General features: G+C 37.5%; 7 protein-coding genes and 1 long non-coding RNA gene across 9 annotated transcripts; 1 reads left to right on the top strand and 7 right to left on the bottom strand.

The window, feature by feature from the left end:
- Positions 1 to 12,115: 12,115 nt before the first annotated feature.
- On the bottom strand, positions 12,116 to 15,001 carry LOC125474153. Its single transcript, XR_007255821.1, has 2 exons — positions 14,966 to 15,001; positions 12,116 to 12,302 (listed from the first exon to the last, which is right to left on the bottom strand). It is a non-coding gene; the product is annotated as an uncharacterized LOC125474153 (long non-coding RNA).
- Positions 15,002 to 17,498: 2,497 nt separating this feature from the next.
- Positions 17,499 to 22,752, bottom strand: LOC125474558 (putative wall-associated receptor kinase-like 13). Its single transcript, XM_048578483.1, has 5 exons — positions 22,318 to 22,752; positions 21,808 to 22,225; positions 21,425 to 21,571; positions 19,951 to 20,996; positions 17,499 to 17,649 (listed from the first exon to the last, which is right to left on the bottom strand). Exons 1-5 carry the CDS (start codon positions 22,750 to 22,752, stop codon positions 17,578 to 17,580), a joined length of 2,118 nt encoding a protein of 705 aa, XP_048434440.1. The 3' UTR covers positions 17,499 to 17,577.
- Positions 22,753 to 25,493: 2,741 nt separating this feature from the next.
- On the bottom strand, positions 25,494 to 32,367 carry LOC125474523 (auxin response factor 6-like). Of its 2 annotated transcripts, none has more exons than XM_048578373.1 (15): positions 32,205 to 32,367; positions 31,668 to 32,129; positions 31,082 to 31,194; positions 30,375 to 30,473; positions 30,242 to 30,298; positions 30,006 to 30,164; positions 29,821 to 29,905; positions 29,313 to 29,403; positions 29,039 to 29,203; positions 28,841 to 28,963; positions 28,625 to 28,700; positions 28,328 to 28,475; positions 26,945 to 28,239; positions 26,535 to 26,725; positions 25,494 to 26,112 (listed from the first exon to the last, which is right to left on the bottom strand). In XM_048578373.1, exons 2-15 carry the CDS (start codon positions 31,720 to 31,722, stop codon positions 25,908 to 25,910), a joined length of 2,862 nt encoding a protein of 953 aa, XP_048434330.1. In that variant the 5' UTR covers positions 31,723 to 32,129; positions 32,205 to 32,367; the 3' UTR covers positions 25,494 to 25,907. The 2 variants fall into 2 exon arrangements, with proteins under 2 accessions (XP_048434330.1, XP_048434331.1); XM_048578374.1 differs by having other exon boundaries at positions 28,346 to 28,475.
- A 2,710-nt stretch (positions 32,368 to 35,077) lies between these two features.
- Positions 35,078 to 35,910, bottom strand: LOC125474522 (non-specific lipid-transfer protein A-like). Its single transcript, XM_048578372.1, has one exon. It carries the CDS (start codon positions 35,423 to 35,425, stop codon positions 35,078 to 35,080), a length of 348 nt encoding a protein of 115 aa, XP_048434329.1. The 5' UTR covers positions 35,426 to 35,910.
- Positions 35,911 to 36,007: 97 nt separating this feature from the next.
- Positions 36,008 to 40,041, bottom strand: LOC125474521 (N-acetyl-D-glucosamine kinase-like). Its single transcript, XM_048578371.1, has 7 exons — positions 39,636 to 40,041; positions 39,385 to 39,532; positions 39,029 to 39,220; positions 38,311 to 38,439; positions 37,398 to 37,567; positions 36,693 to 36,823; positions 36,008 to 36,326 (listed from the first exon to the last, which is right to left on the bottom strand). The coding sequence occupies exons 1-7, from the start codon at positions 39,847 to 39,849 to the stop codon at positions 36,267 to 36,269; spliced, it is 1,044 nt and encodes a 347-aa protein (XP_048434328.1). The 5' UTR covers positions 39,850 to 40,041; the 3' UTR covers positions 36,008 to 36,266.
- Positions 40,042 to 40,555: 514 nt separating this feature from the next.
- On the bottom strand, positions 40,556 to 44,159 carry LOC125474520 (jasmonate-induced oxygenase 1). Its single transcript, XM_048578370.1, has 2 exons — positions 43,250 to 44,159; positions 40,556 to 41,009 (listed from the first exon to the last, which is right to left on the bottom strand). The coding sequence occupies exons 1-2, from the start codon at positions 44,051 to 44,053 to the stop codon at positions 40,761 to 40,763; spliced, it is 1,053 nt and encodes a 350-aa protein (XP_048434327.1). The 5' UTR covers positions 44,054 to 44,159; the 3' UTR covers positions 40,556 to 40,760.
- A 2,205-nt stretch (positions 44,160 to 46,364) lies between these two features.
- On the top strand, positions 46,365 to 49,490 carry LOC125474519 (oxygen-dependent coproporphyrinogen-III oxidase, chloroplastic-like). The gene is made up of 8 exons (XM_048578369.1): positions 46,365 to 46,974; positions 47,072 to 47,147; positions 47,688 to 47,782; positions 47,908 to 47,991; positions 48,577 to 48,664; positions 48,773 to 48,897; positions 48,992 to 49,090; positions 49,183 to 49,490. Exons 1-8 carry the CDS (start codon positions 46,444 to 46,446, stop codon positions 49,249 to 49,251), a joined length of 1,167 nt encoding a protein of 388 aa, XP_048434326.1. The 5' UTR covers positions 46,365 to 46,443; the 3' UTR covers positions 49,252 to 49,490.
- Positions 49,491 to 52,107: 2,617 nt separating this feature from the next.
- On the bottom strand, positions 52,108 to 53,879 carry LOC125474151 (F-box/kelch-repeat protein At3g06240-like). Its single transcript, XM_048577594.1, has 2 exons — positions 53,752 to 53,879; positions 52,108 to 53,388 (listed from the first exon to the last, which is right to left on the bottom strand). Exon 2 carries the CDS (start codon positions 53,354 to 53,356, stop codon positions 52,199 to 52,201), a length of 1,158 nt encoding a protein of 385 aa, XP_048433551.1. The 5' UTR covers positions 53,357 to 53,388; positions 53,752 to 53,879; the 3' UTR covers positions 52,108 to 52,198.
- Between the last annotated feature and the right edge of the window lie 3,481 nt (positions 53,880 to 57,360).

Below are 57,360 nucleotides of genomic sequence, written 5' to 3'. Positions count from 1 at the left end.
TGAAGAGTTATATCGGACATTCACTAGTGTTTATTATTTATGCGAATTATGATTTGAGATATTGCACGACATGCTAGGTTTCGGAAAACCTATGTTTATCATCATATATATGTGTTTTCATAAAACCTGGGGGTTAGTATGTTGATAACTGTTTTATTATATATATATATCAACTTGGTCCACTCATGTTTGTTTTGCGCCCCCTTCAGGACTTAGAATCGAGGCATACAATCCCGACGTCCAGGCACTTCAGCATCGACATCTTCGAGTCCTCTCGGTGTAGGACCCACTCCGTCGTTTCATTCAATTTTATATTATTTTCTTTTAGTATTCTAGATTAGTGGTGTGCTCTGAACACGGTCCTTATTTGCATATTCATTATTCTTTTATATTTATAAACCTTATTTATCCTTTGTTTTCAGCATTTGCACTCAATAAATGGCTCTCGTCACCCTCGGGTGTCGGCCAGCACGTGCCTATCCTGGTATTCGGGGAATATCGGGGTCGGGGCGTGTCAGTCTATGTGCCCCCCCTCTTTTTCCTATATTTTCTTTTTCAAAAGAGGTCAGGTGTATCTCCCCCCCTCTTTGTATTTCGTTTTTCTTGTTCTATGAGGGGTAAGATTTATGTCCCTCCTGACTAGTTGTAACTTCTTTTTATCTTATCAATAAATTTACCTCGTCCCCACTGAGGTTTTCCAAAAAAAAAAAAAAAAAAAAAGTACTATCAATTACTCAGAAGCCATGCTTGTTCAACTAGGAATGCATAATTGTTATCAAACAATGTGCTTTGTCCTTTTGCTCTAAGAGCAAGTCTTGCCATTTTAGGAGGATAAGGGCAAGACACTTGAATTGTCCTTACTATTTACTCTGAACAGTAGTTGTCTTTGTGCAACTCCATCCATATGGGAAATGCAAGGGCAATTACTATTCAAAAAAACATTTCTTTTATTTTAAAAAACATAAATGTGAGTTTTGTAATTTTTTTAATAAAACGATTGTCTCATTCCAACAAATGATTTCTATAATACAAGGCAAAAGCATAGCATTACAACAAGTATTATTAAGTAAACCTAGCGAATAAAATTTGTGTGGTTCGGTCCGTCTTCCCTTGAAGTGTACGAATTTCGTCATCTTTCATAGAAAACCTTCTTCTCATGATGTGATTTCTTATCCAAAAACATTATGAATTAGAAGACATATATTCGAGGCCTCGGGACATGATATCCTAATCCTTCTCCTCTTATCTTTCTTGCCTATTTAACTCCTTTTTTCTCGCATTTGCTTCATCTCTAGCCTTGTCTTGCACATAAGATAATCTTTCTTGATCCATATTTCGTAAATGTTGATGAGCCAATTTGTCAACTAATTTTGAATAATCTTATTTGAAGAACTCCCTTTAAAAACGAAATTTCTATCACAAATCAAACAAGAACAGGCATAAAATATATTTCGTATTACGTGTCTACACTCGCTCTTAGTTTTTTGGGTAAAGTACAAAAAATTACCTCAACTATTAGTGTCACGACACTTTCATACCTTATCTTTTAAAATTGACAATGTCATACCTCATCTTTAGAATTTGTGCCAATTTTATATCTTCTGTTAGCTTGGTCATTTATTTCTCAGTTAAATGCTGACGTGGCTTGCTCTGGGACCCATTTTTTATTAACTTTTGTTTATAAATGCTGACGTGGTTTTTTTTTTTATAACTTTTGTTTAATATTTAAAAAATATTAAATGATTTTTTTAGTTTTTAATAATTTTTTAATAAAAAATGGGTCCCAGATCAAGCCACATCAGCATTTAACTGAGAAATCCACGCCTAACTAACAGAAGGTATAACATTGACACAAATTCTAAAGATGAGGTATGACATTGTCAATTTTAAAAGATGAGGTACGAAAGTGTCATGACACCAATAGTTGAGGTAGTTTTTTGTCATTTACCCTAGTTTTTTCTTAGCAGCCTTCTTACCAATAGGCCTCTAGGTTTCTTAAGTTTGTGTGACTCATTCAATTGTTGTGTCCAATGGCGACTCTTTAGAAGTTGGTTTGGGCAAGGGAGTCTCATTCAACACAACTTGTGGACGACTTGGTAGAACTTTGTGCTTCAAAGTATGTTTCAAAGAATGTTTTACAATGTTCCAACATTCGTGCCTTGTGAATGATTTCTCGTGCTTAAGATTGAACCACATTTGTGCTTGTTGTTGCTGAAAAAAGAATTGTGAAACAACGTAATAAATTACATAATCAAATGGTTACTTTTAATTACCTAAATTACATTTTCACATTTGTTAATAATAAAATGTTAGTACCTCATTGGCTAGATTATCGTCACTTCAATAAATTCATTGCGATTTTGCGAGGGCTTCTTGCCAACCTTTCAAATCTTTATGTAGATATTTGTATCTAGTCGAGATAGATTGCTCAATCCAGGATGTGTTTTGAATATGCTCAACATGAACCTTCTTTCACATGTATTGCACCGTCATTTCATTTTTCGTGATCGGGTCATGAATAACAAGCACCCAAGCTTGAAGCAAAGCAATGTCTTCCCCAATTGACCAGTTTGCCTTCTCAATCATTGTTTGTGGTAGTAAATGATTTGGGAAGTAAAAAACAAATATAAGAGATTGTAGTAAAAATAATTATTGAGTTGTGGTGTGAGGAATAAAGAAGATGGTTGGGTGTTTCTCGAAATTTCATTTATTTATTTTTATTATTGGATTAATCTTGGTCGTCGATTTCCAAATTTTTTAAAATTAAATGCACTAGATTATGCCACTTGACACTGTTTTCAAGCCCGGGAATTGTTGGCCGAGCAGTACGTTGGGCTCTACTGAAGCCCACAAATTGCCTACTAAATTGTGGGCCTATGGACGAACCTTTTTTGGGCAAGGATTTAACCCATTTACCTTGGCACCTCATCACCAGTGGACATGCACCAAGTTTCTCTGATTCATATTTTAACTCGGTTGTGATCATGCTGAGATAAGGCGGAAGGGTAGCCTGGCAACAGTTAATACCAACACATTCATACTAGTTTACATTTCTCTCACAAGCTGACATACACCCACCAACTGTAGAAAAATATATTTGATTGGAATAATACTTTTATCGATACGGAAATACAATATATACAATTACATTTCTTGTACAACAAGAATTCCTCCTACGGGTCAGGAGTAATGAATCTATTGTACCTCTGAAATAAAGCAATGGGCTTCCCGTCAATTTTTCGCAACTGGACGAATTTCATTTCTTTCTTGGAAGAAAGCAATGGGTTTGTTAACCCTCAGCGCACCTTCAACGGAAATATTCAACAACTCTAGCTTGCCATGCTCCAAGAAAGGCTTGTGAGGGCTTGTAGAGTTGTTGCAGTCAATTCAAACCATTTGTCTAAGTGACAATTGTTGCTAGGTCCTATCCCAAAAGGGTATGGGATCCTCACATGTCCACACTGCGTTCTGCAATTCGGCTTGGCTACTGATGCCAATTCTGCTACTGCTGCCACTGTGCTAGTACTTGTATGCCGCAAAATGATTATACGAAGGAGAAATTGCATATTGCACTCAGTAATTGATCATCTCCTAAGTTCTTCCTCTATCTAAAGCTAAGTTGCTATCATGAAATATTTATATTGAGCTTTTTTTCTTCTTCTTTTTTCCAGAGAAGTCTGTCTGGTGACCTCTATTGTTGGGTTGGTTACATTGTTCTTTAGCTTCTTGTTCTTATGGTCACCCAGTTGTTTTCCTTGTGTTTGTTTTTCAGCTTCTTGCTGTTCTTAAGTACATGGCAGGCAAGTTCAAATCTATGGATATCTGAAAACCCCTTCTTCTAAGCCCAATCTACGTAGAGAAGAAAATACAATTGACTAGAAAGGGGTTTTCAAAAAGCTCTTCCCCAACCATTTGCACATGAGTTAACTCAAATCGGCCGAACCTTAATTAGCTGCATAAAAACCACCAAGAGAAAACATCACAAGGACAAGGACATTTAGAAAAAACATCAGCGTCCATTAAAACAAAAGGAAGATTAAGTAAGGAACAGGATTAAACAGAGAAAACCATGCATTGAAAATGCCAATTAAATTAACGCATGTATCTGTCTAAAATTGTTAACTGCTACATTATAGACAAGTTATATATACTTTCACATTGAGGTTAAGTTCACTTTAATAAGTGCGATTGTCGATTGCCTATTAGTAACGGTGAAGTTGAAGTATCAACAACATTAATAATTATACATTAGAAAATGTAATTAATCACAATATAGAAAGTTTCATGGTTATACATAATTATAACATAAATAGCACTTAGGAAAAAAACATTATTTAATCTTACTAGTGACAAGTCAGGTATTACTGAAAATGGTCCCAGGATATTGATTTTGTTGATAGCGCTCTTAACAAGAAAATATGGATTAGATGACAATATTTTATGTGACATTCATAAATTCATCACATTTTAGTATAATAAGCGAGGAATTTTAGGAAAGTATCACATACAGACTTGTGCAGGATACGAAATCTTCTTGGAATCTTGTTCATCACATAAAAATCTTTTAGTGGTACGCTTGCAGGGTTCTGTAAGTAGTGAAAGATGCGAGAACACAGGGAACAAAGGCAAGGCGCACAAATGTAGAACTTAAGGTTCTTACTGTAAAACTAATTAACAATATGGAAAGTAGTCTAATTACCACATGCAAGGTCACTTCCTTTCCCAATGTGGGATTGATACTCCAACATGCCTCCTCACATGTGGCGAATGTTCAAACCTAGCATGTGGACATCACAAATGTTAGTGTAGGAGAATCCAATTAAGATTCTCATGGGCTAGATTTTGTAAATCCCTGTGGGCATAGGGTTAATTACTTGTACTTCAAATAAATTGACTTTTATATATTTGTGTCTTTGCACAACTAACACAATTATAATGCTATATGGTACAATTCTATAACAAATTAGGTGACGTGGAGTGCATAAGACCGTTGGGCTTCACACGCACAAATCGGGCGACGTGGAGTATGCATGACGATTGACCTTCACATGTGGGACAAACTACTCTAGTACCATGTAGAAGTTGAGGTTCCACCATAAAACTAATTAACAATATGAGGAGTTGCCCAATTACTTATAAACACATGTAAGGTCTCTTCCTTCTATAATGTGGAATTGATACACTCAACAGCTGATACACAATTCCTTTTGGATTATGAAGAAATATATGAAGTATAATATACCGATGATAATTCACATTCAAATTGAAACATGCATGTTATGTTACAATTATGCTGATCGTCACCTTCGGGTGTATTCTCTAACCAGTGGAAGACTCTCATGAACGGTTGACGGCATGAATCTAGTTAAACAAGGCAGACTTTCTCACTCCATTGATGGGACAAATCTAGACTGAGATTCTGTCTCAAAGAAGGCAACCCTTAGTAGCTCTGTGGCAGAGGAATAGGAAACGATTTTTTTTTTTTCCTAACTTTAATGGAGAAAGATTTGGCAAGATTATACTCGAAATGGTCACGTGCTAGGCATCTACCCTTCCTCGCTGGGGCCGGTGAGGATCATTACACCCAGAAACCCCCCACCTGTCCCTCCTCCACTATTTTTATTAAGAAATATATAGGAAAGTAAAAGAAAAAATACAAGCGGTGGGACTAAACCAAAACCCGCCATTAGCAAATGATTAACGAAACCGATAATATGGGCGAAATGAGATGTCACGAGCATGGCTTAAGGCAACAAAATCTGGACCGTAGACCACCAATGATACGCATAACTATCTGCAGTGGTGGAGTTAGGATTTTAGGTGAGGAGGGGCCTCACATAAATGTTAAAAATAAATAAATAAATAAATAGATAGAATTTACAAGGGAGTACAATACATAGTTACTTTTTTTCTTTTTGCCTATAAATGTTTTTTTTCTATGTTGAAGTTAACCTTCCAATATCAAGTCAAATATAGAGTAGATTGAGAATTTTCGAACAAAAAAATGAGAAAAATGGATTGAGAATTTGGAGAACAAGATATAAGAAATTTTAAAAATTTAGTAAAATGTTAAAGAGATAGAGATATTTGCAAACCTTAATATTGTTGTGAGCCGGAAATTGGAAGGACAAAATATATGAAACTTCAACAAGAGGAAGAGGAAAAACTCAAAGTTTATTATTCTTCAGTTAGCAATGTAAAAGAATATTTTTGATAAAACTAAATAGACTTTAGGTTTTGATTTTAAGAGTTATTGATTTGTTTATAAAACAAGGTGTTAAATTTAGTTCTAGGATGGGTGTTGTTGGGATTGAAAATAAAAATAGACCTCTTATTATCTATTCTAAAGTTGAGGAGCAATTGGTTGTAGCTTAGCTATAGTCAAACTATTGCCCATTGATTTTGCTTTATTTACATAATGCTACCATCAAATATGTGTTGGGCTGGGGTTTGGGCTCTCCCTTTCTGTTCACGAGCTTTGTGTTGGTTTTAACTAAGAAGTCTGGCCCTCAGTTAGGCCCTCAATGATTTAATTACAGATTTGCCCATCAAAGATTACAATTCGATGATGGGGATGGTGTATTAGGAAGGGTTATTTTGTCCTCTTGGTTTTGAGCGAATTAGGGGGTAGTTGGGTAGGTTTTCATTTGTTGTCGTTCAATGAGGGTTTCGGGGATGGAGACTCTAAGATAGATAGATAGATAGATATAGAGAGAGAGAGAGAGAGAGAGAGAGAGAGAGAGAGAGTGTGTGTGTGTGTGCGTGTGTGTAACACCCCAACCCGAAATTTTTATTTCGGAACTAATTTCGGTGATAGGCCAAAATTAAACTCTTGTTTAACTAACTACCGTTAATCACAATTCTTTATTTAAATTTCTTAGTCACTCACAAAATCTATAACCAAAATTTACTTATCAAAACACATAACCAAAATCTCATCTTCAATCAAATTCCCAACAAAAGATTAACCTCAATTATTTAAGGCTGCATCTAACCCCTGTTAGACTGCCTACGTACCCTTGATCGAGATCAAGCCCTTCGTAGTTCACCATTCATTCTTTTATCAATTTCCGAAAATATTCTAGTAATGGAAATATTCAACGTTAGCTTTCACAATCGAATCACCTCAAATGGGTACCAAATATGGATTTAAAATATCAAAATTTGCATGCATCCAATTATATCAAGAAATACGATAAAATACTTCCTCGTAAAATTACACTTAATCGATAAATTTTTCGATGTAAATTATAATAAATCCCGAAAACAAAATTCTAAAATTTCTCTAGTCAAATTTTCATAACCATTAATCTATTTATTCTCGATTCACTCCACGTATTCATATATTTTTAATTTTCAGGGTATTACGGGGGGAGAGGGAGAGAGAGAGGGAGAGAGAGAGAGAGAGAGAGATGGAAAGAGAGCGAGGGGGAGGGGTAGGGGTCCCGGCACTATTGCTACATATGGATTTCACAAGTAGGAGAGTGGGGATGGTCAGAGAAAACCATATGCATCGTCAGGATTTCAAGGAGAGGGGTAGAGGTCATGAACAGAGGCAATTGAGGGCGGTGTGTGCCAGATCTTGCACTACATGCCTGGATTTCCAAAGATAAGTTCGTTTTTTAATTGGATTCTTTAATGTTAGCTTAGATTCGAATTTTTTAGTATGTTAGTTCAGGTTTTGGGGGATTCATCTCTCTGTTTATTCCCCTTATTTGTTTCATTTTCTCTCATTTTGGGGATTCATCTCTTTGTTCTATCTGTTTGTTCTTTGTTTTAAGGTCAGTTACTTTTTTCTTTTCTTTTTTTTTTTTTTGGGGGGGGGGGGGGGTGAAGGGAAAATATGAGATTTATGTGGGATTTCTAGTGACTAGCATGCATATACAATTCAAAATTTATATACGAAAGCAACGGAAGCATGTCATACATTTTATCAAAGCTATAGTCATGCAAATCCCCTTCAAGATGCATAGGTTTATATAAGATGCATCAAAAACAATTTATTGAAGAACAAAGTTTAGGAGTAGTTTTGTACCTCTTGATCTAGATCTAAGACCAAGGATTGACCACCTCCAAGCTCTTTGCTCCTTGAACTCCTTGAGCCTAGCCTCCCTCCTTGCCTCCTCCACTTTGTTGAGAATGAGTGCTCCTAGGTCCTCTTCAAGTTTCCAAAGATATGAAAACCTCTAAAGATCCTCACCCACTTTCATTATTATGTTCCTTTTATTTCTTAAAGAAACAAGTCAACAATTGACTCACTCTCTCTCCCTTCTCATTTGGCCGGCCTATTGTGTTTAATTTGGGCTTTGGGCTTTTAATTATTTCAAGTCATCCAATGCTTGAATAAAAGCCCAATGGGTTTTGGCCCAATGGGCCCGATTAAACCCGAACGTTTCTTTAAGCCCAAAACGATCTATATCGCTTTTATGATTTCTTTAGACTTTCTAAATTAATCAAAACACTTAATTAATCCAATTAATTATTTCCTTCATCCATTAGTTACTCACTACAAGAGTGTATCGGTGAACAATCTTTTAGGTTCTAATTAGCAAGGCAGTGAGGTGATTGGCACCAATCCAATTGATTATCCAATCACTTAGTGAATTAAAACTTACTTTTAATTCACCTTCCTTTTAATGATTACATTTAATCATCTAGAAGAACTCACAAGCCATGAGTGACATCTAATCATATATCATGGCTACCCAAGCTAATGTAGAAGTTATTCGGAGAACCTATTCAGTTGGAATTACAATGTAATTCGATCCTTCTCTAAAACAATACTCTCAATCACATTACTAGGGTATGGATTTATAATGTCAAACCCCTAATGTGATTATTCCTTCTTATACGATTCATTTGAGACGTATAGGAACGCTTTCCTTTATTACGCTCGATACTTCGGCCGAAGATTCCCGAATCATATCTTAGAGTATTCATCCTCTCTTATCGAAGATTAGAGATTCCTTGTTGCGCATTCACTTGCCTTCATGGCTAAGTGGCTTAACCCCAACGATGCCTTGGACACTCTCGAATGGAATGACTTTAACATAATCAAAGATTAAGTACTTAACCACAAGACAACGAGATGCCTCAGGTCAAAGGATTACTTACATTATTCCAACCATTAGAGTTACTTGCTTGACATGTGAGTAGACCTCCATGCAAGTACTCTCGTTCGATTGTGTTCAGTGAACTCATTCCCTTAATGAGCACCTACATGCTTGTCTTAGTGTCGCTACACGAATGGGATGAGACTTTCCATCCTTCCAATTGAAGCGGACATAGTATGTACCAGTCTATGGATTGTCAGTATCCCTCCGACAATCCTTATGACCAGGAACCTTTTTGGACATGATGGTTATGAGAAGAAGGTCTCTGTAACCTAACATCATTAGGTTACTTCTTCCATCGATCCATTGTCCATGGATTCACTATTTAGGACATATTTCGTTCATTGAGATAGTCCCAATTAGTATCTTTGCCTTCCGATGTATAAGAGTCATATATACATCATTTCATTGTCCTGAAAGGTTTCTTCCAAAGATTGACTTTCAGGGCATATTTCCAACAATCTCCCACTTGCACTAAAGTCAATCACTAGTGTATCTTATACATCCAACAATCTCCCTCTCTTATGCTCGTAGGTTAACTTGGTTATGTATTTAATCACCTTTTAATTTAAAAGGGATTTACTTATCAAATGTTTCTAAAACATTTTGATGATGTCTCTTTCTTGTGTTCGAATACTTTGATGAGACCTTGATTCCATGGCTTGAGCTATCGCCCCATTACGTCGTAGTATCCTACTAACGACCTTATGGTTTGGATTCAATCATTGGTTCTAAAAGAACCCCTTCCATTCAAAACACCTTTTTGAAGCAGTTTCTAAAACAATATATCGATATATATATTTCGTTTGTATACTTTATACAAACTTTGCTCCAACCTTGAGACCATTGTAGTACGATACTAACAATACATTCATATGATTAGTACTTCATCCATTATGAAGTTCCATTTGTTAAAATGGGTTATTTTCACTTTGGTTCGTAACCTAAGTGAATGCACGCTTCCAAAGTCCCACTTTGATGTTCCTTTCTTAAAGGCAATAATACTCTATCAGTTGCTTTGGTTCTGATCCTGGGATATAGTAATATCTTAAAGTGATAACCCATGGTCTTTCACTTTTGGATATCTACTCACAAGTCCATACATGTGTCCCTTTTGTGATTTTATGACACATATGAAAAAGATTTTCTATCATATAAGAAAATTTTTTGATTTGAACCATGAGGTGACGAATTTGAATTGTCTTGTTGTTAAACTATATGTTGTGACTCATTTTGAAACTATTCCCTTTTGTTTCATCAACTTGTCCACATGCTTTGTTATTAGCTTGTTCTCGTAAAAGAGAATGATGGACAACTTCCAACATATAACTATTTTATGCTAGGTTGACGAAACCAACATTCAAAGACTATTCTTTAGAATGTTACACAACATAGATTTTTAACGTTTTGAAGAGCTTGAGTCTTTTAACAATTAAAATTTTAAACTCTTAATAATAGTCAAATACTATTATTATTTAGACAACTATAAACCAATCATATTCAAGTTTATATCCATTTTAACACCTCCCACTATTTCTTATGACTTTAATGAGAAATGATTTCATACATTCAAAAATGTATAAACGTGGAATGTACGAGTAGAGGACATTGTGTAGTAGCTTTAAAACCTTTCAAGCTCATCTGTTTCAACCTTCATTAAGTTGATGCCTTGTTATTTAGTGATTAAAATCTTTAAACTTTTTATAGATTTAGACACTTCTTTCTTGGTTTTAATCACTAACACACTTAACATTTTAAAACAATTTTAAGAATGCCCAATTAGTTGTTCAAAACTACTAATTGAATCAAGAGTAACCTTGATTATTGTGTTTTAAGTGATAACCATAGAAAACGTTTTTCTTATTACTTATATCATTATAATGTGATATAAATCTTGTATCTCAACTAGGATACAACAAGACAATATTCAATTCATAACACTACTTTAAGGAAATTATATATTAGAAGGCATTCATCACATTACATTAATATGATAACACAAACATTCACAATGTTTAACTTAAAAGAAATTAGCTCTAAACATTTAGAGACTTATTTAAGTACCTTCAAACATTTAGGCATTAATAGTGGTCTTCCATCATATGAAGCCACATAATAAGTTCTTAACATAATAAGAAAGTTTAAAGACAATCTTTAAATGCCTAAACAAACTTCCCAAGTAGTAAGCAAAATCATGGTGACCGAACCCTTCTTCACTCTTTTATTTGCTTGTTCCTCTTCTACTTAGTTCCTCCACCTATATACAATTATACAAGTGATTAGCTCTTTATATCAAATATAAATATTTAGAAGATCTAACAATTAGAATTGAAGATGAGAACATAAACCATACCTTGTGGCTTGTCCTTAAGAGTTGCAAGGTAAAACCTGCAATTCCTCCTCCAATGCCCCTCCTTTCCACAGTGGTGGCAAGTCCCCTTGGGCTCCATTTCCTTTTTCTTTTTCTTCACTCCTCCTTTCGGTTTAGGAGTGGGAGACTTTATCTCCTTCCCCTTTCCTTTGCCATACGGCTTAGGATTGGAAGAGGATGGCTTGTTGTAGGCTACTGCAACAGTCCCTACAACGTTCTCTTTCATAGTCTTCTCAGCAGTTACTAACATGTTTAGTAACTCAGAGAGAGTACTATCTATTTTATTCATATTGTAGTTCATTACGAACTGCGAAAATGAATCAGGAAGAGAAGCCAATATAAAGTCCTGGGCCAATTCCCCGTCAAGTGGAGTACCTAGGTTCTCCAGTTGTTCTATGAATCCTATCATCTTCAGTACATGTTGATGCACTGGAGCCCCTTTGACCATCTTGGTCTTCACAAGTTCACAAACAGTGTTAAAGCGACGGTTGCGCGTCCCTTCACCATATAACTCCGTAAGATGGAGTATTATGGAAATGCACTGTCCATGCCCTCGTGCTGTCTCTGTAGCTCCTCATTCATGGAGGCCAACAGATAGCACTTGGCTTGTGTATCATCCTCAACGTGCTTGTCATACTTAGCACGTTCATCCTCTGTGGCCTCAGGGCCAAGAGGTATGTCAGGTGGAGCTTTGTCTAGTACGTAAACAATCTTCTCCAATGTTAGGAGAATCTTGACATTACGATACCATGATGGGAAATTGTGCCCCTCTAGGCAATGTTTGTCGAGTATTTTCGCGAATGTGCTTCCAACCATATCTAAATACATAAACAATAAAATAAATTAGTTTGATTGTTGATTAAGTCACACGATTCGGGTCTTTAAACCGAATGACACCACCCACCATTTTTGGCAAATTCCATATCCCTCAAGATGGAATCCGGGAGATTTCAAAGAAAGCTCCTAGCAGGTTATAGGAGGCTCACTATTACCAAGCCCACCTCACGATGATACGATGTTGGCTAGCAACAATAATAATGAGAGGGTACAATTACCCATTTACAACTTTTGTAATTACCCATCTAGTTTGGCCTCTAGAGAATGTTGCCTCACGATGATACGATGTTGGCATTATTGCACTTAGTTAAGTTATTCCCACCATGCTTAGTTCATGTAGGGGTTCAAGAATAACCTCACGATGATACGATGTTGGCTATCCTCGTTGCCTACACTTACCTCATCATATGTTCATGGACTCCTCCTGAGTGTAAGCATGCACTTTGTACTCCCCCATGATAGGGTGGAGCCGGTGTACAAGTCACAAACGATTGGAGCCCACCACGGTGGAAGGCCTACGAAGAAATGTTCAAAAACATCTCTCGTTTATCAACTTAATATTCGTTTGTTGAGGGATTTTAAGGTCTCATCAATTTTATTTATTTAAACATATTCAAATAAATTGTCCTATTACAACTACTAGTCCAAAGTTAATGAAATTAGTAGCATATGATATCCCCACTATTCGTTTTCATAAAACAAATCAATATCAAAACATTTTTCAAAATATTGGAGATATATATAACTACTAATTGAAATCATTATAGTTTAGTAGCGTATGATACTCCCACTATTTGTTTTGAGAAAAACAAATCAATATCAAAAACGAATTTTTCAAATATTGGAAGTAACTACTACTACTACGGGTTTTGCAATCCTTTGAAATTGGACTTTATAGTTATCTTAGGCTCTTGGATGACCATGGACTTATTGGGTTATTGCAACAACGAGCCAACATTGTTGAATAAGATCTCGGGGAGGTTGTGTCATTTTAATTACGTGCTTTTCAATCCAATTAAAACATTTTCATTGAGCCATTAGAAATGAAAGACAATCATTCATTGCTTATTAGGGCGTTGGACCCATTTAATCTTGAATCTCATGTCAAAACCCTCTTTTAGTTATGTCTCCTTACCAATAGTTAAAGAAACTCTAGTCTAGCACTAGAGGGAATCAACTAACTAAAAGAGATTAAGAAGTAATAAGAATTACAAACCGATTTGTACAAATTCCTACAAATTACATATACTAAGAGGGAGAGATAGATTAATGTCGAAACGTGACAAGGTCCAATTGAAACAGTAATTAAAACACATTCCCATGGTTCAAACAATTTGATTTTAGCGCCTTATCTCATAGCTCAATTATCGTTTAAGGCATAAGTCCATAGTCACCCATTTACTAATTACTCAATCATATTAAATAATCAAATGGAATGCAACATATAAACAATTAGATTTAGTGCATATGGGCATAATTCAATGATGAGTTTAAACATTAAATAAAATTAAAATCAAACATTTCAATTTTTAAATAGTAGGGGTCTAAATGCAAATATGAAAAAGTTAGGGGTCAAACCATAAATACTAAAAGTAATACCAAACTTTTCTATAAATTACAAAAACCCCACAAGTGGAAAATCCACTAGGGATGGCCGGCCAAATTAAGGGGAAGTGGGTAGGTCTCACCTATCTTGCATTATTTCAACATAAAGAAGAAAAATATATCTTGTTTGCCACTTAATTTTGTTTTAAGGACTTTAAGAAAAAGAATGATTGAAATATATATCTAGACAATTCTAGGTATTAATTTAAATTTTGGTGTAGGCTATGGATGGTATGTACATCATCCATAACCACAAAACAATGCATGTAAAACCATTTTCACCAAAAACAAACCATGAACACCAAGAACAAAACCATGAACATATTTTCAAGATTTGTATGTTCTTGGTGATTTTTCAAACCCAAAAAACAAAAGTGACAAGATCACTACTTTCTAGCTTCAAAGTGTGTGTGTGAGGTTCAAAACAAAACACAAACACTAACAAAAAATCCCCATTTAGCCGAACCCCCTTTGAAGAACAAAACCCCAAAATTTTTGTTTCTAAACCCTCTTTTCATTCATGCATCCAAAACATTTTTGCATACATATCTTTCTCAACTATTGATACACCTTTTCAACATTTGAAAAAGACAAAAGATAAACATATTTTGAATGAAAAACAATTTAAACTCAAACTTCATTCATGCATCAAAAACACTTTTCTTGCATATCCTTTTTCAACTTTTGATTTACAATTTTTCAACAATTTGAAAAAAAAACAAAAGATAAACATATTTTGAATGAAGCAATAATATGACATACATAAAATTAAAACCCATATGCATAAAATCTAAAAGGACACATCATACATAAACCTTTGGCTCTTGATACCACTTGAAGGGAAAATATGAGATTTATGTGGGATTTCTAGTGACTAGCATGCATATACAATTCAAAATTTATATACGAAAGCAACGGAAGCATGTCATACATTTTATCAAAGCTATAGTCATGCAAATCCCCTTCAAGATGCATAGGTTTATATAAGATGCATCAAAAACAATTTATTGAAGAACAAAGTTTAGGAGTAGTTTTGTACCTCTTGATCTAGATCTAAGACCAAGGATTGACCACCTCCAAGCTCTTTGCTCCTTGAACTCCTTGAGCCTAGCCTCCCTCCTTGCCTCCTCCACTTTGTTGAGAATGAGTGCTCCTAGGTCCTCTTCAAGTTTCCAAAGATATGAAAACCTCTAAAGATCCTCACCCACTTTCATTATTATGTTCCTTTTATTTCTTAAAGAAACAAGTCAACAATTGACTCACTCTCTCTCCCTTCTCATTTGGCCGGCCTATTGTGTTTAATTTGGGCTTTGGGCTTTTAATTATTTCAAGTCATCCAATGCTTGAATAAAAGCCCAATGGGTTTTGGCCCAATGGGCCCGATTAAACCCGAACGTTTCTTTAAGCCCAAAACGATCTATATCGCTTTTATGATTTCTTTAGACTTTCTAAATTAATCAAAACACTTAATTAATCCAATTAATTATTTCCTTCATCCATTAGTTACTCACTACAAGAGTGTATCGGTGAACAATCTTTTAGGTTCTAATTAGCAAGGCAGTGAGGTGATTGGCACCAATCCAATTGATTATCCAATCACTTAGTGAATTAAAACTTACTTTTAATTCACCTTCCTTTTAATGATTACATTTAATCATCTAGAAGAACTCACAAGCCATGAGTGACATCTAATCATATATCATGGCTACCCAAGCTAATGTAGAAGTTATTCGGAGAACCTATTCAGTTGGAATTACAATGTAATTCGATCCTTCTCTAAAACAATACTCTCAATCACATTACTAGGGTATGGATTTATAATGTCAAACCCCTAATGTGATTATTCCTTCTTATACGATTCATTTGAGACGTATAGGAACGCTTTCCTTTATTACGCTCGATACTTCGGCCGAAGATTCCCGAATCATATCTTAGAGTATTCATCCTCTCTTATCGAAGATTAGAGATTCCTTGTTGCGCATTCACTTGCCTTCATGGCTAAGTGGCTTAACCCCAACGATGCCTTGGACACTCTCGAATGGAATGACTTTAACATAATCAAAGATTAAGTACTTAACCACAAGACAACGAGATGCCTCAGGTCAAAGGATTACTTACATTATTCCAACCATTAGAGTTACTTGCTTGACATGTGAGTAGACCTCCATGCAAGTACTCTCGTTCGATTGTGTTCAGTGAACTCATTCCCTTAATGAGCACCTACATGCTTGTCTTAGTGTCGCTACACGAATGGGATGAGACTTTCCATCCTTCCAATTGAAGCGGACATAGTATGTACCAGTCTATGGATTGTCAGTATCCCTCCGACAATCCTTATGACCAGGAACCTTTTTGGACATGATGGTTATGAGAAGAAGGTCTCTGTAACCTAACATCATTAGGTTACTTCTTCCATCGATCCATTGTCCATGGATTCACTATTTAGGACATATTTCGTTCATTGAGATAGTCCCAATTAGTATCTTTGCCTTCCGATGTATAAGAGTCATATATACATCATTTCATTGTCCTGAAAGGTTTCTTCCAAAGATTGACTTTCAGGGCATATTTCCAACAGGGGGGTGTGGTTTGCCTCTACCAGGTCGGTGTGTGATAAATCTCCAATCCCTTCTATGCGATTTCTCCGATTTGAATCTTGGATGGTTCCTCAATGAGAGCAGATTTGTGGGTTTTTGGTTTTTAGGGTTTCATGTTTTGGAAATTTTCTTTCTTTTTTGGGTATAAATCTCAGGATTTTGGGGGTTTTTATAGTAGTGGGTTTTTGGAAATTCAAATTCTTGCATTCCCAAATCCATGTAAAACCCTTCAGTTTCGTTTTGTTTTACCTTTTGAGGTATGATTTTATAGAAATTAACAATTGGAATTAACTTTGGTAATCTTGATTTTGGTTTGGTTCAGCTAAGGTTTAGATGAGTCCACCTGCTATGGTGAAGATGGAAGATGCTCAATTTTGCTCAATTTTACTTATTTATTATTGTGAATTTAATACATATGTAGTTGCCATGTTTGGCTTTGGGATTTTGATTTGGGGTTTGTTTGGATTTGGGGAATTACAATTGATAGATAGCATTCAAGCAAGATGCATAACTCATATGCACATTTTTCTTTTCATAGTCCTCTTCTGCCATCTCTTATTTAGATTTTTCATATAATAGACAAAAGAGAAGGATTTTCCTTTTGTATTTTACTGATCCCCTCGCGGCCCTTTTTGGATTTAGATTCTGAAAGTAAAGGTTTTTTTGACTTAGAATACATCTTAACCATGCTTTCATCTGTACGTTTGATTAAATATAGATTTTTTCCTTTTCAAACCGTCTTTGTCAATTGTGTAGGGATTGTTTGAATTGCTTGGTTATCTTGGGGGTTTGCTTCATTTGAAAAGTTAAATCAAATTGAAAATAATAAATTATTTTTGACAAGTTGGTGCTTTCTTATGTCCCATTATATCTATTTGTTCCCTCCTAATATCTAAAAAATGTCCTTAATTTTATTTATTGTATCATACAGGAAAAATGGAAAGGGAATATGAGATGGTATTGAAGAAGACATTGCAAAGCATCTGCCTACTTGATTCAAATACCACAACCTCAGTTATTGTTTTGGTGAGGTGCTTTATTTATATGAAAATCTTTATGTCTGAAATATCTTAGGCATTGTGTTAGCAGCTTGAGATGATTGTAAAACAGTACATGGAACCTTGATGTCTTTTGCTTTACTCACATATTTGTTTCATTGGAATTAAACTTTCATGTACAAATTTATGCCAAGGAAAGGTCACATGCTCTTAACCCCTTCCCCTCTTCTGTCATTACTTGTTAAACGATCTCTTCGTATGATTTTTTATTTTAAATTTATAATTTTTTATCCGTGTCTATTCCTTCTAATCTCATCCACCATGCATCCCCTTTGTCTTTGTCCATATTCTTCTTAGTGAATCAACGATTAATTTTCATGGGTGGTGCAAAATTTTTAATGAAAATTTTGATGGATGAAATTGGTCTATGTAAAAAAAGGGAGATTTTGGGTCTGATTTGTTGAGAACCTATATAAAAGGGAACTTGATTTGAGACAGAGAAGAGAAGATATGCGTATGGACGTGTGCTTAATATGTTCTGTGAGTAATACTCTCTTTACATTTCATAAACACCATTCAATCAATTTGAGTAAGGGTTTTGTTCAATTCAATTTCATTAGTTTGTTCTAATTCAGTGAATATATTTTCTTTCGTAGTTCATTCAATTTGTTTCATTTTTTTATTTGGATTTTGAAAGTCAGTAAAGTTTCTATTTGTTTGCTTGCTGCAATTATTGAACTTATGCCGCTACAATATTTGTTTCCTTATGTTTTGTCTTCTGCATTATGTATATGTAGAACTACCATTTGGATCAAGTGAATGACAACTTTCATGTATATTTTTGTAGCATCAACACATGATCAGGACGTCTTCAGCTTCTATAAGGATAAGCAACATTGTAATGGATTCAAAGAAGTATTGACATGATATGGAGACATCGTTCCCCATATTTGACTCGCAGGTTTGCGGCCTCTAGCCACCGTAAATGTTAATCTGTATCTTTTTTGTTTCTTATTGTAGGACCTACATCTTTTGAACCAACTATTGAGATGGCCATGACAAAAATAGAAACCTCACCTTCCATTTCCCTCAAAACGATGGCCATGACAAAACCAGAAACCTCTCCTTCTATTTCCCTCAAAACAACTTCCATTTAGAACTGCAACCTTCCATTTTGAATTGCAACCGCTGCTCAGTTCTCTTAGAACATCTTCTGAAAACAGCAAATCTGGTGCACATTCAAAGAAAATCTTAATCCTAGAAAAGGTTGGGTTTCTTGGTAAGTTTTTTGGCCGATTTCACGTTGGTCATTTTTTTGTATGAATATTATGTCTTTAGAATAGTAAATTTTCCAAATGGGTTTTCTGTGCAGATTTTGTTTTAGTGATTTGGGGGGGTTTTGTTTCCGTGAGGAGATCAGCTTGCTGCTGATGAGGATATGCAACAACAAAGACGGTATGACGATGCATGTGCATTTGATAATAAATGTGAGGAAATTGACAGGTGATTAACAATATTACCATTTAAATGTCTTCAGTTGTTCTTATTGAAAGTATTTAATTGAATTCTACTATTTATAGCAAACCATGTAAACAATGATATATAATTTTGAGAGGAGAGATTTAATGGCATTACTATGTTTTTAGTTCGATTCAATGATGCAAACTGTAAATTTCCTTTGCAGTTACTTTTATTTCAAGATATTGCACTCTTCTTTCAATCCCGCAGCATCCCGCGGGCATTCATTGCTAGTTTTAACCATTGGTGAACACAATTTAAGAGTTTTATTGTAAATTAGAAGAAGTATAATACTAAGTTTATCAATACATATATATTTAATCCTAAATTATTTAGAGAGGGTGAAAGAGTGAAGGTAGGCCTAGGCCTATGGTGGCCTTATAGCGGCTCCACCCTTGACTATCTACCCCAAATGAAGCTAAAGAATCAGCAATCTGATTTCATTCTCGATAAACGATTTCAGCACACCATTTGTTTTTTCTGCACTCTTGTTCATTTTTATTTTTTGATTTATTTAATTAGAAAGCCAAAAATAAACATAGGTGTATTAGAATCCTATTGATCATCGCCAACAAAATGACTATGTCATCAAGGAAAATGAAAGGTGAGCATAATAACATCAGTACTAATAGCAAGTCTTGTTTATTTCTGAGCTTCATATTACTTATTAGTCAGTAGCATATAAAAATTATAATATACAGTATCCCAGAATATTATTTCAATGGCAAAAAGACATGAATATAGATCACCAAGACCTGAAAATATGTAACTGTGGAAGTTCAAGTGAGATGAAATTAGACCACAATTGGAAAAGCATCCTCATACCGCCAAAGAGGAATGTTTCATTTTGGACAAATTAAACCACTGAATAATTTGGTCGAGCAACGCAAGTTTTTTCTTAAATTTTGGATAGCCTCCAATTCGGTTGTGACCTCTCTCATTGTAGGACGATTCCTCCCATTCAAATTTAAGCATCTGCTCGCAAGATTAGCAACGACTCTGATCTCTGTTTCAGAGCCGTCCTTCATTATTCGAGCATCAACAATGTCAAGTAAACGATCTTCGTGCATCAAGGTAATGAAATGTGTGGCGAGACTTATGTTGTCCTCTTCTCGTTGTGACCTGGATATTGAACAAACTGGTTTTCTACCAGTCAATAGCTCAGCAAGAACAACTCCAAAGCTATACACATCACTTTTCTCCGTAAATCGGTTTGATTGGAAGTATTCCGGGTCCAAGTAACCAAACGTACCATTAACAAGTGTTGTCAAATGAGTATGGTCAATGGAAATTGATCGTGACGTTCCAAAATCGGCAACTTTCGCTCTGCATTTTTCATCCAAGAGTATGTTGGAAGATTTGATGTCTCTATGGAAAATGGGAAAGGAAGCTGCACTATGTAAGTAGGAAAGGGCTCCTGCAACCTCTGTTGCAACTCGTAAGCGCATTTTCCATGGAAACTGACAATCCTCAACATTCCCTTGGATATACTGAGAAAGGGTTCCATTAGGTATGAATTCATAAACCAAAATAGGAACTTCAGTCTCTAAACAACATCCCAATAGTTTAACCACATTTCTGTGGTTAATTTGTGAAAGAAGTACAACCTCGTTGATGAATTCTGAAAGTTTGCCTTCGCCCACTACTTCGGACTTTTTTACAGCAACGATTCTTCCATTTGTCAACATTCCTTTGTAAACAGTACCTTGACCTCCATGGCCAAGAATTCGATTAATGTTAAAATTATCAGTGGACTTCTCTAACTCCTTCGATTTGAACAGCTTGATCTTTTCAACCTTAAATTTTTCACCTGATGATAATTTTTTTTCCAACAACAAACCACCATTACGTTTGAAAAACATTTCCTTCCGTTTGTTTTTTCTCCTTTTCTTTATTACTTTGTATACGTACCATGAACCAACAACTATTGGCAGTATTCCGAGACTCGTTACAAGACCTGCATATAAAAGTACACATACTTGAAATTATAAATAGATAACAAAACAAAAACTATTCATATAATATTGTTGCCAGACATAGACAGTTGAGACTCACTTAGGAATGAGTTCCATCTGTTTTTAATATGGCCTCATTAAAATCGAATGAACACCTAAAAGATAGAATCGGTCTTGACGTCTATTTTTAAGACTTGTTGAGAAGTTAGAGTTTTCGCATCTAGACCAAGGTTTAGCCAAGTTAGTTAGAGCCTAGAGCAGTGAGTCATCCCTATTTGCAGTTTGCACCCAAGTTTGAATCTCCCTCTTATAGTTAAGATTTTGACCAAAAAAAGTTTATTCAACAGTGATGAGTATAGGAGCATACCTAGAAGTATGATTTTTTTAGGCCATTTGCTTTTGTCATCTCTTGAGTAGTAGCATGATGCACCTTCTGTACCATAATAATCGCATACAAAGCCATTTGTATTTGAATAGCACGTATGACCCCCAAAAGTATTCTTGCATATAACACGGCCACCCAAACTCCATGCACCAATACCAGGACACGGATCAGAACCATTGCATTCATCTATATCTGAAATAAAATAATAGAATAACAAAAAATGAAACGATCGTGGTGAAAAGAATATTTGTAAAAACAAACAAAGCCTTTTATAATACATGGTACATAACTTCATTGGTCTATTCTTTTCAATTTTTTCCGTTTAATTTTGAGCAGAGAAGAAAAAAGGAACTAAAAAAAATCAAGAAATTGACTTGTGCATGCATGCGTATAAGAAGATTGCTTTGAAATGGAAGAGGTTCAATTACCTTGACAAGGTTGGAGAAGATAGGGATTCCCTTCAAACCCACCCGGACAAAAACATATAATTTTTGACTGATTGTATGCATAAGAAGTGATATGTGTTATGCAAAAGGGTGTGGAATCAAACTTTCGAATTTGGGGAGATCCGTTTAGAAGGAGATCGAATTCTGGGACGAACTCCTTGTATAATTTGACCAATGAACTTGTCATGTCATCCAAGCTTAGGCTCCATTCTAACACCACTGGAACGCTGTCCATATCCTTGACGTCTCTAAAATTTGATAAATAATGATAAAACCAGTCTTGCTGGACAAGGAATGCGTAATTATGAGCCGATACTCCTCCCTTTCCATTGATAGTGCTTTCTTCGGATTCAGGTTTTATATCGGCATCAATCACACTGAGATTCCCGGGAAGCGCAATCTGGCAACAGTTAATACCAATACATCCATGGTTGTCTTCAGGCCCGGCACTCGCATCACGAGCTGACATACATCCAGTCATCCACCAATAACACGCTGGTCCGGGTATGACTTTACAAAGGCAAACAAGCCACAACTGACTGCAGTGAATTGATTGTGTTCCTGAGAGTACAAGAAAGGGCTTCCTGTAAAATTTGGCAATTGGGGAACCATTGTTCTGTTGAAGAACCTAACAGGATGCTCAACTCGAAGCGTGCCTTCAACTGAAATATCCAGCACCTCTATCGTGGTGTTCTTCAAGAAAGGCTTGGGACCGCTGTTAGAGTTCTTGCACTCTATTTCAAACCAATCGTACAAGTAACAACTGATGCTAGGTCCAATCCCAAAAGGGTATGGGATGCTAACATTTCCGCAATGAGATTCGCAGTCAGACTTTAATACTGGTGTAACTTTATCTGACGATGATGCTGCCACTATGCTGATGGGCCATAGCAACGAAATTATGATCACACGAAGAAATAAATGCATATTGCACTCATGAATGGGGTCTTCTACCTTGTTTTCTTTCCCTTAGTTTCTTATTTTTGCTAAATACGTAGTATATATGGAACTTTCTTTCTGAGAATTAAGGTTGTCTCGCAACCTCTACAATTGGACTGATCAATCAGTTGCTTCCTGATGTGCGGGTTTGTTCTTTAGCTTCTTGTAATTGTGGTCGCTGGCTTGTTTTTTCGTGTGTTTGTTTTTTAGCTTCTTGTTCTTCTTTTGGCTCTTTCTTGTTCGATTCTCTCCTCCTTCTGAACCCGTTGCCGTTTTTTTGTCTTTTATACGATGGCAATGAAGAGAATGAATCAAACAGAAAGAAGAGAATGAATCAAACAGAAAGAAGAGATTTGCATGGGTTTATAAGAGATTAGGTTATAATATTGTTGGTTTTATGGTAAAACCTCAACTTTATTCTCATTTGTCATGTTCACATGTTTGACTTTAAAATCCGCCACATGTGAGGGTATCTGTTGAGAATGAATCTCACATTGATAAAAGAAGATACCTTGCATGAGTTTATAACTAAGTTGGATTACATCTCATTCAGTCAACTTGTTTTATATTGTAAACTTTGTTCAAGAGGAGAAATTATAATTTGAAAACCCAATGGATTAATCATATTGGTGTCCTCATTTGAAAACCCAATGAATATAACAACGAATTCGAAATCCCAATCCATTATCATCTTGGTAGTGTCGTTTCTGCAATTTTGAGTACCTTTGGTGGCAGCGATGTTAGTAAAACGACGTCTCTTACAGATTTCTGAGTACCTTTCAGGGCGTTTTGATAAGGAAAACACTTAATTGGGTGAATTTACTGGTTTTATGTAGTTTATGAAGAATCGGTGAGAGAAGAATATGTGTTCATGATATTGGATGAATCCTAAACTCTCTTAAGAATTAGTCTTAGTTGAAATTTGTATAGGGAAAGAGGGGAAGAGATAAGGAAGGCAGCTGATATGGCCACCAGCGGCTTGAAGTCGGGTTGGAGCCGTGGAGGCAGAGGACTGGGATGGGGACTTGTCGGCAACGGAGGGGTAGGGTCGCTGGCGCTGGGTTTTTTTGTTTTTTTTTTTTCAGGTATTTAATTTATTTTTAATTTCTTAAAATAAATTTCAAGTCCAGCTGTGATAAAATAGTACACATGTCAAATTTTCAATGGAAGTACCACAGATGACGTGGTAATACGATACTACCTTATAATTTCTCGTGGGTACTGCTAAAGAGATTAAAATTGTAGACAATTTGACAATAAAAAAATTGTAGACAAACTTTTATAAACTAAATGACATGGAAGTTGATGATTATATTATAACTTATGAGTTGATACACGTCTTTATTTCTATTGATGACAGATTATTTAATTTATAAATTTTGTTTAAAAATTTAGTTTCCTAGTATTATCTATTTTTTGTTATCTTCACGAACTTTGAACATTAACATTAGTGTTTTGTCGTTTTTAGAATTTTTTGCAGCCTAGTAGCCAGGAGAATGCAATTTAGGTGATCAGCAGTACGTAGCTGCGCAGAACGACCGCCAAGAGAAGACAGCAGGAGGAGAATATATACATGACTCCATAAGATCATAGGAAGAATCAAATCATGAATCATTAAACAAGAATCTTGGTCTGATGATGAAACAATCCAACGAAAGAAGGAAAGAAAGTAAACACCATAATTAAATTAATGTTACTACTAATCACGGGTCCGGCATATATTGTATTAAGGGTAATTAAAAAACAAAAGAAATAGGCCAAACAAGTATTCTAGTAGATTCTTCTCATTGATAGTGTCTGGGTTTGTAGGTATTGGTAAAATAGCGAAAGATGTAAGTCGACAGGAAGACACGAAAGAAACAAATGAAGAACCCTAATTAATTAATGAAGAAATAAAAATTAATTAATTTCATCCATGAAGGGTTTAAATACATGAAAGGATATCCAGGCTTTTTTTTGTCATCAACTTCCACAAGTTAGAGCTATTCTCAAGAACACGAAAAGGAGAAAGGGAGGAGACTCTTCTCCATCTAGGGTAGGGTTAGGTTGGTTAACTAAAAATCGAGAGCATGAATGGAGATGTTCAAGGAGGCTCTTATTATCTCTATAAAAAAAAACAATATAAAATGTTGACGTGATTTAACCGTGATCATACAAAACAGGAGGGCACAGGAGTGAGAGGGCAGAGAATCTGCCTCCGTTCAAGAAAGGCTTGGGAACGCTGTTAGAGTTGTCGCAGTCTATTTCAAACCAATCGTACAAGTAACAACTGCTGCTAGGTCCGATCCCAAAAGGGTATGGGATTCTAACATCTCCGCAATGAGTTTCACAATCAGACTTTGCTATTGGGGAACCTTTATCTGATGGTGATGCTGCCACAATGCTTATGCGCCATAACAACAAAATGATCGTACGAAGAAGCAAATGCATATTGCACTCATGTCAATTAATTAGTTGTCTCCTGATGTGCAGTTTGTTGTTTAGCTTCTTGTAATTGTGGTCACTGGCTTGTTTTTCGTGTACTTGTTTTTTAGCTTCTTGTTCTTCTTTTGGCTCTTTCTTGTGGGATCCTCTCCTCCTCCTGAACCCTCCGCCGTATTTCTGTTCATCTTTTCATAAATTACTTTCGTACGTGTTAGACTAAAATTTGCAAGGTAAAGAATAATGGATCCTCACATATAGACAGCCAAACGATATCTTTAGATAATACATGCATGCAGTCCGCAAAATATTACTTGGTGAGACCTACCTCAAGTCTCAAGATTTTCAATACAGTAAATCAACTTGATCGGTCTGATTCATGATACGTTTTCGACTCTAATTAATAACAAATTACAAGACATGAGAGCATAGAAAGTGCAATCGGACTCGGACACCAAACTCGTACGGTACATGTGTTGTTCTACATGGTGTTGCGGTAGTTTCAGATACAAGGTTCCTTCCTACTATAATTTACAGTGTGTAATTATAAGCTGACATGCAGGCTTCAAATAGACTTTGCCTAAGCAGTACATCTCACTGACCACACAAAAGCTAAAAGAATGCTACCAATCCTTTTACGAAAACACTACTAAGCATAGTTAAAACACTCATCATTCGCCGCCAATTTTCGTAATTTTCCATTTTTAGCGAAGCATTGGCCTTTAGTAGTCGAGTGATCCCAAAGATGCAAACCCATTGCTTGAGTTTCTCAATTTCTGTCGACTCGCATAGTCATCGCAGGTGTTGCTACCGTTGGAAAGCTTATTGTTTGGGATAGAAGCCACACGGTTGAGGCCTTCCTTTCCCATTTGTTGCACTTCCATAGGCGAGAGTATCTTGATATACCACACATTGTTCACAAATTCCCTGAAAATAAATAAAGAATCATTATACCTCCAGTGAATTATGACAAGAATAGTTTCAAAACTCCAGAAGCCAACTTTGGCTCACAGAAACAGACATCCACAATAGTAACTTAAAATCTCGAAAAGGTGAGAAAACAGTCAAAAGACTAGGTGATGTAAACTAGTCCTAGGACACTTTGAACCTCAGAGCATTGTCTAAATTTATCGTTGTTGCTCTCTACAAATTGGCATACAGCATAAAATCATAACATTAGCTGCTTAACGTTAAAATTACGCACAGTGATTCAGCATGAATCATTTTACAAACCATCAGTAATGATTGAAACTCATGGGAAGCTCAACCTTCAGAACTGCTTATGCAAACAGCCAAGAGCGTACATTAATTGACAAATATAAGCAAAATCATGAAAATTTGGGACTTACTGCCAAGGGTCGTCACCAAGGAGAAGAATATCATTCTCCCTGTCAACAAATACAAGCTGCCAGCCTGATCTCTGACGGTCCTCCAGTTGACCTTCAAGGCCAAACATACGTGAGAGCTCACTGCGCAGTTCATCATAGCTGCTGAATTTAGAAATATCCAGTGACCTCCCAAAGGACCCTAACTTGTGAACCTGTCAAATTGCACCAATTTAATAAAAATTAAAAATTAAAAAAAAAATTAAAGAAAAAACAAGAGATACCGATGACAAGTGCTGGTTTTGAAAAAGCAAACACTGATCACGATGCATTTGCATTACCCAATACAATCTCTGGCAATGCTCCATACATCCGACCATAATGTTAAGAATAAATACGCATGTAAATAAACTATCACAATTATCTCATCTTACCTTCACAAAGGTTCGAGTTGGATTTACTTGGTCCACATTTTCTGAAGACTGCAAGAATCCTGATTCATCTACACAACTTGATGTAGTCATATCGGAATTAAGTGGAAAGTCATTGCCTGTGCCACTGGTATATGAAGCACCAAAGGGCAGGGACAACGAATCATTTCCATTGCCAACATTTCTCAGGTTTGGAATCCCATTATGCAGCATGAGAGATGATGAATCAATGTTCACCCCAAACAAAAGATTGCTTTGGGGATCAGTACCACCTTGGAATGCAGAATATTCTCTACCAGGAAATGGAGGCAAGGCAGTGAACTCAGAAAAACTTGACTGTGGTGTTCCCAACTGTTCCACTTGGGGAAGTACACATTGAGCAGCTCCAGATGATAGCTGTGGTTCACCAGTGATCTGCTTGGGTAACAAGGAAGAAGAAATTGCTGAGTTGGATCCACTTAAGTTAAGTAAGTGGGATGCTCCATCCTGTGATAGCGAACCTAATATACTATGTATAGGGGGGACATCAGATGAAGGTATAGGAATTCCAACAGGGTCAGGAAAGCTCTGCTGCTGAGATTGTGAAGAGATGGACTGTATAGATGCAGACTGGGATTGAGTGATTGAGGCAAAATTAGGTAGAGCAGACATAGCATTCGGGATCTGCTGCTGAACAGACAATTCGTGCAGATGATGGGATTGTTGAAGCTGATGTTGCTGCTGCTGCTGCTGCTGATTCAGCTGCTGTTGTTGCTGCTGCTGATTCAGCTGCTGTTGTTGCTGCTGCTGATTCAGCTGCTGTTGTTGCTGCTGCTGATTCAGCTGCTGTTGTTGCTGCTGCTGATGCTGTTGTTGCTGATGCTGTTGCTGCTGCTGTTGCCTCTGATCACTATAGGGATGATAACGCTGCGACTGCTGTTGCAAAACCTGAGCCTGAGCAGGAGCTTGGTTTTCTTGAAAGTTCTGAAGATAAGCATTTTGAGACTGAGACTGAGGCAAGACCTGTCTTTGAAGCACAGCAGCAGCTCCATTAGAAACACTTGAAGATTGCTGGAAGGGCAGAAGAGACTGTGAAGAACCTTTTGAAGAATCAACCGCCCTCATTTCTTGAAGTGCAGCGGCTGCCATTGCTTGGTATAGATCGGGTTGTAGACCTGCCATAGCCGCATCAAGCCTTGGTTGCATCCAAGGAGAAACTCCAAATCCCTGGAAGTTCAAAGATTGCATCCCCTGGTCTCCGAGCCCTCCTTGAAGCCACATCAGTGGAGAATTAATTCCCATATCACCATCTTTGAGACCTGAAATGAATATACCACTGAATATTTTAAGGGGCAAAAGAAACAGTAGAATTTTGTGACTATACCTCAAGCAAAAAACCAAAGATACCGTGGAAAGAGGGAACACCCGATGGCCATGGTCGCTTTAGTCTGAGGGGGAATGGGGATGGATACATTGGGAATGTTGTTAGTGGTTCAATCTCCCACAATGATACTCTTGGCTGCCTATCCCCAGCAGTGGATTCATCCCAGCCAACCTGCATTAGCAGAAAACATGTTTACAAACCCTACAAAGTTTCAAAAAGTTAAAAAACTGGCCACACCTCAATCAAAAGATCGTAAAATTTATAATAGCAAATATTGGAATTCTAATGAGCATCATAATCACCAAATGCTTTCAACACACCTTCACAGAGCGCCAGTGAGAATTTGGCCAGCGAACAGAATCTAAGTCACTGATGCCAGTTATTGTACCCATGTATCTTAAGGAAAAGAACAAACAAAATAAATAAGAAAGGTAAATAACCCAGATAATAGTATAATACAAGTATGAATAACCACTTAATTAAATGTGAATCATAAACTGTATAATGAAACTGAACTACGAGGAGAAATAACACACCGACGGACACTAGACTCTTCTGTCTCAAACAGCATCCTAAATCGCATGCCCACAGAAACCCGAGTGTGATAGACAGCTTTAACATATTTGGCCAGGGGTATCACAAATTCAGATGGACTTGCCCTGCATTGTAAGAAAATAGAAAATTGAGGAATAAGAGGTAAATAGTAGTATTTACAATCAGGAGCAGATGCTCACCTCGGATTATAAAATATAGTAAAGCGGCTATTTGTTGCAGCTGCATGAGCTGCAGCAGCAAGAAGACCAATGTGCATGCTGTCACTTGACAAAACTGATGAGGGCATGACAGTCTGTGGACGATTTGCTCGCCGAATACCTAAGAGCAACTGATTCTTTTCATTCCTGATTGAAGACAACACGTTAGTGAGAGGAAAATGATTACAACAATTCTTGACGGAATAAATACAACCACCACCAACCCTCCAATAACAGAATAACAGTTTAAACTTACCAGATAAAGAGGACCGAATCACCAGCAACAAGTCGTTTAGCACTAACGAACACACTCCATCCTGTCGTGAGAAGATGCCTCTTGGGCTGGCCTGCACAATAACATGGCAAAACGCAATTAGAAGCTAGAATTACATGTTCAGAATTACAGACAGTAAAAAAATTTTCTTTTGTCAAACCAGAGTATAAATTGAAAAATAAGAAATAAAACAAGAAAAACCTGGGTATAGAAAGCTAAGTTCAAGTAAATAAGACATTTAACATGTTTTTAATGAGACAATCATGACTTGGATATTGGATATAACTCATGCCAGTAAATATAAAATTTCCCCAAAATTTTCATTTTGAGATTTAGAACCACGAAGTGTCTGAATTGTGTGTGAAGGACAACTGCCCTCAGTTACTTTGGCATCTAAGATAGATCAACAGACTTGAAGAGTGATATGTGAAAATGATAAAAGATACTGACAGCAGATACAAAACAGAATACCGAAGAAAATTATACTCACCTCGAAATATGTGTCTGAATTTCCATTCATTATCATGAAGATCCCTTGCAATTAGTTCCTGAGCAGGGGGCTGCTGCGAATAATCCTGAGGAACGGTAAAATAAAATGAATGAAACTAAGTACATGACGAAAAAATAAAGAATGGAAGAGAGATGATCAAATGAGTCAAAGAAAAGGACACATACAAGAGGGGGAAAAACTTTTTCAGCTGCACGGCGGGGAACAGAGAATCCTCCATGTGTGCTAGTATCACTTGCAGTCAAAGTTTTACAAAAATAGTTGGTTGGCTGTTTGCTGGCAGCACCCAACTCTGCAGGCAGTAGGTATACATCTTTTTGCTCTTGCTACAAAACAGTTTATGTCAGGACATGAAAATTACTTGACTCACAAATCGAAATTTAAAACCAGCCTAATGCAGTACCGGACTTAATGGTTGTAGGGTCATTTGAGCATATACTTCATCCGTCTCTACATCTGCCTGTACCATAGAATTAAAATTTTAAGAAGCGTCCCAGGGAATTGTACAGAGAACACATAAACAGGCTGACACGTACGTGCATTGTCACATTGTGTAGCTGACAAATTAGTTGCGGAGGCAAGCTGGGGTAATTGGGAATATGGGCATCCACTTCCTTGTGGGTTGATGCAGCAACCTGTATAAGAAATACCAAGAATTAACAACGCAAAAAGGATACTCTGTAAGGTTAGTGTTCAGGACGAAATGATTAGTTAAATATTAGAAGATTCAGCTGTTTGAGCAACAACAAGTGTACTTAAAAAGTACTGGACTACATTATAGTAACTGAGGTAATGATTTGTATAAAATGCTTAATATACAAATTTGTAGCTATATACATGATGCACAATATCAAACAAAAACAATACAAACAAGTAACGAAAAAATAAGCTCTAATTCATCCTTTATTTATTTATTTATTTATTTTCTATAGGAACAAATCATCCTTTATAAATGAACATACACCTGTGATTACACAGCATGCCTTAAAATGCATACTAATTTTAGTCTGCAGACTCCAAGATCACAAGAATAATTATTCATTTTAAGATATGCTCTCAATAATCAAGATGCAGGGAGATACAAAAACAAGACAATGGTACCAAGAGACTAAGTCCTTAAATCAACAAACAACAAACGTCCCTAGTCTACAAACTGCAAACCAGACAATTGTTTTCTGCAAATACCGATCAGAAAGAAAAATCTGCATTCAACAATAAATAAGATAATGATGCAGTTGCTTACCTGTTCGCTGTGGCCCTGTGGAAAGTAGACTACACGACTTCCAAGAAGAGGCAGAGACACCAGAGGCCCGGCACACGCATGCCATAGCTCAGAATTCAAACATTTCTTCTCCTCTGCAATAGCTTCTATGCTTGTGTCAGTACGCATGAAATAAGCATCCATAGATTCAAAATCCTAAACCAATTCAATCTTATAACACGTTTCCAGCTCGAATTCCATCCAGCATTGTGGGCAGTTAAGATAATTGTAAAATAATAAGTTGTGTGTTCAGTCACCAAACTTAATTTCTCAAACATACAAGTAATTTATGCATAAAGTGTCACTTTCTTAACCATGAAATAACTACACAAAGAGACACAACCACTAGTAAAGCAAATATAGAGTAGGCATGTTCAATGACCTATTAATTAAGACATGCACATATAAAAATTGCCTAACACGTACGCTCAGTAACTTCAGACCCCAAACAAAAATAGCATCAAAGCAAGCAGGACAATGCTCAGAGTGAAATAACAAACGCTTCGATGAAAGTATTAAATTTCAGATGACAAAAAGTGAAAGAACCAAATAAGGAACAAATGCATACCTTCCTGAGGCTGATGATTAAAACCCGGAGACGAGGACGAAGACAAAAGCCTCATTGTTTGAAAATCCAAAAAAGCAACCTTCTTTCACCACCTACTGAAACCCCCTTCAAACCCAACTCAAACAAAGATTCAAATACTAGTCCCTCCTTATTTCTTAAACATATTTAGCACCCATACTGAGCCCCTTCACCTCTATATCATCAAATGCTGTAAAAAAACAAAAAAAGCCCACCCCCCACCCCCCCAAAGCAAAAAACCAGAAAAAAAATCAACTACCCTTTTGGGAAAATCTCATCCAAAGCCAGTGCCAATACAAAACACAACCCCTCTCACCCTCATACGCCCCAGATCTTCTTCCCCCTACAAACACGCTCCATATTAACCCCAAGTACCACCCTAAACCCTAACTGTCACTTCCAAAGCTCAGAGATTTATCACCTTTAGCAAGCTCCAGAGAAACCCTAGACAACCCAGATCTCAGAATTTGAACAGTAACCTAGCAAGTGAAGTAAAACAGAGAATTGGGGAACTCTTACTGTGCCGAGAGCGACATTTTCGGAAGCTCCGATTTGACTGCCGAAAGAGATGAAGTTTGAGCTTGAGAGAGCTTGAGCTCTGTTTGTGAAGCTGCTGATGAGAGAGAAAGTTAGAGAGAGGGAGAGAGAGAGAAAGAGCTTTATTGGTCTTCGTTGAGGGCGTGTTTGGTCTACGATCAATTAATACAGTGGTAATTATTGCTGGTGGGGTAATGTAATGTTCATAGGGATAGCTGTCAGAAAAAGCAAATTAAAATACAAGGACCAAAAATCTAACCACACGTTCCCTATTTTACCCTAGCGTTTCCCCCCTTTTTGCAATCTTGCCCATGTCACTTTTATATTTTATATAAGGTGTGAAGAATAAATTTTTTTTTTAATAAAATCCTTGATATTACAACACAATTTTTTATCAAGTGTCATAATATAATTGGTTTAAAATTTTTTTAATTAATTGTGTTGTGACACTTGATATACTGGTCCATGTTTTCGGCACTAACTGACTAGAAAAGAGACCCATCTTGCCGAAATTGGATCCGCTCTGAACCTTCGTGTCTAGAACCTAAGAATCAACATATTTGGGCAGCACAAATTGAATTAGACAGTCTTCATTAACTCATTTCGTTGGCCATCATACACAAACCAACAACTTTGATTTTTTTTTTTCACACTAATAAGCGGTCTGTATAGATTGATCTTTAGACTCGGACACTAAAGTCCATAGCAGATTCAATTCCCATCTTGCCCATACCAATCAGTTTTTTTCTCTTTTTTCCTCATTTGGAAATTGCCAATCTTTTTCATGTTAGCTTTTCGGAAGAAAAAAATACATTTTGGGAAAAGATGATTAGGTTATCATTTGGTTGTCCATATGAATTTAATAAATGGGATTAATCAAATTACGTTTATAGGGAGGTCTGTTATCTCCTATTGTTTTCTCCATAATGCATTGATCCAACTGCCTTAAATATTGGTTAGGGGGCCTTAATTTGTGCATGGTTTGAGTTAAAAATGCTTCTAAATTAAGTTGAACTTCTCCATGTGTGCCCACAGGAGGCAATTTCCTTAAAAGGGTTTGCTGAAATAATCAGGACGTTGTGATGGTTGCTGGTCATAGTTCAACGTGTCATCTATCAAGCACTTAGAATCTAAATTGTCAATTCAATCAGGGCTGCCACAAATTAATGTTTGAAATACTACTTGTATTTTACTATCAAATTTTATGTTTTTGTTTTGGTTTATAACGCTTTAATATGGTTTTGATTAAGCTTATGTTAGCGCGAAAATTATTTTTTAATTGCAAAAATGAGTAAAGATTGTCTTATCCAGCAACACTTCACAATATATATAATATTTAGCATCCTATCATGATAAGAAATTGTGTAAGTTGCAAGAAATACGTGGTTCTTGAATAATTATTTTATTAACAAGTAGCTTGAATAAACTAAGTATAGCATGGCTCTCTCGTGAGAACCACATTTAACCATAGCTATGTGTGGCCGTCGAGAATATGGAAACATTGATCCCCCCATGCTTCTTGTATTATTTTAACTAAATCTGTAGCCTTGATTTTGATTCACTCTGTGCAAAAACAAAAACCTTTAGCGATCAAAAATCGACATAACAAACAATTATCTTCCTTACAACTGTCATGTATAATCGTTTTTCGCATCAAATAAATCATCTGTTAATGAAACATATATCACGTTCACTCTAATCACATGATCATACGGTTATATATACAACAAATGGGGAGGAGAGGGGGAGTTGTTAATACGATTATTTACTCATTGCAGTTAGCATTTCTTGGAAATGCGAGTTGAACATTACAGGCCTTCCTTAATGTTTGACCTGAGTAGCGAATTACCATTTCCTTGAGGCAGTCGCAGGTTTCACGCCTGTCTTGGGTGGTTTTGAATCAGCCTTATAAAATCCTTCACGCCATAGCAATATTCCGTGGACGGGCCATGAAATGCATTGCATGCTGTGTGGCTACTTGATATATCTCGGTTAGGCTTTTCATGCATGACAACTCGCCAAGGGCGTTACCTGCTTTTCGTTAGTTTTGTTTGACATGTGTTTGATGTCATTCGACTGGTTTATGGTTTATGCATTGCATGATTTACGCTAGTTTTAAATATTACATATCATTTTTTTATAGTTACTTTTAAGGTCTTTTTAGGCTTTTCTCTGTCCTTTTATTTTTATAGGTAGTACATTCCCACGAAATTGTAATTGAAGTAGTACACATTGATTTTTGTTTGATGTGTGTTTTTTTTTTAGGTTATACTTTGCAGGAAGGCCTCAAATATATATATATATATATATATATATATATATATATATAATATTTATAGTATAGAGAGAGGTGCAAAAGATAACTATGGTTTCTTTATTTTATTAAGTACAATATATTCTCGTACATTACAATTAGTAGCTTGAATAAACTACGTATAGCATGGCTCTCTAGTGCGAACCATATCTTGACCACATTCAGCCACGCATGCATGCTTTTCTCTCTTTATTTTAACTCAATCTGTAAACTTCATTTTACTCAATTATGTGCATAAAAAAGCACAAAACATTAGAAACAGCAAGAACACTTTGAAATATAAGCAATCAAAATGCCACAAATAACAATAACATCAAGATGCTTGTAGTTTAGTCAGGTAGTTAAAAATATTCTCTCATTTATGCTCGAGGTCTCGAATTTAAATCTCTCTTGTCCAATATCACTTGTATTAGGATAAACATCAATACAAAAACAAACAAAAAAATCTCAAATTAGACACATCACGTGATAATCATTATGGATTATTGCATGCATGTAGGGGAAGACTTCTCAACACAATATACATATATAATAAATTTACTTACTGGTTGCAGTCAACGCTCCTAGAAATGGGAACGTTGATTTGAACTTGACACGCCGCAGGGAGACCAGCAGCAGCATCTTCCCTAATGCCTTGGTTCTGACTTGCCGTGTCCTTAAGGCATTGGCAGGCTGTACGCCTATCTTCGGTGGTTTGAGTGAGCTGTTTCAGACCCGAAACCCCACTGCAACATGCCGCAGGCGGGGTTTCAGCGCCGCTGGTGAGATATGGAAGGCAAGGAGTCAGAGATGACACTGCTTGCTGGCAAGTGACCATGGCATGCCCCGGTTCAACCAAGACCAACATGGCCAATCCCACCGCCACCGCCGCTACAACAACTCCCTTCATTTTTCTCGTACGTTCGATTTTCGATATTAATTGATGAAGTGCTGGAGTGTTTAGTTACCCTAATCGTGAGCTTAAATTGATATGTAGGTTATGGTATGTAGGGTTTGAGGGGTATTTATAGTTGACAATGGAAGATATGATCCAAAGAGATGAGGGGATTTTTGGCGTGAAGATGAGAAGCCGTTGTGGAATGAACTTGTGCTTTTTCTTGTTCTGATATGGGAAGGTTGAGCATCCTTTGCATGCTCCCTACTCCCTACCTCTTCTCTGGGTTAGGCTTTTCATGCATGCCATGGGCGTTACAATTTTTCTTCGAAAGAGAAGTTGAGTAGATTTGGTTTACTGACAAGTGTTTATCTCTTGCTTGTTAGCTGATCATATCGAACTAAGTACGAGGCTTTTGAAAGGGCCAAAAGTATTTTCTTACTACCAAAAGCGTTTATGAGTGTGTTTGGCAAAAACTGAATTAAAAGTTTTTCTCAGTCATAGGAGCGTTTTCCAAAGAAGCACCTGCCAAGTGTTACGTAAAAAAATTCATTTCAACGTGTTTCTACTAAAAACGGTTTTAGCAAAAGCACATAATTGAAGTTGAAATCATTTTCTTTACTTCACTATTAACAAATTATACTTTTACATGCAACACTAGGTTACATCAGATACCTAATTCTATGCAGATTAAAAATTGGTAGTCACTTTCTTAACGCCGAAAAAATATATTGATGATGCTTTCAATTTCAATTTTGATCTGCTTGTTTCTGTTTCACTTCGTCATGATCCTGTCAACTATACAATTTGTAGACTACGTAACACAACAACAACAGTCAGCTCTTGAAAGCTTCCTTCAGAGATCATTCATGTAGAAATTCCATGCTAGCAATGCTGCTCCAACCGCAGGCTCCACCTGACGGTGATTCAAGGTAACAAATAAAGCAGTATTGTAAGTAAAACGTTAGAAATTCAACAAGATAATGTGCACATACAAGCATATGGGACAGTAGTTAGTCGGACCTTTACCTATTTATAGCTAATAACTATTATTAGTTCCTTCCGCAGACTATTTGCGTGTTGCCTATTTTTCATGTACTGTCTAGCTATCAGTTTGATATGAACTCGCTTTTCCATTTTATTCAAAGGAAAGTGTGGAATTGAAAGACAAGGAAGGTCGACTCTTGTGAGCGCTCAAGAAGCCATCTAGCGAAAGAAGTTGGCTCACTTATTTGCATGAAATGTCAAAAGTTGATTGAAGCGAGGCATAAGATGTGTTTACCTTTGGCCTAATTGGAACTGCCCCTGGGTAGTCCTTGGAGATGCATTTGATGACTTCAATACCTATATCCCACCTTTTATTTGCTTCAAGAACACCACCAACCATGACGAGCGGAAAAGAATCCTTCCCCTCTGCAATTTTTTAGTACCAAAAAAAAAAAAAAAAAAAACATGCACGTTAGGGACATCCTACATATCAATTATTACTTGCAACACATGAAACTCCTTGAATCTGATACCCATAAAGAATATCTCTCATGAATACTACAATAATACATCCCCATATGTACAAGGAATGGGCATAGAACAAAGGCATAAAACTTGAAAATTAAATAAGACAGCTAGGCATGACCATACAGCTGCCACACCATCGTACTTCAAATAAACATTGCATGTTAAGATGGAAGGTCAACTAGGTGTACTTTCAATAAGCCGTACACCCGCTTGTGGGAAGCGAGAGCACAAGACAGAGGGACGACAACACCTATAGGTGTCAATCAACTATAATGATAGTTAAACTCATAAAGTGAATCAAATCAAGGCCCTACACAGCCACGTTGTATTAATCATTTTGTTTTTACAACTGGGTATTTAAATAGTATCACTACCCTACTGCTAAATGATTAATGTCCATGAGGTCATGCATAACCTCACGTGTCATGGCTTATTATGTATCATACAAATCCAAGAATTATTGGTTCAGTACCTGGACCACACAAGCCAAGTCTTTGAACAACAGCTTTCACACTGAGCCCCAACTCCTGGACTGAATCAAACAAGATATTATTTGCAACTTCATCACCAGCCTCTGCACAAGATACAACAACTGGAACAAGCGCTGCAATGCGAGCCCAGGATGGATCTGCATATGTCCACCTAAAATCCAATATAAAATTACAGTTGTTATCTGATATCCCATACAATCAAACCCCTGGCACTCATTTATATCAACATATCTTGTGAATTACGGTTCAGATGTACCAAATGATTGAGTTCTCACTGCATTTTCCCAAGATGGTTCACAGAGACATACACAAAACACCAAAATTCCTTTTAAATAAAATGTATTTCAATCAAGAATGCATGACAAATGCAAAAGAAAAATAAGCATAGATTTTCAAGAGACTAAAATCCACTAAAAAAATTATGGTAATTCTAACTCTACTACCCTTGAGTACTGTGGTTTTCAAACTTTCATACATCAAGTTTTTTTCATCTCAGCCTCATGTCTAAAGTGAGGATTGTGGGTCACTTTCATACTTTTGTTAGGCTTTCCGTCAAAACCTCCGTTAACGTGTGATGTGGCTACAATAAGTGGAAACCGTCTCACATATAGGTATCCAGCAATTTAGGTGTGTCAGTATTGATATCTAACAAGATTAGTCTCAAAATATGAAATGATTGTACTTTAATGGAACCGGAAAACTTTTACAATATACATCTACACTAAATCATAGCTACAATAAGTGGAAACCGTCTCACATTTTTGCATCATGTAACCAGGACTATTCAAGAGATGGAACAAACCTTGTCATATATTTCACCAAAACTGTGTAAATGACAACTAGTAACTTCACCCATATATGTGATGATGGCATTTATAAGTTTCAGATAGATACCCAATGAGTTCATCTGGAGAAGAAAGACCAAGCTCCTCTAAAATACTAGATGTAAGCTTTGTATCTGGACCACGACCATCATTGGCCCTTACCACTGCGGTTAATGCCTGAGCAGCTATACCGTATCCACTACAAGTAAACAAGATATTACCTTCAATAGAACTGCCGGAAAGAGAAAGGGTGCGAAGAAAAAGAAGCCTACATCTTTACCGATCACATCCCATATGCTATTGAGTATCAACTATCGAATTCTAAGATTGATAATAAGTGTATTTAGCAAATCGATTCATTTACACATGGCAATGAAATCTTAAAATTAAGCACAACATATACCGTCAGGCAGGGAGCATCTTCTGATTATAGGATGAGCATAATGATATGATAAATGATGAGCAGGAAAGAGTAAGATGAAACGTGAAAAACAGAAAGAACTCTACGAGATTTCAAACTAAGTTTTAATTCAAAATATGATCAAGAAGCCAGAAAAGGACCAAAAGGTTCTGGGTTTAACATCTCCCATTAAGTTCTTTCTTCTCACAACCCTAATATCTTTCTATATGCTTCGTGGTTAGGATGGTTCAATGACAACCACCTCCATAATGTAGATAAAGCATTGACCATACCATCCCCTATAATTTTCATAAATTAGGAGCATCATGGATTCATAAGGCAGAGAATGAGATAGAGCAGAAATAAGAACAATGCAACAAGACTATACCTTCCCCAATCACCTAAGGTAGGACCTGCACCAGCTGCCCGAGCTTCTCTACCGTCTTCTGTGAACCCGTAGGCAATGGTCCCTGTGCCGGCAATCAGAACACACCCATGAAGCTTTCCCAGAGTCCCACAAGCTAGAGCAGCCACAGCATCATTCTGAACATACAACCTCACATGGCTGGGAAATATATCCCTATTGAAACCAAGAAAAAATCAAACATTTAGTACAAAACAACATTAATTCGACATTGATATGTGTCGAAAACCCAAAAGAACCAAAAGGGTCCGATGATAAAACCAAAGAGAAGCATACAAATGGGAACCATGTAGGAAAAAATAGAGACTTGGAAGTGTTACCTCATCCAATCCAATATTCTCTGCTGATCAGTGGGGTGGTTGACGCCGGAAACCGCCAAACAAACAGCCCGAACCGCCGACCGGGTCGAACCCGACTTGGCCAGCGCTTCCGCCATCACCTGCTCCAACGTTTCCCTCGCAGCCGCCTCTACGATTTCACCAGAAAGTGATCCCAATTGGGTAAAAAACCACCATCAAAACTTCAAAACAGTAAAAATCAACTGAAAATCCAAGAAATGAAGAACAATTACCGCCAACGCTGTTGTGGTTGGTGCAGCCAGCAACAGCTCGAGCGAGGACGGGAACCGGGTCGGGGAGGGGGTCGGAGAAGGGCAAAATGGGCATGCAAATGCAGACGGTGGAGGTGGTTCCGCCGTCCACACCCAATATAACATCTCCGGCGCCGGCGGCCACTGGCATTTGGTGCTCAAAGTCCCAGATTTCGCCATTCCTGTAGGGCTTCATCTGGGTTTTCACGGTGGTCCAATTGAATTGTATTGGATCCGATGGGATTGGAATTCCGCGTTTGTTTGGAGGAATCGGAGAGGTTAAAAGGCGCCAACGGAAGCTCGGTCTCCCAGCGTCAGAGACAGATGGGGATAAACGGAAGAGAACAAGGAGGAGACGTTGGGGGGTTCGGATGTTCTGGGACCCTCTTCAAACATAAAATTGTGATTAATTTTTAAATTTTTGTTTTTGTTCTCGGACGGCAAATGGGAGGGCCATAATTATGATTAATTAATACTAATTGATGTTGCTAATTACTATTATTATTTTTTTTTTCACCAAATGGTAAAACTCGTTAAATTAAGTGTTAGATTAATCACCGATAAAATTTAAACTTTTACCGTTAACTTTTTTTCAGTAAAAGGCCACTTACAATTAACATTATTATATTAGCGTGGATTATAGCCTTTTAGGTGTAAAAAATTTTATTTTTTTTAGAATATTTAATGGTGATAGAATCTCTTTCTTTACTTCTGTCAAATATATTAATTTAATATTCGGTTATTGGGTGATAGAATATTTTTCCTTATTTCTGTCAAGTATTTTAATTTAATTATTCGGTTTGGTGACATTTTAGTCGTATCATGCGTTGATTAATAATAATGAGTGGTATTGTTTGCATTGCTTTTGCTTCCATGTTTTTTTTTTAATGACGCTTTCAATATTAGCAATCCAAAACACAAACACAACGTTTTGAAAATTATCGAAACAGTTGCCGTTCAAAGGAATCTTACTATGACCAGTTGTATACAATCATGCGTCTATACCACTACTTTGAAACCTCAAATCGTTTTGTTTCCTAAAAAGGCCTCTGTTTGCATTCTACCGTAAGAATGCAAAAGGTGGAACGAGGGTTTTCGAACAAATAATCAAGGTTCGAGCAGGAGGGCATCAATATTTCGTTTTCCTTCAGGGCCTTTTGTGTACCACGACGACACATAATCTCCATACACAACTTCACGGTAAAGGGCAGGAGTCGACTCGCTGATGAGCTCCGAGGCAGGGGATACTTTCACTGTCTTGGCCGGATCGTGAAATGTGGCCACTGAGAGTCGTGGCTGATGGGAATTGGTTAGAGCCCTATGCACGGCACTTCTGTACTTCCCGTTCGTTATTATCTGCCAGCAAGATAATCCACTGTTAGAGAACAAACGAAATTGATACCACTGCTCTACTAGTTCATCCAATTCCAGAAAACAATTCCTAGTGCATGAAACACACTTTTTCTTTAAATCGACAAGAATCATACGAAAGCTCATGCTGGTGATTCAGTTGTCAGCTTACGGAGAAACGGAATACACATATATCAAAACTTGAAGAAAGTTGAGGTTCCACCGTAAAACCAATTGGCAGTATGGAAGAAAGTTGAGGTTTCACCATAAAACCAATTGGCAGTATGGAGAGTAGCCCAAACTCTTCTAAGCCCATGCAAGTTCCCTCCCCCCATCAATATGCGACTCATTTTCAACACGTCCCCTCATGTGTGGCAAATTTTCGGCCTAACACGTAGACAACACAACGGGATGAACTGGAGCGCTTGTGGCCGTGAGGCCGTTTGGCTTCACACGTGGGAGACAACCTGCTCTAATGCCATGAAAAAGGTTGAGGTTCTACCATAAAACCAATTGACAATATAGGGAGTAGCCTCACCTCTTATAAGCCCATGCAAGAGCCCTCCTCCCATCAATGTGGGACTCATTTTCAACAAAACTAACCCTAAGAACGCCATTCTTAGTTTCAGACGTCACAGCTCAAGTCCACTTGGTACAAACACAAAACCGAACCAACCTAAATCAGTACCTTGAGTATTGATCTAAAGCCAAACCCAATAATCAAAGCCAGTTTCCTAATGTTTGAATTAAATATTACAGGTTCCTCCTCATGTCACAGTTCTTTGTAATCTCAGTTAAAGCCAATTATTAAGACAAATCAGAAAGGACAATGACCAAGCCTCATTGTGTTCCTTGGGACCCAAACTGAATATATTCCTGACCAAAACACATAAAAACAACGAAAAGAGAGAGAAAAATAAATACAACGGGAGTATTGATGTCATGCCAACATCCAGAAATAGTGGTTGCCAGTAACATCATACAACTAGCAGCTCGATCGAGGACAAAATAAAGTTGATTAGGAAATTATGGCTTAACCCTTGCTAAAACTGTAAAAGCAGGCGTATGATCTACAATGCAACTTCTCATATATTGACAGATTAAGCAGCTCGTGAGTTTTTTAGTGTGTGATGTCCAACTGCAACTAAAAGTGCATGTACAAAGCAGTACATCTTAACTTGGTTGGCTAAGCGTCCAGTCAACTTAGAACCATATTAACCAATGTTTATTGTCTAATCACTTATCCCACTCGACCAAGAATTAACAAAAACTAACCCGAAGAAAACAAAATGAGGTTCCTAGGTCAGTTTGTCTTCAAGTCCCCACAGACGAATTAATAATTCCCTACTAAAACAACATGCCCTAAATCAATACGTTGAGCAAATAGAAAACAAAATGATCAGAAGCCTGCCCAAGACAGACAGATAAACACAATTACCTGGGCAAAAAAAGTTAATATTCCTACACATGGTATAACATATTGCTACTAGTAACTAAACCAATACGTTGAGCAAATAGAAAACAAAATGATCAGAAGCCTGGCCAAGACCGACAGATAAGTACAACTACCGGGCCAAAAACGTTAATATTCCTACACAGAATATAACATATTGCTACTGGTACCATTTGATAAAATTCAGCATCATTTGAGAAATCTAAAAGCAAAAAGAATACCATTTAATGTATTCATCATGATTCATTCAAGCAATATTCTTATCTATTAAAAACGCCACTCGGCGAATGATAATTCCGCAATGACATGGTGATTGGACCGCATATATTCAATGGGCATAGGCACCAATTGACAACGGATGACATCTGTTATTAATAAAACAAAGGCACACTAATAAATTTGGCGTCGAGAAGCATGGATCAAGAAAATTTGACACTGCATTATAGAAAAAGAAACTTCAAATACTTGGAACACACCCTCCTCCCCAGTTCCCACTTCCACTCTGAGATAAGTTAAACCCCCTGCATTCTATTTCCCCTCCTTTCTTTCTCAGCAACAATATTTAGCCCATTTCCATAATTTCGAGCAAAAGTTTTCAACTTTATTATACTAAGAACTCGTATAACTAATTGAGTAATGTCAGTTCTTCAGCGCTTCGATTCGTTAAATAGAACAACCATATAACAACCGATTGGGTAGTGCTTATAAAACTAAAGACTGCAATTTGCTCATAGTTATAGGCAGCAAAAAGAAGAACAATGGTGTTTGATATTTGACAGATCGTAGAGTTTACCTCAGTTTGGTCAGCTAAAAGCACAACAATGGCGTCGCCGCCCAGAGGCTTCACCGGCACCCAATCGCCGTCCTTAAGCACCTCAAGCCCGCCCACCTCGTCCTGGACCAGCAGCGTGATCGCCCCAAAATCCGAATGGGACTGCAGGCCCAAAGTCAGCTCCGGCTGAGGACACGGCGGGTAGTAGCTAATCGTAATGTTCTGCCAAAACTCCCCCACCGCCTCCTCCATACGCCGCGTTTCAAGCCCCAGGCTTTCCGACACCAGTCCCAGCAGCTCCCGCGCCAGCGAAGCTATTCGATCGCTGTACTCGGATACCACCCGTCGGTAGTCCGCGGGAAAATTGGGCCAGCGCGTAGGGTCCCGGCGCGCGAGGGGGAGAGTGTGGTGGTCGAAGTAATCTCTCCAGTCCAAAACGGTGTCGTCCTTCTCCAACATCCGGCTGCCGTACCCCTCCGACGCCGACGAGCTCGGATCGCACGCGTAGTTCAGCTTGTCTTCGACTGAGCTATCGTTGAAGAAGGTGAGGCCGGCGCGCTTAATGGCATCGAGTAAGGCGGCGGGTACGCCGTGATTGGTAACGTGGAAGGCGCCCCAGTCTCTGCAGGCTTGTCCGATTGAGGCCCGAACCGAGTCGCGGCGGGTCGGGTCGGGTCCGAATAGGTCGACGATGGGAATGTTGGTTGAGGATGATGGTTGGTTGGGTCGGTACTGGGGAGGTTGAATGTATTGGGGCGGAACTTGGGTCAGACCGGCTTGGGCCAGGCTTTGAACCCTGATGGGCTCCGCCGCCGCTGCTTCCATTTTTGATCGAATTGGGATTCCCGGAGAGGTACACAGAGCGATGTGTGGACGATGATACCGATTTTATAGCCTGAAGCTAATAATTATTGGTTCAGTGTTTTGTTCATAAATAACACTGATTTTATTTTTCTATTGTCCCGGCAAAATAACTTTTTTTTTTTTTATCTCTGAAAAATAAATATGAAAAAAAAAGGCAATTGAGCCAAATAATTTGACTAATTAATGTGAATATATGGTTACATAAAAAATTCATGTGAATTTTATTTCAATCCAGCGATGTTGGTGAATTAAATATTTGGTTGTACTTGGTGCATTTTTAGGACTTTTTTTTTTTTGGGAGAGGAGCTTGGCTCCTTAAGATTGAGAGGAGGTACCAATTTAATTTGTGTCTTGAGTCAATGAACTTTTTGTTTATACTCAAAACCATTTATTATTATAGACGGTGTTAATTGTTGAAGCGAAAAAATTTGAGTCCTCAAACCCTCTCACAAGTAATTTTGTAATCACATCGAGAAGTTGAGCACCATCTTTGCTTGCCATCAATGAGGGAAGTTGGGGTATCTGCAAGAATATACTTCAACGCTCAAGTCAGTATTTATTCAAAACAATTGGATTACATTATAAAGTGATCATGTACTTCCATTTTTTACCCTCTCATATTTGATGGGATTATTAGCCTTTTTTTGGGCATTCAAGTCTTTACACTAAGTCTCACTTTCCTTCTATTTTCCATGTTCCACGGAGCCAAATGCAAGACTCCCTAGGCTATAGCATGGGGAGAGTTTTGGTTCTCAAGCTTAAAAATATTAGAGCATGTTTGGTATTCTATTAGAATTCAATTTTTTAAACTCAAAAACAATTTTTAAGTTTTATGCGTTAAAAACTTGTTTGGTATGACTATTTTTAAAAACTGAACTTAAGATTAACTAAAAAAATATAGTATATTCTTTAAAAACACAAAAAATGAGTTTTTAAACTTAAACTCACTCATTTTTTTCTCTCTCTTCTCGCCTCTCACTCCAAAGCTATCTCTCTCTTTTCTTCTTTCTCTTTGTTTCTCTCCCTCCTCCCCTCTCACTCCAAAGCTATCTCACTCTTTTCTTTTTTGTCTCTCCTCCAATCCGCCCTTATTATTTTCTCCGTTTTTTTCCATCACTCCTTTTTCTCTTTCTCTCTATCTCCTCCGATCCTCTCACTTTTTTCTCTTTTCTCCAATCATCTTTTACTTTCTTTCCTCTTCTCTTCTCTTTCTCTCTCAGCCCACTCTTTTTAGATTTCTTTGTCTAGTTTAAGTTGTAAAATTTAAAATATTTAAATCACATACCAAACAAGCTTTTGAGTTTTAAAGAAAATTGTTTTCAAGAAAAATTCTTAGGAAATGTTTTGAGAAATTATAAAAAAATTTCAAATATGATACCAAACAAGCCCTTAATTTTTTTTACACTAGTTTATGATTTTAATTGTTATATTCCACTTGGCAAATGAAAATTTGATGATTGAGACTGTTTTTAAGAGTAATAAGAGCTAACAGATGTTAAATAAACTTATCACTTTAATCAATATTATGTTTTAATAGTAATAAGTTAAATCTACCATACAACAAATGGTTCCTTATTTTATTCACTTGAAAACTTTGAAGGCTAAAAACCTAGAAAACATAACATAAAATTGTTGCTTCAAATTACTACATTCAAGTTTTTACTACTATATAACTTTACGTAGGCAACAAAGAATTAAAAATTTGATTTCGAAGTAATAATTTTAGCTTAGCCTACACACCGAATAATTTCTGACTACGCCATTGCATGTTCCATCTCTTTTTTTGAAAAATTACTAGCTGATAGCTTCGTTACAACAGTTCACCCTTTTAGAGGCCACTAGCATTAGAAATTGAACTAAATTTCCACGTTTCATGTTCCATGAAAGTGTTTAATCGGTTCCATCTCTTTTTTTGAAAAATAACTAGTTGATTGTTTTGCTATAACAGTCCACCGTATTAAAGGCCACTAACGTGAAAAATCGAACCCAATTTCCGCGTTTCATGTTCTATGTTCCACGAAAGTGTTCAACCGTGCTTCTCTATTTTCATATCCCTCCCTATTTTACTTCCACCCTCTTTTTATAATTTTGGTCGAAATCATTTCCACCCTATTTCACATGCCCGCCATCGGCCTTAAATAGCCAACAGTAAAAAGACCAAGCTCCCACAGTAAAACTGGATAATCCAATCCAGTGGGCACTGAACAGAAGTATCCGATTACATCTGGATTTGGTTTTGAGTGACCGCCTTATCCCAATTCCATATCCCTCCCTCTCACTCTCAATTTCCAATGCCAGAAAGACCCGTCCTTTAGAAAATCCGATTCAAAAATCGTTTCCAAACACCCACAATGCCACCGCCGGCGGCGCTCTCAGCTTCCTCCTCCTTCACTCTCCTCTCCCCACCTCCCTCCCCAAAACCAAAGCTCCCGCCTTTCTCCCCCAGAAAACGCTCCTTCGCCTTCACCCCACGTCGCCACCCCCTCCGCTCCGCTCCCTCCTCCGCCGTCCGATGCGCCGTCATCGAAAAAGAAACCCCCGAGGCCCACCGCCCCGATACCTTCCTCCGCGAGAACTCCTCCTCGTCCTCCGTCCGCGCCCGCTTTGAGAAAATGATAAGAGATGCCCAGGACACTGTCTGCGCCGCCATTGAGGCCGCGGACGGTGGCGCCACATTTAAAGAGGACGTGTGGTCGAGACCCGGTGGTGGCGGAGGCATCAGCAGGGTCCTCCAGGACGGCGCCGTTTGGGAGAAGGCTGGTGTCAATGTCTCTGTTGTTTACGGTGTTATGCCTCCTGAGGCTTACCGAGCTGCCAAGGGCGCCGCCGCAGCTGATCATAAGCCTGGCCCGGTTCCCTTCTTCGCTGCCGGAGTTAGCTCGGTAAATTCTTGAGTTGTGCTGTGTTTGTGAACAAAGAAATGTTGGGTTGTCTTATTTTTGTGTGTGTAATATGTGGGGTTTGATTGATTGCTTTCAGGTTTTGCATCCGAAGAACCCATTTGCGCCTACTTTGCATTTCAATTATCGGTATTTCGAAACCGATGCTCCCCAAGGTTAGTAACTCTGTTGTTGATTGTACATTGCTTAGCTAGGTGGTGTTAGTAGGTAGGCAGGCTTGAATCCGTCGTTTATCGAAGTGCTGAAGAAGTAGATGATCTCAAATTGAGTATATCATTTTCGTTCATGCTTATGTTGAATAATGCAAAACCAAGGATTAGACAGATTGGCAACGGATGGGTTGAATTGGACGTTAATCTGCAGAGGTTGTTTTTACATAGAAAAAATGTGAAACCCTTAAAACATAGTCCGCTGGGCACTTGGATTATGCTCACTCACATGCTATAAATGATATGTTGAGATTCTGAGTAATGCCTTTGTGGGTTAATTAACGGTGAATAATGATAAGAATTGCAATGTTGATAAAACTATCAGTTACATTAGCAGAACAATATTAAGATTTGTGATCGAGGTAGGATATTTCTTCTCGTCCGCATCTGGAAAATTTGCCTGTTCCTTGTATCACTCGTGTATATATAATTTTATGAAAAAAGAGAGCTGCTGGGACTCTATGTTGATTTGTCATATTTGTGCAGATGCTCCTGGTGCACCAAGGCAGTGGTGGTTTGGGGGTGGTACTGACTTGACACCTGCTTATATTTTTGAGGAGGATGTTAAGCACTTTCATTCAGTATGTACTCACAACAGACAACTTTCCTTGTGGTGTTTTGTCTCTGGTGTTTTAACATTCTTTTCTTTTGAAAAACGTTGGGTGGGTTTAACTAACTGCATACTAATGTTAGCCTAAATCTGTAGGTTCAGAAAAGTGCTTGCGACAAATTTGATCCTGCCTTCTATCCTCGGTTCAAGAAATGGTGTGATGATTATTTCTATATCAAGGTATTTCACCGAACCATTTTCACTGTTATGTATTATGATTCTATAATATGGCGTTGATGATGCATTGATGCTTTCTAAACTCTAATAGTCAATTTGGACAACTTCTCAGGAACTAACAAAGACGTGCCTGTGTGCCAAATAACTGCGTTCTTGTTTCTGTTTGCTTATAATATACTGGTGATATTATTCTGTGAAATGAGTATGTTGATGTTCTCATTGTAATGCAATTATTTGTGGATTGTGATTGTTGTCGTGTCAAATTACCAATTATTACAAATGTACTGAGGTTTACCCATCAAGAAGTTCCTGATGTACACATAAAAGGCATAACATTCAATACTACATCCACTAGGCATGTAATGTCTGTACTTTCCCATGTTTGTGGATTGCAGTCAATGAAGGGTAAAACCCTTTCGCCACTTCCCAATCATTTACTCTTAAAATACTTGTTTATTTTTAATTACAATGCTGACTAAATGGGTAAAAGTAAAACTATTAATGATTTCGGCCTTGGTGCAGATGTCAAATTACTATGTTTGCCTGATATTATTTTGCTTTATATTTGACAATCATCTTCGTATGCAGCATCGAGATGAGAGGCGAGGACTTGGAGGAATATTTTTTGATGATCTAAATGACTACGATCAGGAGATGCTTCTTTCTTTTGCCACTGGTATTGCTTAGAAAAATAGAATGCTCTCTTTGTGTATTTTCTGTTAATTATTTCATTCTTGTTGAGCGACTAAATCCTCTTCCTGCATGGACTTCTGTTGACATGAAGAATGTGCAAATTCTGTGGTCCCTGCTTACCTGCCGATTATAGAGAAAAGAAAGGACCTACCATTTACACATCAGCAGAAGGAATGGCAGCAATTGCGAAGAGGGCGCTATGTCGAGTTCAATTTGGTATGAAAATAAGTCCTTAAGGCATTTAAAGATTTTCATATCATCAAGACTCAAGTAAATGAGATCTAATTCATCTGTTTCTTTTAAACAAAAGGTTTATGATCGTGGAACTACTTTTGGACTAAAGACGGGAGGTCGAATTGAGAGTATTCTCGTCTCTCTTCCGCTGACTGCTCGATGGGAATATGACCATGTAAGCGATATTTTATTGACACTACTGAAAATGGAACAGTTTGAACTTTTGAACTTGTAATTGAGGGAGTGATCTTATTGTTTGCTGTGCAGAAACCAGAAGAGGGAAGCGAAGAATGGAAACTGTTAGATGCTTGCATCAACCCAAAGGAATGGATTTAAGGTTTTGAAGTTTATCTTTATTGTATGACCTGGATTTTTACTTCTGCCCCCACTCCTTGTTTTTCTTATATCATCTTCCGTTCGATTTTTTTCTTTAGTTTGAGAGTTAGAGGTTAGCAGTCGGTATCTTGATCAAGTGTAGTATATGTACAAGGCGATGTAAGTTGTGAATCCCGAAAGAATTGTCGTCTTTTGTAAGATTATAAGTTCTTGTTGAATAAATCTCGAGATGATTAACATTTTTGAACTTCTTAATATCCGGTAAACTAATCTGATAGACGGACAAGTTGATGTACGGTTTTTCCAATGGAAGAAGGCTCGGAAATGAATACAAACTCTTTTTGTCCACGTCTTGTTAGCAAGGTTTTCTTTCTCTTCTGATTGCCTTGCAATTGAGGGTCGGAAATGAATAGGGTTTTTCCAATGGTGACCAAGTTGTCTAACATCAGGCTTGTGGGGGAGAAATCCCAATTCTTTTCTTGCTTAGCTACGTCATACAACTGTATTTGGGGGTAGAAAGGGCTTCGCAACACAATGCAGAAAAATAAAAAAGATCGAGATGGCTACATAACTCCAAGACAACACGTTAAATAAAAAATACAAACTAAACCAAATTGTTAACTTTTTGAACCCAACACTCAAGTCGTGTCAAACTCATGGTTGTAAGCTACATGAGTTTGCCAAGAAAAAAATTTGAAGCTGGTTGCCGATGCCAGTTCCAGTTCGAACTTTGGTACAGTAAAAACTTATGGGAAGAGAGAGAGAGAGAGAGAGAGAGAGAGAGAGAGAGAGAGAGAATTGATGCCAATTGATGAAGATGGAATGCATCTGACTGGGGCAATGCTTGATCACCACAAACCCCGTCCGTCTAGTTACACAGCCTAAGATCTCACTCGAAGCAGAGAAGTTGCTAGCTATAGTGACAACCAACCCAATCAAAATTTCAAAAACCAAAAACCATACACTTAAGCAAATACCGCTTCAGATGCAGATACTGATTCAGACAGATTAAAACATGCTGAAAGATTCAAATGCAGAAGAGAGTTTCTAGCAAGGCATAAGGTTTCTAGTGAGGTTAGGATATGCGGGGCATAAGGTTTCAAATCCTTACCTACTTATCAATGCTGCAAGCAAAGAAAAAAAAAAAGAAAAGAAATGCTGAGCCTAAAGCTAAATTAAGGTTTCAAATCCTTGCAAAATGCCAGATCCATTAAACTTATCATAAGCAGAATAATTCTCTATCCGAAACTGACGAAACTTGATCTTATATAGCTCGTCTCTAAATCCCCAAAGGCGATCGACTTGGAATTGACTAAAACTGCCGGAGTGTATAAGGTGATAACAATGAATTGCATATATTACCACAAGGGTGCGAAACGGGGAATTGACTTTCAGGACAAACAATTAGGTCCTATAACTTCGGCAGCCGAATATAATAACAAAGATGTATAAAAACTTCATGAAGATTCTCAGATAGAGCAAAATATGTTGGTAAATCAGAGAGTCAATTTCATTGTACAAAGCATGAAAATATATTAAGCACCAAGTCGGAATTTCAAGTCATGTCACCAGTTTTGAAACCAGGCGATCGTGAGCCCGTTACATGCCACCACAAGAAACTTTGTCATAAGCAACGACTAGTTGTTCTTGCAGAAAATATGTTGGTAAACCACAAAGTAACATTTCCTTGTACAAGGCGTGAAAAGATAGTAACAATCCTTAAGTGGTGACCATACAAATATCAAGCACCAAGTTGGAACTTCAAGTCATGTCACCAGCTCTGAAACTAGGCAATCGTGAGCCCATTACGTGTTACAGTCGTTGGCTTTGTGGTCTAAGGGATTGTTTTACACATGCTTCGACTGTTGAATAAGAAGAGTATCCAAGATAACTCTAATGATCCCAAGAAGAAGAAAATAGAGCACACTCTTAAAGAAAACTCACAAAACAAACTAATTAGCAAAGCTTTTCTTATTTAGCTCTAGGCTTTGTTTTTCCTTGGATGATTTACAATGCTTGGGGACTTGGGTATTTATAGCAAACCAAATGAAAGCTACACCACACACTTACTTCACCTACAATATCCACCTACTTCACCTACAACCTCCACTTACTTCACCAACCTCACACACTTACTTCACCTACAACATCCACCTACTTCACCTACAACCTCCACTTACTTCACCAACCTCACACACTTACTTCACCTACAAATGACATTGATTCTCAACATCGACGAGGTGTTGCAGATGGACATGTGCAACAACTTTTGCTCACCTTGCTGACTATTTTAGGGAACGACTCTCAAATTGTCGTAAATTCCATAATCCTCTACTACTTTTTGTTGCCTACTAGTTTGACTCCATAGTTGTTGCTTATATCCATCAGTAACATGTATGCCATACGCTGCGTATTGTGGATTTGTTTACATCTCCTACAACTCCTTTCTGCTTCGTTTTCATTTCTCCAGCTACACAGCATTCCCATTTTTTAAGAGTAATAATCGAATATGGATCCGGCGGTTCTCTGTGATCTACTGCATAGGGATCACTCAAACCATTGCAAAATGCATACTGCATCGGATCAGCAATCCACCAGATTTCAGTGCAAATACCATCTTCGTGAAATAATCGTCTTCATGAAAATAAAGAGTGAATGAATAGATTTCTTAGGAAATATCCTGAAGCATACTGTTGAATCAAGGTTTGTCGTCCAAGGACCAATAACTCTTGGTTCTGCAAACAATGTTACTATATCCATAATGGCAGGAACAATTGAGGCAAGAATCTTGAGGATAATTAAACAAACAGAATACTGAATATATAAAAGAGTATTACATAATCTTACTATGTCAATACGATCGATGTTTCAAACGCAAATAAAGTTACATTATACCCCAAGAAGGGAGGGAACGAAAGCCTCATAACCTGAGTTTGGGATGTTTTCACTAGTTCCCAGTTGCTGGTGAAACTAAAGTCTCTACATATAGAGCAAATGCAAGCCTGAGCTGCTTTTTAGGTTTAAGAACACTTCTGTATCTGTTTTCCTTTAAATCATATAATTTTAAGTCACCCTCTCTTAAGGCTATGAAAACTTTATCATCCTCTGAAACGTACACGGGATGTGAAAGGTCTTGATCTTCCAGCACAATCAGTTTGGTCCAAGATTGTTCAACTCCATATACCATCATCACCCATATTTCTGTATTCCCAAATCTGAAATTGTCAAATGAACACAAAAGGTGAGAACTTTTATAAACCCCAAGATCTGCCCCCAGAAATATATCTCCGAGAACATTGGGTAACGACACTAGCTCCTGAAATTTTTCCTTTGCTAAATCGAAAGAGGTAATTGTTATTGATTTCGGATCTATTGATCCATCTGCACGACGTTTAACGTTTAGCCAATGTAGGGCGCCGTTCAACAACAAACCCCGCTCGTCCTCAATATGATCGAGACCTTCAACAATCCTCCATGAACCCGTTTTAAGTGTGAAGACAAAAACTTCATAGGTTCGATCTGCACTTGGACAGTTGCAAATGACTTTGTAATCATCAGTCGCGGAATCGTAACCAAATCCATAAAATGCTGGAAGGAAAGGTTCTGGACTGGGTTTTGGTATCTCCTTGGAATTGCCAGTACAAGGATTCCACAACAAAGTGTAATGGCAATTTATAAAAAGACAAACCAGGCCATTGCTAGAACCCATGATCCGCATATTTCTGTTGTCAGGCTGCGTTAATGGTAATTTGTGCCTTCTGCAGCGTGGAACAACTACACGACTAATATTTTCGTGCTTGTTCTTCGTTAAAAATGACAGTAATGATTCGTAGTCTATGGACTTTATCCGAATATGCAGCCTGTTTGTAAACATTAGCAGCCTCAAGTTGGTGCTGTGTCTAACTGCTTGGCTGCGCTGTTTTCTAACAAAATTAGGGTCGGAGATTAAGGTACACCATGACTTGCATACACGCCGACATCGTAGTAAGGATTTCCCTGGAACCCATGACAGTATCTCAAGGATGATGTCGTTGTTGAAAATACAGGCGCCATCACCAGAGTGCACCAGTTGCGTCTCTCGTTCCAGGAGGACGCCGTCCGCCATGTTAATTAGATTATCAAATCCATCTCATCTGACTGCAAAAAGATCCATAAAAATATCAGAACAAAAATTGAAAGAAAAGTAGAAAAAACCTAAGGCTTTTACGTATGTAGGATTTATAAAATGAGAGGAGCTGGCCAAGTTCGACGTGCCGCAAGAGCTAGGAATTCGATCCTATACTACCATTTAAAAATCTCATAAAATTTTGCCATGATATTGGGACGAGGAAAGAATAATCAACAAATAATCATCTGAATCATAGAGTTCTAGCCACGCCAAAAAAATCAGAATCATCCAAATAAAAAACCCTAAAATAGTTGTGAAGTTACGAAACAATCTGGAAAGATGTAGAAAAAAAGAATAAAATTAGCAAAATATGTGTTAAAGAAAATCCATACCTGTGATTATTAGCGGGACAGGTGAAGGGAAGAAGATGAAGAGACAAAAGCTTTGTGCGTTGTCCAGGGAGGAGCAGGGAGAAGCAGGGAGGGGAAGATTTTAAGTGAAAGTGATTCTGCGTTTGATGCGTTATTTCGGAATGGATGGTCGTGTGTTTAATTGGGATTTTGAAGGATTTTAATTATTTAATAAAAATAGGGGGAATGAAGAAATTGTGGTGCTCCACGGTATGCGGGTTACCTCGGGGGTGCGTCTATTTCACATTTATTTTTTACGGATGATTCGGTTATTTTTTGTCAAGCATCAGTACAGGAGATTCGGGGAGTTCTAGAGGTCCTTGATTGTTATGTAGACGGTTCCGAACAACTTATTTACAGGGAGAAAGGTTCTTTATTATTTGGGGCAAATTGTAATACACGGCAAAGGAAGAAAATTGGGCGGTGTACCAATATTCAAGATAGGGAAGGGTTTGGGAAGTACTTGGGATTGTTGGCGGATTTTGGGCATTCCAAGTGTGCGGTATTCGAAGAAGTGCGGAAGGGTATGGATGCACGGTTTAACGGGTGGGCGGAGCAATATTTATCACAAGTGGGTAAGGAGGTGTTAATCAAGGCGGTTACAATGGCTATGCCAAATTATGCGATGTCATGTTTGAAGCTTCTGGTGAGTACGTGCAAAAAGATGGAGCGGGAAATAACGAGATTCTGGTGGAGGGGTAATAAAAAGAATTTCGGAATGCATTGGATTGCGTGGGAAAATTTGAAAAAGAGAAAGGAGGGTGTTGATTGGATTTCAGGGACTTCCAATGCTTCAACCTTGCGTGCTTGGCCAAAATTGGGTGGCGACTGGTGATGGCTCCGGATTCGTTGTTGGCTCAGGTACTTAATGATAAATACTTCCCGAATACTACTTTTTTGGATGCAAAGTTGGGGTGTAAATCGTCATAGGGTTGGAAAGGTATCTTTTAGAGAAAAAAAATTATTGAAAGAGGGTTACGTTGGAGGGTGGGTGAGGGCATGGACAGAGCCAATGGAGGCTCACTGGGGGCAGATGCCCCCACTCAAGTAATTCGTTTGTTTAGTTGCAGACAATAATTATATAATATACACGGGTTATCTGTGAAGAAAATATACGTATATAATATCTAACATACATTCATTCTATTTATACTTTATATCAAATATTATATGAGCAATAGTTCTCTTGCTCTGTTATTCAAACCGAAAAAACCTTCTCCCGCCTATCATGTACTTATATTTTTCTCGTCACTTTGCTACTTTCCACTACTATATTGAAATTTTTGTAACATTGGAATTGTGATACATCATCATTTGAAATCATCCTTAATATCATATTGCATATAACCATACTATAATAAAGTTTTCTTAGTTATTTTCGGTTGCCCCCACTAGAAGAAATTTTTGACTCCGTCCGTGGGTGAGGGAAAGAATGTTAGAGTCACGGGTGATCCTTGGCTTCCTATACCCAGTACTTTCAAACTTCAGACTCGAAATGCTTTGAGGCCAGAATGGTGAGCAATTTAATTGATTATGATTTGGGCAGGTGGAATGTGGAGTTGGTACAGGAGCTTTTTGATGAGAATGAATCAAAGTTAATTATGGGATTACCATTGAGTTTGATGGGTTGTAAGGATAGGATTATGCATCATACGAAACATGGAGGGTATACGGTTCGGACAGGGTATAAGGTTGAGATGGAGCTGCAAGTGAATGGGCAGTTTGGAAGAAGGGATACGGGCATGAGTAGTGGGAAGGCTGAAGGAGACTGGATGTGGAAGGGAATTTGGGGACTTCATGTTCTGAATAAGTTTAAAAAATTTATGTGGAGATGTTGCAACGGTTCGCTGGCAGTAAGAAGGAATTTACTTCGGAGACACATGAATGTGGATAGCAGGTGTGCGGTTTGTGGTGCCGAGGAGGAAACGGAGGAACATCTTTTCTTCCAGTGTGAATTCAATAATGTTTTTTGGTTTTGTTGCCCTTTACAAATTTGATTCGTCTTCTCTGGTGGGTGAAGACTTTAGAGGATGTTGGGAGGCTCTGCAGTTACGTATCAAAGAGATGGCAATGCATGACGAGACTCTTCGGGATATGGTCTATGGGCTTTGGAGAATTTGGAAATGCAGAAATGACGTGGTGCTTAATGGGAAACCATGGAATCTGATGGAGGCAATGTGGGTGAGCATAGGGTAATTGAGAAGATGTGCGGGATTCCTTGGTTAAGTCAAACAAAAAGGGGGTGCGGGAGGAAGGTGGGGCGACTGAAGTGTGGAGGAAACCGAAATTCGGTACTTTGAAAGTAAATTGTGATGGATCGTGGAACTCGAAAACGGGGCTGGGAGTTTATAGCTGGGTAATTAGGGATTTTGCAGGGTGTTTGCGAAGAGTAGGAAGGGCGGGGAAGAGGCCCTTTAACTCGGCAATCTTGGCAGAAGCAGAGGGTATTCGCGCGGCACTTGTGTTCTGCAAAAAAACGAAGGATTCTTGAAGTTGGAGATTGAATCAGATGCCCAGGTGCTGATGCAAATGATTAACAAGGAGATTGAAGTGGATGCTGATTTGGACTGTCTTTTGTTTGATATTGATTATTTGGTGAAGCATGTTGGTGATGATCAAGTTTGGGTTTGTGTCGCGGGATAGCAACCTAGTTTCTCACATGGTTGCCTCGTTAGTGCCAAACATGGTGGTTCGTTTATTTGGGACAAGATTGGCCATGAGTTTTTATTTAACATTCTTGCTACAAAAGTAAACATTTCGATTAGATCATAAATAAAGTCTATCTTTTGACAACAACAAAAATTTAGGTCAGGATTTTAATGATTTTCTGAATTTATGGTGTTTTCAATCAAGATTTTTAAGATAGTATATTAAAATGGTTAGAAATCTGGATGTATTCAATTAAGAATTGATTTTAAAGAATTTTAAAAAGTTGAGGAATTTGAGTGAATTAGAGATATTTATAGGGGTAATGCTATGGAGACTAAGGGGGGGTGTAGTCAATTTAGATTTTAGAGGATTTTAATGGATTTCTTTAAGTGACAGATTCTAAAGGATTTTAATAGACTGTACAAATCCATATGGATTTTGGTAGATTTATATGGATTTTTATTGTAGATTCTATGGATTTGTACGAACTTATTTCATGGATTTCTATAGATTTATAGTTGATTCCTACAACATAAATGATATAGAAATATAACACACAAAGTAAGCAACCACAACAAAAACACATTGTAAAAGCTCAAGGTCATGTACTGGTTTACTATACATAGATAAACTAGTACTATGCATCAATATCCTCCCCACCCAATATTTGTTAATGAAAATGCTAAATAGATAAATACAGAATCAACAATTAAATGTGAAAGATGTTTTGAGTTAATTGCTGGTCAATGTGAAAAATCTCTCTCCACCATTAGAATCTTTCTCTCTCCCAATCTGAGAAAATGGAAGAAAAGGAAAGATAAGAAAGCGAAAGCAGCTGCTGACGGTTTCAAAATTTCAACAAAGGAAGCAATCAGAAGCTGACAACTTTGTACCGAAAATTTAAATGGGTTTTAATTGCCATTTGGCTCTTATTAGACAACA

This window comes from the organism of the source record quoted next, unplaced genomic scaffold (genome assembly GCF_019419815.1).
Source record: "Pyrus x bretschneideri cultivar Hongxiangsu unplaced genomic scaffold, Pyrus_bretschneideri_v1 Contig12, whole genome shotgun sequence".
In the NCBI taxonomy this organism is placed as follows: Eukaryota; Viridiplantae; Streptophyta; class Magnoliopsida; order Rosales; family Rosaceae; genus Pyrus; species Pyrus x bretschneideri.
This window is presented reverse-complemented; position numbering and strand designations above follow the sequence as displayed.

Bases quoted from the DNA above. Each gene is read 5' to 3' on its own strand.
- LOC125474558 (XM_048578483.1), bottom strand. From the start codon at position 22,752: ATGCATTTATTTCTTCGTGTGATCATAATTTCGTTGCTATGGCCCATC. The intron at 22,226-22,317 runs GTTATTGGTGGA...AACTGTTGCCAG, and splicing joins AGTCATACCCGGACCAGCGT to ATTGCGCTTCCCGGGAATCT. The intron at 20,997-21,424 runs GTGCATCATGCT...TTTTATATGCAG, and splicing joins CGATTATTATGGTACAGAAG to GTCTTGTAACGAGTCTCGGA.
- LOC125474523 (XM_048578373.1), bottom strand. From the start codon at position 31,722: ATGAGGCTTTTGTCTTCGTCCTCGTCTCCGGGTTTTAATCATCAGCCT. The intron at 29,404-29,820 runs GTGAGTATAATT...GTTATTGTGCAG, and splicing joins ATTCAGACACATATTTCGAG to GCCAGCCCAAGAGGCATCTT. The intron at 26,113-26,534 runs GTAAGTCCCAAA...ATTTATTTTCAG, and splicing joins CTTGGTGACGACCCTTGGCA to GGAATTTGTGAACAATGTGT.
- LOC125474522 (XM_048578372.1), bottom strand. From the start codon at position 35,425: ATGAAGGGAGTTGTTGTAGCGGCGGTGGCGGTGGGATTGGCCATGTTG.
- LOC125474521 (XM_048578371.1), bottom strand. From the start codon at position 39,849: ATGAAGCCCTACAGGAATGGCGAAATCTGGGACTTTGAGCACCAAATG. The intron at 38,440-39,028 runs GTATAGTCTTGT...GTTTACTTGTAG, and splicing joins ACCTTAGGTGATTGGGGAAG to TGGATACGGTATAGCTGCTC. The intron at 36,327-36,692 runs GTAAACACATCT...AATCACCGTCAG, and splicing joins CAGTTCCAATTAGGCCAAAG to GTGGAGCCTGCGGTTGGAGC.
- LOC125474520 (XM_048578370.1), bottom strand. From the start codon at position 44,053: ATGGAAGCAGCGGCGGCGGAGCCCATCAGGGTTCAAAGCCTGGCCCAA. The intron at 41,010-43,249 runs GTAAACTCTACG...TCTTGCTGGCAG, and splicing joins TTTTAGCTGACCAAACTGAG to ATAATAACGAACGGGAAGTA.
- LOC125474519 (XM_048578369.1), top strand. From the start codon at position 46,444: ATGCCACCGCCGGCGGCGCTCTCAGCTTCCTCCTCCTTCACTCTCCTC. The intron at 47,148-47,687 runs GTTAGTAACTCT...ATATTTGTGCAG, and splicing joins CGAAACCGATGCTCCCCAAG to ATGCTCCTGGTGCACCAAGG. The intron at 48,898-48,991 runs GTATGAAAATAA...TTTAAACAAAAG, and splicing joins GCTATGTCGAGTTCAATTTG to GTTTATGATCGTGGAACTAC.
- LOC125474151 (XM_048577594.1), bottom strand. From the start codon at position 53,356: ATGGCGGACGGCGTCCTCCTGGAACGAGAGACGCAACTGGTGCACTCT.